Here is a 72,089-nt window from a genome sequence, read left to right as displayed (position 1 = left end):
ATTACGGTACCGCAATTTGCAGTACCGTAATTAGCACCTTCCCTATTCCCATTATGCCCTATGGGGCAAAAATGGAAATGGGGAAGGGCAATGGTGGAAGAGGGAATGACCGCCCCGCCAACCTTGGAATGGGGCGGTAATTCCCCTTTCCGCCAAGGCGGTGCCGGTATTTAACCGGCATGAACCATGGCGCTAATAGCGCCATGGTTCTCTGCCATCTGTGTAATGAGGCCCATAGTGGAAATCTAGGAAATACCTTTCAGTTGAGGCAGGAGGTGACAGTCTGCTAGCATGCAGCATACTCATGTGTCTCTCAGATATCTAATGCGATATATGCAAAACCTTTGTGCGGGAGGGACCTATGAACTGCCGACACAGAGGCAGATGTTGGGCATGTCTAAGAGTGTGACTGGCTGGACATTCCAATGTCTTAGGCCAGGAATGACCCTGGCTATAGCAGTCAGGGATATTTGGATGTCCAGGTTGATTCTCTGGTTGGTTCTACTTAGGGTTATGTTTCTTTCAGTCGATTCTACGCTCCTGTGTTCTATATAAGTAAAAAGATGATCTCTCCATCTCCATTTAACTCACATTCTAAACATTGGTGCTAAAATAATGGTTGCGTCCAGGCTTGTATTTATACCAGTCATATAATAATATGAGGACCAGAAAATAGTTGGGAAGAATCAGCAAAGCCAGTATCTTCAACTTTGTAAGAAAACACTGAAACGTATTATCTAAACTATGTTGCGGCTGTCCGCGTCGCTTCTTTTCAAGCACCAGTAAATGCACCAGTAAATGCACCAGTACATGCTCATCAGTGGTTTCCCTATAGTCTGGTGAAATTCTGAACAGGTTTTTGTACACATTTCACAGCACAAACGCCCAGAGAAATGTGTCTTTTCAATGTGCCACACCTGGTAGACAGCCTCTCACAGAACTGGCATCTGGAAGTTTATCGATTATACCCCAGTTTGGGTGAACCCACATTTTCCTGCAATTTGTATTGCCACCTGCCAATTAATAAATGTTTCTCAGTTATCACACATATTAACAGTGGGGTAAAGAGTGCACCTTGTGCTATACTGAAAGAAGTCCATTCCTATGCTTCCATTATTTACAAATAACATACCCCCACCCCGAGTAACTTTTTCGGCAAACGTATTTGAATAATGTTGAGGAACCTAACATCCAGACATCACATCTCAAAGTGCAGCACTTAGACTTAGCGAAGAAGATCAAGGTGAAATCTACCTCAAAATCATTAATTGGTTGAATATAACCATAGACTCTGCTGAACATCAACATATTTAATTCAACACACAACATAGGCTGCATTAGACCTCTTTTAAAACTGCCATGTTGAAAAAGCCTATCTTTAATGTGTCCGTTCTGCCATAATTGGCCAGATTTTTTAGTTGACTTGATTTTTGCATTTGACATCTAGCAGTGGGATGATAGAGAAGAGGAGCTGGAATTCCTGTTCAATATGATCCCCCCACCCCACTTTCTAAAACAATGACATGCTTGGCCATGGGCCCTGGCGTCTGCAATTTGCACCCTTTACAGCAATGTATTTATTTATTTAGTAATGTATATAGCGCTCCAAGCCTGAAGGCATCTAGCACCCTTTACAGCAATGGCTATCATTAAAGGTTGCCAAGCCCCTTGATATGAAACAGCAGAACGGTCACATGTATTCATACTGGTGTAATATGGCTCTGCCGACTGCACTATACAGCAACGTTTGAGCTTTAGCTGACGATTCAAGAGATAGAGTTAATATAATCTGCATAAATATCCAAGCTGAGACAAATAAAGGAAGTGGCGACTGGGTCATAGCAGAGGCTTCTCAATAGTTTCTCTTTTATCAGTTGTGGATGGTTCAAGTGTTTTGTTTTGGTTACGTTTATATTTCTGATGAATTCAGATTACACAAAACCATAGGTTTACTTCCCTTTCTCCATTTAAAAAAAAAACATTTTTTTAATGAGATGGCCAATTTCAAAATGGCGATGAGGCAGAGTAATCATAGTTGGCATACATTTACGAATTAGTATTTTTCAGGCCACAGTTGACAATGAAACCAGGTCAGAATATAAAGATGTGGGTTGGGTGGCCTGCCCTGAGCCCGAGGGTGGCCTGCCTAGCCCATGGTCTCTCGGTCGGAGGGAAAAACAAAAACAAGGAGTAGATATTGAAACACAATTGGTCTCATTTTCGAATCCCCTGAGGTGCATAGGAAAGTATAAAGACCTGGTATAAAAGGGTTATGCCCAGAGGTATTGCTGGGGGGGGCTAATGGGGTTATAGCCCCGGGTCTTTTGGTTGTAGCCCTGGATAGAAGCTCAGGGTACAACCAAAAAGGCTAGCTAGCCCCGAGTCCCGACAGTCCTGACATTAGCGTAGCCGGGTTAACACCCTTTTAGCTCTAGTGATTGCAGTCATTTTTGCAAGATGAGTGGGGGCATGGAACTTTAAGTTGCGGTGGCAATAATACTTCGCCTTTAAAAAACGCATGCATTTACGCCAGCCTGGCACTCATGTGTAGGTGTAAATACATTGCATTGGACTCCTATAGAATCTGCCTGCTTTTAGCACCTTGTAAAGGCAGGCAAATTCTTTTTCTTTTGGAATTCATTTTAAAGGTCTTCTGGAACCGTAAATTGGAGGAGGCATGTACAGTGTTTGCCCTATAAAATGTAAAAAAAAAAGCGCGTTAACGCGATTTCGCCAGTTTTACAACATTGTTTCACTTTGCAGTGAAAATGTAGAAAACGTCACGCAGGGCACCGAATTGCCTGAAAGTCCAAACAACCTCTCTCCACATAGCACGTATGAAAGCATTAATCAGTGTCTAAACGCCCTCTCGCACATTTTGGAAGAAACTAGAGCCAGGAATGTGGTGATAATCATGAATGCGATAGATGTTTACATGAATGTTTATTCGACCATCTGTGCATGGACCTTCTTGCAGGGTCATTTTTTAAGAAAAAAAGTGGCATCTCAATTAGAGAGGTAAACGTGATCCTGTCGGTAGCTTTTCACTGGCGTTGTAAGAGTTATGATAACAAAGGCAATTTGACAAGTGAGAGGGAACTTTTTTTTCTCCACTCAAAAATATATATCAACAGTGTATACGGCCTCATCCAAAACTGGATGGTCGTTCATTCTCTTGCCCTTAATAACAATAAAACCGAGCTGATGCTCATAGGCTCTGGGCAACGGCTAAACAAAATGGACGTAAAATAAAGTGAGCTCTAATGTGAAAACACTGGGGGTCCCACTAGATTCCGGGATCGATATGAAGAAACAGGTTCTGCAGGTGAACGCCTCCTGTGCCAATGTAAACAAGCTCTTAAAGCATATCAAGCCCTACTTATCCACCACAAATCTGTCCTTAGTGGCCCCTGCACTTGTCGATACACGTATTGAGTATTGCAACAGTCTTTTAGTTGGCACCGCAAAAAAAACAATGTTAAAACTCTCCAGGTGCCTCCGAATGGAGCTGTGAGAACTGTATGCAGAAAAAACAGAAGGGACCATATAACGGAGGCTAGAAGATCTCTACATTGGCTCCCTATCTGTCACTGTATAATTCACAGAATTCGCACCCTCACGCATAAATATATATCAGCTAGAGCATCTGAATACCTAATAAAACACATACAGGAGGCACCTGCACTGGGAACCCTATGTTCCAATGGACTCAATATTCTTATCATCCCAAATCATAAGCTAAAAAGCTTTGCTGGCACAAGCTTCTATGTGTGCGCGCCAACTCTCTGGAACTTAATCCCGCATAGCATGAGTAAGATTCCTTGCCTTGCCAATTTTAAGAAAGCAGTCAAAACTCACCTTTTTAACACTAATGACTAATTGTCGGCCCTTTCTGACTTGATTCTTTGCACCTGATCGTGTTGCTTTTATGTCTGTTCATCTGTTGTCTTGTTCTTTGCTGCGTACAGAGGCGGGTGTAATGCGCTATATAAGACAATAAATAATATCATTGTCGGAAAAAAATACACAAGTCACCAACTGACACTGCTATTGAATGCGCCTGCTCCCAAAATGATACAAAATACACCAAATAATGGACGCACCCCAGTACGGAATGAGACCAGCAGATAGATTGCAAGTTGAACAAAGTTTATATCAATAAAGAGGTGCACGCAAAGAACTCTGCTGCCCAGAGAGCATTCTGCAAACAAACACACGGGCAGCACATTATAAGAGAGAGAATCGTCATGAGTGACACAATTGCATTTGGTACAGTATAGTCTTTTTTAGTTGGTCAATCCGCACAGACAAATATGGGGTGTAGGTGATGTCGGTCTCCAGTTGGTCGTGGCGGCTGGGGCAGTTTAGTTAGTAGGTGGGTCAGTTGGGCTCATCTTCACAGGGTGAAGGTCGGGCATGGATCACAAGATGTCACACTCCCAACTAATCTAAACTACACAATGACCATTGGCATGCAAAGAATGATGTAAGACATGAAATCACGATTTAGACGGAAGAGGCTATAAAAGGTAGATCGATATATGTACATTCTAACGCATGCTTTTATGGGGGCAAGGGTACCTTGGGCCCTTTTCCCAGGTGCCTTATCTACAGGGCTTTTATCCATGGTATATTCTTCCTGGTGCCTCACCATTTAAACAAGTGGATAGATGGATGTTAGTTTTAGAGGAAGATATATGATTACACAGGATTAAGTATATGGTGCGCAATTGAGGGCATCTGTAGAAAGGGTCGTCCAGCAGTTACTTCAAAATGGAGGGAATGGGGAATGTGGGCAAAGGGTCTTTGAGCTGTAACTTCCAAAGGTGTGGGTCGGGGAGGCACAGGAAGGTTTGTGGAGACGGATGAGCATGCAGGGCAGGGTTTGCTCCGGTCACATGCAGGACAATGAGCTCAGAGGAAGACAGACGGATACTGGACATTTGCAACAATACATGGTCAGGCGCTTCCATGAGAAATGGGCATGTGTGGAACTGCCATGGGGAGGAGGGGCATGCTTTGCGTGGTGCTGGGCAACGGGAGAAATCATGACAGGGCCTGGAAAAAGATGGCATTTTAGGGTGGCACAAAATGGGGTTTGTATGTCTCACCAAATGCCTCTGTTTAGCGTCTTTTTGTGATTACACTAAGGCCGAATTATTAGGATCGAAAAACAAACGTGAGGACGTCTCCCTCCATTTGGGCAAACACGGGATACATTTCAGGTGGGAATGTCACGGGTCTGAAAATACCTTTCCTCCCTTAGATTCCCCCCTTTCATTACATCTAAAGTAACAAATACCTTTGATTATTGTTTCTGCCTTCTTCTGCTTTCTTTACTGCTGCATCGCATGCTGGAGTGCCTTTTATTTGCATCCATTCATGGCATACATGTCTCAGGCTTTCACCCCTCTTAGCATATTCTTCAGGAGTGCATGTCACATAAATACAACCCCCATCCCCAGCCAGGTCCAGCCATACCTCCTGATGGTTCTTCAAGTCTTGGGGTTCGTCAATGGTTGTATGCAACAGGTTATCCACTAGATATCCTGTATCATATACTGCTGTCATGCGGTATTTGGGCTCGTTATTTTCACCGGTTTGTACTTGTGCCTCTCTAGTATTGTGTGGCACCTTATTTGGATTATCCACTGTCACCATCATAGCACTACTAGCGATTGCTTTAGCACAGCATCGTACCCCTACCTGGCACACACCGAAAATCAGCAGCAGGAAAACGATGATGGGGACCAGCAGCTTCATTACAGTCCCAAACCATGATGGTACCCAGTCAAACAGCCCGTCAAACCAGTCACTAAGTTGCACTACCCCTTCCTTCTTCAATCTCACCCAAAGTTCTTGTACTGCAGCAAGCACATGCAATAGTGTCCCATTGTTGGCATCTGAAGAAGGTACGAAAGTGCAACATGCGCTCCTGATTTTTTGGCAAACGTCACCTTCCATTGCTGTGAGGAGATCCAGGATATATGCGCTCCTGATTTTTCGGCAAACGTCACCTTCCATTGCTGTGAGGAGATCCAGGATATATCGATTTTGCATTGTCAGTAACCGCAGGGCTCGAAGTTCCACCTTGATGACATTGAACCCTTCTTCACTGTCGTTGGCAAGTTGGATCAACTCCCACCACGCAATTTGTAACCATTTGGCATTTGCTCGAGCTTGGAGGCTTGGTATGAGTGATGCAAAGAATGTCTCTGCTGAGTTGAATAATTATATTGGTCAGGTATCTGTGCCAGGAGGTTAGAAGAGTCACGAGAGAGGTAGATGGATGCTCTCTTTCTGTGTGATACCTTATCTTGCAGCTGGTTCTTTTTTAATAGGTTCTGGATGGGGGGTTCTTCTTTTGTTGACTAAGGTGCTGAGGACAGTCCGGTGTGTATCCCCTCCACCTGGACATTACTCTATGGGATCACCATCAGGGCAGAAGGCAGCGATGCCAGAGCACAATCACCCCTCCATGATTGCGGGAGATGCAAATATGCCTGGTTGCCACATACCCAATAATTGTCCATAAAAGCAGCAGTTCCTTTTCACATATCAGGAATGACAAGTGTTCTATTGCAATGTTTGTTTGATCCTAGGGCTACCTTCCCTTCTCCACAGAAACAAAGTTTGAATGTGTCTTCATGCTGTATTTTGATCGGTTTCTCGAGAGCTGTGACCCAAGTAATCTTTGCAATGGGTTTTGACCATGTTCCTGAGCATGTATCTTCCATCCACTTCAGTCTCTCGTCTGGTTGCTCTCGTAGTGCTTCAGCCTTGCACATCACTGTTGCATCATGCCATTTACTTTCAGTAAACATAGTTCCTTTGATTTCAAAAAATGGCTCCTTAAATCATGTTGCACCCTCTTGCTTCTTCTTGCATAAATTGTCGTCAGGCGGTTGTAGTTTTACTGTCTGTGCCTGGAAGGTACTTCGAATTCTACACAGTGCAAGATGAAGGAGATACTGGGATTCCACTATGGGGGTTTCCTGTGGCATTAAAACTTTAGGTGTTCCTGATGCGCGAGGGATCAGCAAAGACACATAACAGCTTTCATTAGTGGCTTGCTTGCCAGTGTTGCTCATGTCCGAGTACCATTTGTTAGTCCGTTATGGGTGGCGGGGGTCTTCAATTGCATCTAATCCCAAGCCATGATAAGCATCATACTTGTGTTGTTGTATTCCCCTTTTCCTCCTCCCTTTCCCCCCTAGGCCATCATGGGGTTATGTAGCACTCTGCAAATAAATAGGGAAAATACCTGTATTCAACAATTCCTCATAATCATTATATTTCTAATACTGTTCATTCAGAGGAGTAGGTAGTGTGGTAGCTTTGGGCATGGTGTGTACAAATGGAACATTTGAGGTAGGGTCCGAGGTTGTCTGGAAATATATTTGTGGTGTTACAAATGTGTCTGCAGTTTGTTGATCATTATCGTAAAAATACATAACATTGTCAGTAGCATTCGTTATAGGTAATTGATGCCTGGAAAGGGGTACTTGTACGGTTCTTATGCAATGTGGTGAGATTTGCAGAAATATTATGGTCCCATATCAATTTTACTCCATGCCATATTAGCTTGTTACCTTTCCTGTATTTGTTTTCCCGCTTCCCCCCTTCTTTTACATTATCAATGATAAAAGACAAACTCCAATAAAAACCCAAACACAATAATATAATGGAAAATACTATTGCTACAAAATACAATCCTCAATTATAGGAATAAGCCCTAGTGGCACTAACCTTGTCCCAAGTGCTATCTAACTCTCTTCTGTTTGTATTCAGAGGGCTCCTTTCAACCATTGTTGCTCCTACAGAGTGTAATAAAAGTGGGTTAAGTACATATTCAGTCATTACACTATAATCACTTTCATAAACAATGCTTGTGCTTGAGAGAGAGAGAGAGAGAGAGAGAGAGAGAGAGAAATACTATTTCATTATAGACCTATACGTTTTCAGTATCTATTTTCTTTTTGTTTTTCATCATACTCACACTACTAGAATCCGTATTTCGTTCTTCTCATAGTCCTTTGCCCATGTTTGTGTTTTTTGCTCCCCTGTCCAATTTTGCTCATTAGGGCACTGTGTCAGGAAAGGTAAAGGGATCGGGTATCCGGGTCAGTCCGGATCCCGGTGCTAAGGTGCAAGACCTGTTACATCCACTGTTTCCACATGTATCCGCCTCAAACGTCATGGAGTTAAAGCATTTCCTTACAGCGGGCGTACCCGTAAGCATCTGGTGCACTGTCAATCTTTCCGCAAATGCTGGGGGTTCCCATGGCAACTCGGACGCTCTGTGTTGCTGGGTTCACGTGTCTTTTCACGTTGAGCCAGTTGTGGTGATCACGTGACCGGTGTTCTGTGTAATAATGGCCTGTGCAAACTTGGCCCTTCACTTCTGAATCTGTATTCTTTTGCCATTGCTTTTTGTGCTTCTTGACCCTTGAATTCTTGTGACCTCGGCTTGCTTTTTGGATTCCTTTGGATTGCCCTTTTGTCTACTGGCTTTCGGACATTTGACCTCAGACCGCTTATCGACCTTCCTCTGCTTCGTGATTCTGATTCCTGTTCGTTACTAGGTTCTGACCCTCAGATTGCTCTTCGACCTGCTCCTGCCTAACCCTTGTCTCTGCCTTACCTGCATTGCTGCTGACCCAGATCGCTTCCTCGACCTTCCTTGGATCTGTAACCCTTCTTTCGGATTTCGGAATCCTGCCTACCACGGACTTCTTCTACGCCCTTACTCCCGGCATATCAAAGTAGAGACGCTTCGTGCTGTTGATTAGGCATCCTCGTGCAAGCGTTGGGTAGGTGGATCACTGAATTAATTTCCTTTCTACATGGACACTGGGATTGAGACTATTAGGCATCCTCATTCCGGCGGGTGTTAGGGTCTTCCAGACTTACCCTGGATTACCAGATTTCCCCTTCTTCACGACCCTGCAAGAAACGTACAGATGGTAAGAGCATTCTATGTTGACTCTTCATTCAGTAACCTGGTTATATCCTTGATTAGTGTCTAATAGTCTTGGTGTTCTTCTAGGTTAGACGTCCCGTGTTTCCACTTATTACTACTTCCTTCTAGTCTTGCCTTATTGTGAATTCCTATATTGGTTGATACTGTCATTTAGCTGTTATTAATTGTGACTTCCTTTGAAGGCTGGAGGTTCCTGTGGCGTCCATCCATCTTTTGGTTAATAGATCCTTCAGGGGGTGTTTCTGAGTCCCTCGGAACGGTATATTGGCATAAAGAACTCGTCGGCTACATGACGGGATCAACTGCCAAGATTGACCTATGCTTATTTTGGCAAGAATATCAAGCCTGTGCTAACATATTCAGAAGCCTTATAATGGACGCCACTAGTGACCCCTTGACCGCACTCGCCCGACTTGTGGCTGATTTATGAGCCGATGTAACGGCAACCCATGAAGCCACCCAACTAAATATCCTTGAGATACGGGCTGGCATGCAGTCCACTGGGGCGAGTGCCTCTGGCAGTACTCCTGATCCAACGGCCTCGACTAGGGCATCTCCTGCTAGACAGGAGAACGCTCCTGTGGTTCTCGCGGCTCAGATCCCATTGGCTCTGCCAGAGCACTTTCATGGTGACCCTAAAACATACAGAACCCTCATCAACCAATGTCGGTTGCATTTCTTGTGTTGTCGTCCTTCATTTCTGGATTCGACGACGAAAGCGGCTTTTGTATTGTCCTACTTGGGTGGAACTGCAGCCGTTTGAGCTAACCCGTTATTAGAGCAAGGAAGTAATCGCCTTCATGATAGTGACACATTGATCGAGGCTATGTCACGAGTATTTGATACCAGGTACAAGACTCAGGCCACTGACTTGGAACTTTTGTCCCTGCAACAAGGGGATACCTCTTTATTGAGTTATTTGGCCAAGTTTAACCAGTTGGTGGCCGAGAAAGGATGTCCTGATGAGAAAAAGGCTGCCCTGTTCTATAAAGGTCTGTCCGACACCCTGAAAGATGTGCTGGCTACCGTACCAGTGGTACCATCCACTTTCCCCGATCTGCTGGACCTGATTTTACAAATCAACGCACGGAGAGCCAAAAGAAAAGGGGAGAAGGAGAAACAAAGCCCTGTTCCGGTTTCAGTCACAAACCATGCGCCTGTTCCAAGCAGTGAAGAACCCATGCAAATAGGGGCAGTTTTGGGTCCCTTGTCCTCTGAGGAAAGGGAGCAATGTAAGTGTTTTTATTGCGGGTCTTCTGAGCACTTCTTAAGGCAATGCCCCAAGAAACCACAGAAGGCGGGAAAAGCCAGAGCTCGGCAATAGAGGGAGCCCCGTTGCCGAGCAGTTCAATTCAGGGTTCCTGTTGTCCTGTTCCTTTTGTTGTACAAACCTCGTTGGCTTACCCGTCCAGTGAACCATGGCTTGTTCATGCAGTCTTAGACTCAGGTGCCACCGAGAACTACATTGACATACAATATCTGCGTCAGTGGAAAATCCCTGTTATTTCTAAAGAGCACCCTGAGGTGGTCAATGCGGTAGATGGCACCACCTTAATGTCAGGATTGGTCCCCGAATGTACCATTGATTTTACCATGACTATGAGTTCTGGACATACTGAAGTCATACATTTTGATGTTATTGCAGCACCCCAATTCAAGCTCATTTTGGGTTTACCATGGTTGGTAAAACACAATCCTCTTGTGGATTGGCAAACTGGTTCGGTTACGTTTTCCTCAGAATGTTGTAAAACCAAGTGCCTATCTGTACAAGAAGAGCCCTCCAGTCCTTGTTCCTCCTTATTGGACACCGCTGCAGTAATCGGGGCTGTCGCTTCGTCCTTACTAAGGAGTACAACTCTTTCAGAGACGTATTCGACAAAGTAGCGGCCGAGGCACTTCCAACGCACCTGCCATACGATTGTCCTATCGATTTGGTAGACGGGGCTAGAATACCCTCGGGATGTGTCTACTCCCTTACCCAAAAAGAAACATTGTTTTGAAGGACTACATCGACAAGGCTCTAGGAAATGGCTTTATTTACCCATCGCGCTCCCCGGCCGCTTCCCCACTTTTCTTCATGCCTAAGAAGGAGGGGGACCTGTGTCCTTGCATTGATTACCATGAAGTAAACGCGGTCATCATACGTAATCAATACCCAATTCCGCTTATCTCAGTGCTTTTGGATCAGTTGGGTACCTCTGAGTACTTCACCAAGCTCAACCTCCATGGGGCTTATAACCTGGTAAGGATGAGGAAAGGTGACGAGTGGAAAACGGCTTTCAAAGCCAAATACGGCCTTTTTGAGTACCTCGTTATGCCCTTCGGGTTGTGTAACACTCCTGCTACATTCCAACGATTCATCAATGATGTTTTGAGTGATATGTTGGATCGCTATGTTGTCGTTTATTTGTACGATGTACTGGTGTATTCCCCTTCTTATGAAGAGCATGTAAAGCATGTATCCGCTGTCCTTCAACGTTTAAGGGAGAATCAACTATATGCCAAATTGGAAAAGTGTTTGTTTCACGTTCATGAAGTGGCATTTTTTGGGTATGACATAACCAATGCTGGCATCAAGATGTGCAATGTCAAGGTCAATGCTGTATTGGACCGGCCCGTTCCCACTACCTCCAAGTCCTTACAATCATTCCTTGGGTTTACTAACTTTTACCGTTGATTTATTCGCTCTTTCTCAGAGATAGCTGCTCCTTTGACTACCCTGACTCGCAACAAGCGATCTTTCGTCTGGAATCCGGAGGCCCAACAGGCTTTTGATACTTTGAAACTAGCCTTCACCACAGCACCAGTGTTACAACATCCAGACCCCGATCAACCATATTTTGTGGAGGCTGACGCCTCTGAGGTTGCTGCACGAGCTATCTTGTCACAGTAATGTAAAGGCACTGGATTGCTGCATCCTGTAGCCTATCATTCACGAAAACGTACTCCCTATGAACAGAACTATACTGTTACGTAGCGGGAGTTGTTGGCCATCAGAGATGCATTCATGGTGTGGAGACACCACTTGTTGGGTACCGCATCTCCAGTGCAAGTATACACTGATCATAGGAACTTGTTAGCGCTACAGTCTTTACAATGTGCTACTGCTCGTCATGCCAGATGGCTGGTCCTATGAATTCGAGAGCTGATGCTCTTTCGAGATTACACGGTGTGTTGTCTCATTCTTGGGGAGGTACTATCCTTCACGGTAATCAAGTGGTCTGCGCTTTTATATTACAACCCTCATTGGTGTCTTCGATTCAGGAATGGGTAGCGAAGGGACCCAACGAAATACCAGAGTATAACATGGATGTTATTCTTTCTTTGCCTTATGTACAGGGTCGACTGTATCTGCCTGATGTTGCCACTCGGCGCACTTCTATGCAGTGGTGTCATGACTCTCTTCTAGCTGCCCACCCATGCAGGAAAAAGACTTTGGAGTTGTTTAGACGTTGGTGTTGGTGGCCTGCCATGGCTCGGGAGGTGTCTTCTTATGTTGATTCATGCTCAATATGTGCCCAATGTAAAGGCTCCACTACAAAACCTTTGGGCCTTTTGCACCCATTACCAGTACCTGACCATCCTTGGTCAATGGATTTTGGTCTTCCCAATATCATTGTGTCAGACCGGGGTGCCCAATTTACCTCCAGATTCTGGAAACATCTCACCAGTTCTATAGGAATTGACAACTGTTATTCTAGCGCATACCATCCGCAGACAGACGGTCAGACTGAACACCTTAATGCCACGTTTGAGCAATATCTGCGCTGTCTTACCTTACAATATCAAGAGTCCTGGTTTTCTGTTCTCATACACGCAGAATTTGCTTAGAACAATTCTATCCATGCATCCACTGGTACCACCCCGTTCTATGCCTTATATGGCCAGAACCCTCATACCCTGCCCTTGGACACTGCTTTAGATACTATGAACCCTGCGGTGCAGGGTTGTCTATGTGATCTCTCATCCATTCACAAAGATGTCGTGCTCCATTTGACTGTTGCAAAAGAGCAGGCCAAGCGGTTTTACGACTGTCATCGGGGCGAGGCCCCGCAGTATCAACCTGGTACCAAGGTGTGGTTATCCACAAAGAACCTACGTATGCCTGGACGTAGGTGTCTCCTGCCATGTTTTGTTGGTCCTTTCATGGTCCAGGCTCTGGTCAATCCGGTGGCTGTTCGTTTAGAATTGCCATTATCTTAGAGAATGCATCCTGTGTTCCATGTCTCGTTGTTGAAACCTTGTAATCAAGGCACCAGATTACCTGCCCATCCTCCACCTCTCATGATCCATGGTTCTGAAGAATATGAGGTCAATGCTATTCTTGATACTAAGACTGTTAGGGGTAAGAGGTATTTTCTGTTGGACTGGAAAGGTTACGGTCCAGTGGATCGGACTTGGGAGCCGGCCTCCAATATACACGCTCCACTTCTCTTGTCACGTTTCTTGGCTTCCAGGAAGGGGGGTTTTTCATTGGAGATTGATATGATATGATATGATATGATATGGCATTTATAATGCGCCTATACACAAGTGTTTCAAGGCGCGATGAGGCAAGGGAGGGGGAAACAGGGGAAGACAGACAACGATCCTACTAGGCCAGGTGTCATTCATGTCGCACAAGTGCAAGGGAGGGAAAGGAGGAGAAGTGCGGGGTGGGGGGAGTGGAAGAGGAAAGTGCAGTACATGGGATAAAGAATAAAAAATAAATAACAATAAGTAAACAATATTGAAGTGCTGCCAGCAGGTGGCAATTGAAAGAGGTAAGTGTAGACGTCAGTGTCAAGTGCAGGCAATGGGACCGTAGGGATACAGAAAACAGTCACCAAGTACAGGGATTGTCAGGAACCGACTAGCGGGGGAGTGGATCTGGGCCAGAGAATCGGAGGTGGCCAGATAACCAGTGCAGTTCCGGTAACAGCCTGGGAATCAGCAAGGGAGAAGAGGAGAAAAAGCGGACGAGAAGAGAAACGTTTTGAGGTGCTTGCGGAACTGAAGATGATTCTCCTCAAGTTTCAGGGAGGCAGGGAGGCGGGGAGGCGGGGAGGCTGCTGCAGAGGGAGGCCCCAGCTGAAGAGAGAGATCTACCACCAGCTTGTTGCTTGGAGAATCGACTGACCCTGAGGGAATTGGAGGCAGATGAGCGAAGAGCTTGAGAAGGAAGGTATTTAGGAAGAGATAGTTGAAGGTATTGAGGCCCCAGGCCCCAGAAGGCCTTGTGGATGATGCAGAGGGTTTTGAACTTAATCCTCGCAGCCACTGGGAGCCAGTGCAGAGATTTCAGTCCTGGAGAGATACGATCCCTGGGCTTGAGGCCAAGGACAAGTCTTGCAGTTCTGTTTTGGATAAGTTGCAAAGGGCGGAGAGTAGAAGCGGGCAAATTTGGAAAGAGGCTGTTACAATAGTCCAGCGTGGAGAGAACCAGAGCTCTGAAGACAGTGAGTTTCTGGGGGAAGGAGAGGAAAGGAAGAATATCTCTGAGGAGGTGTAGCTTGTAGCTTGTAGTGTGACTTCTTATTGATGGGTAGATATGAGGAGAGAAGAAGAGTGTAGAGTCGAAGATGACCCCGAGATTTTTTGCCTTGCAGGTGGGAGCAGGAAGGGGGCCAAGAGAGGCCGGCCAGAGGGATACAGGAAAGGAGGGAGTCGGTGTGCCGATGAGGAGAATCTCAGTCTTACTGGCATTAAGGTAGAGGTCATTGGCGGCGCACCACTCCTGGATAGCAGACAGACAGTCGGAGATGAGGGAAGCAGAGGAGGAGGCCGAGGGTAGCCTGAAAATTAGTGTCATCTACATAGCACTGAAAGTTGGGGCAGAGAGCAGCTATGCGGTGGGCCAGGAGTGCCAGGTATTGGTTGAAAAGCCAGGGAGAGAGGTTAGACCCCTGGGGACGCCACAAGTAGAGAAAAAGATAGCAGAGAGGAAAGACCCAAGTTGAACCTGGGAGGGTCGGTCGGAGATGAAAGAGGTCAGCCATGCCAGAGCCTGACCGGTGATACCCAGGTTATCACGGAGACGGTTGATCAGGATGGCATGGTTGACAGTGTCAAAGGCAGAAGAGAGATCAAGCAAGATGAGGACACAGGGGGTGTTGAAGTCAAGGTTGGAGAGCAGGTCTTCACAGATGTTCAGAAGTGCAGTTTCCGTGCTTCTGGCAGCTCTGAAGCCAGACTGATGGTCATGAAGACAGCCAACAGATTCACTGTGATGATATAGCTGGGAGATGGCCAGTTTCTCCAGGAGCTTGCCCAGGAAGGGATTGATGAAAATGGGGGCGATAGTTTGCCGGGCAGGAGGGGTCAGCAGAGGGTTTCTTAAGAAGGGGGTGCACAAGGGAGTGCTTCAGGGCGGATGGGAAGACTCCAGTGGCAAAGGAGTGATCGCAGAAATCAGCAAGGGCAGGAGCCAGGGAGTCAATGTGGTCCTTTATGGTTTTGGAGTAACAGGGGTGAACCTGTTTTGACGAGACTTTCATGGATCAGAATTGTCTAGAAACCTCATCAGCGGAGAACAGGGGAAAGGCAGAGAAGGAGGGAGGAGAGGAGGCTGCAGAAAGGTCGGAGGAAGAACAGGGGAGAGGGGGAGGGCAGGGAAAGGAGGAGAGTGAGGACAGGATGACCTGAGTTTTAGAGATGAAGTGAGAGGCCAGTGCCATGCAGAGGGCCAAGGAAGGGACAGGAGAGATAGAGACTGCAGCAGGATTGGCCAGTTCCTTGCAGTTTTTAAAGAGTTCAGCCGGGTTGTTTGATGCTGAAGCGACGCAGGCTTGGATATGAGCTTTCTTCTTGGTTAGGACAGAGAGCCAGTATTGCCTCTGGAACAGGCGACAGGCCAGTTTGTCAGAGGATGTACATGAAGCATGCCATTTCCTCTCGGCCACCCTGCACTTGCGTTTTAGGGTGATGAGGTCAGAGTCGTACCAGGAGTTGCACTTGGCTTTGGCCTTCAGGCGGATTCTCATGACAGGGGCAAGGATATCAAGAGTATCAGATATAGCAGAGTGGAGCTTGGAGAGGGCTGTGTCAGGGTGAGAGTCAGCCAAAGGGGGAGGTGGGGATGAGAAGGTGGCGGCGAAAGCCTCAGCTGACACGCGCTTCATGGGTCAGATGACTGAGAAGGTGGGTGGCAGTGATGGAGGTGGCTTGGCCTGGGGGGTAGGGAGGGTGAGGTGGGAGGAGAGGAGACAGTGATAACTCCAGGAGAGAGGAGTGGAGAGGGGAACAGAGAGGGGAAGGGCTGAGGAGATCAGAACATCCAGCGTGTGCCCTGCGGAGTGAGTCGGGCCAGAGGGGAGAATAGTGAGTGAGAGAGAGTCGCAGAGGTCACGAAAGAGTACAGAGGGAGGACAGGAGGCATCCAGGTGGATGTTGAAGTCCCCAAGAAGAAGGAGTTGAGAGGTTGAGGCCAGGAGTGAGGAGGAGAGGTCTGCCCACTCAGAAAGGAAGGAGGAGATCTGACCAGGTGGCCGATAGATAGTAGCCAAAGTAAGAGAATGGCTAGGGGAGAGGGAGAGCCTGCAGACGAGGCATTCAAAAGAGGAGTAGGCCTGCGTAGGAATGACAGAGGCAGGAATCTACTCGGGGAAAATCAGGGCTACACCCCCACCAGAGCGGTTGGACCTGGGTGCGGAGAGGATCTTGTAGACGTCAGGTAGTAGCGTGTCAAAGCTAGTGATAGAGCTGGCCGTGAACCATGTCTCAGTTAGAGTGAGGACATCAAGGTCAAGTTCTTCAAGAAGGCGGCAGATACTGGATACTGTCAGGAAAAGTAAAGGGAATCTGGTATCTGGGTCAGTCCAGAGCCCAGTGCCAAGTAGTGAGACCTGTTACATCCACTGTGTCCACACGTATCCACCTCGAACGCCATGGAGTTAAAGCATTTCCTTACAGCGGGCGTACCCGTAAGCATCTGGTACACTGTCAATCTTTCCGCAAACACTGGGGGTGGCCATGGCAACGCGGACGCTCTGCGTTGCTGGGATCACGTGTCTTTTCACGTTGAGCCAGTTGTGGTGATCACGTGACCGGTGTTCTGTGTATTAATGGCCCGTTCAAACTTGGCGCTTCGCTCCTGAATCTGTATTCTTTTGCCATTGCTTTTTGTGCTTCTTGACTCTTGAATTCTTGTGACCTCGGCTTGCTTTTTGTATTCCTTTGGATTGCCCTTTTGTCTACTGGCTTTCGGACATTTGACCTCAGACCGTTTATCAACCTTCCTCTGCTTCGTGATTCTGATTCCTGTTCGCTACTAGGTTCTGACCCTCGGATTGCTCTTCGACCTGCTCCTGCCTAACCTTTGTCTCTGCCTTACCTGCATTGCTGCTGACCCGGATCGCTTCCTCGACCTTCCTTGTCTCTGTGACCCTTCTTTTGGATTTCAGAATCCTGCTTACCACGGACTTCTTCTATGCCCTTCCTCCCGGCATATCGAACTAGAGACGCTTTGTGCTGCTCATTAGGCGCCCTTGTGCCGGCGGTGGGTAGGTGGATCACTGAACTCATTTCCTTTCTACACAGACAGTGGGATTGAGACTATTAGGCGTCCTTGTACCTGCGGGTGTTAGGGTCTTCCAGACTTACCTTGGATTACCGGATTTCCCCTTCTTCACGACCCTGCAAGAAACTTACAGATGGTAAGAGCGTTCTATGTTGACTCTTCATTCAGTAACCTGGTTATATCATTGATTAGTGTCTAATAGTCTTGGTGTCCTTCTAGGTTAGACGTCCTGTGTTGCCACTTATTACTACTTCCTTCTAGTCTTGCAGGTATTACCTTATTGTGAATTCCTATATTGGTTGATACTGTCATTTGGCTATTAATTGTGACTTCCTTTGCAAGCTGGCGGTTCCTGTGGCGTCCATCCATCTTTTGGTTAATAGATCCTTCAGGGGGAATTTCTGAGTCCCTCTGAAAGGTATATTGGCAGAAAGAATTTGTCGGCTACACGACAGGTTCAACTTCCAAGATTGACCTATGCTTAATTTGGCAAGAATACCAAGCCTGTGCTAACACACTGCTACTTCATATTCCTCTGGTGCTACTGTCTGTGGTACTATGCTGTTGTGTGCTTTCCTGATGTCAGACAGTTGGATCCAATATTTCAGGCCCTTTACCTTCACTGCCGAAGCAGTACAATATATTACTTTGTAAGGGCCATGAAATCTTGGAGAATTCCATCTCTTGACAAAACATTGAACGTACACAAGTTCCCCTGGCATCAGTGGGGCTTCAGGGCTGTCTGCTGCCGCTGTCATTGTGTCTGTTGCATTATTTTGTGTGAAGGGTGGTGCTATTTGTTTGGCAATGCTTCTTACCGCTCGCATTAGCTGAGTTAAGTACACCTTAAACTCTTCACCTAATATCGTTGCTCTTTTATGGACATCTGACACTCTTCTTACTGGGGATAAGGGCGTTTGCATGTGCCTCCTTGTCACTATTTCATGTGGTGACAAGTGATGGTCTTTGCTGGACTCGGTGCAGAGTGGAAACAGTGCTAAAAGTAGGCAGTACACCCAATTTCTCTTAAGGGTGTGACACAATTTTGATAATCTGCTCTTAAGGATCCCGTTCATCTTCTCGACAACGCTGTTTGCTTGCAGGTGATACATCAAACATATTTTATGTTTTATTCCTTTATTCCTAATAATGCAGTCACTTCTTTGAATAGGTCATTAACAAAATGTGTTCCGTATTCGGAGTGAATGACGTCACATATGCTCCAACGTGAGAACTTTTCTCTTACTAGAAACTTCGCCCCGCATTTTGCGTATGGGTGTGCACAAGGTCCTGCTTCCACCCAACGTGAAAAGGGGCAGATCACCACTATCAAGTATCTTGTTCCATTGCACCTCTCTCCCATGTCTGCATAATCAATGTGCAGCTCACAGAAAGGTCCAACGGGGCGGGGCAATGTTCTGCGCAATATTCATAGTGTCATTCCTGAACTATACGCTTGACACGTTATGCATTCTATTGACATTTTGGTGAGATATTCTTGGAGGTTTGGAACAAACCAATACTCTTGAATGTCTGCTGCTATGTGTTACTTTGTGGTATGGGCAGAGAAATGCAATTGTTGGAATGCTATTTGCAATAACTCTACAGGCATCACTACCTTCCCTGTTGCATTCTGTCTCCAGAGGAGGCCTGTTGGTGATTGTGTACAACCCCTTTTCATCCATAATTCCTGTTCTGTGGGTGGAGCTCTGTTTTGCAATTCTATGACCTGCACTATTGGTAAAGCATTATATCCATCTTCCCTTTGTTCCTCTGTTTTACCTTTTTGCACACATTCTGCAGGCAGTGTCTTAGAAAAAATAGGCTGCATTTTTTGCTGCAGCATCTGCCGCAGCGTTTTCCTAGTGATATTTTGTCACTATTGTTGGTGTGTGCTTGGCATTTTACCAGTGCTACTATTGATGGTTCTGCAAGTGTGCTTTTATTAGTTCATTTAAAAGTTCAGGGTGCTGTACTGGAGACCCATCTGCTCTTCTGAACCCCCCTCTCCTCCACCTAGATAACCCAGCATGTACCGTAGTGGTTACATATGATGAGTCTGAATAAATTGTCACTGCACAACCTTTAGCTGCATGTAGTGCTTCTATTAATGCTACCAATTCCGCAGCTTGTGCTGAATAGTGCACAGGCAAACGTTTCTGTACTAGTACTTTATATTCACCCTCTTCCAACCTCACCACTGCTGCTCCCACATGTTTTTCACCTGTTTCTTGGTAGATAGACGATGGTCCGTCTACAAACTACACTTCTTCTTCACTTAATGCATTTTCATTTGCTTTGGGTATGTCGTCCCATTCCCTCTCATATGTGGCACGATCGGGATTCTGCATGTCTTCCACTGTACATGGTTCTGAAAGAAATGTGGCTGGATTTACTGTTTTACAACGCACAACATGAATGTTTGGGCTTGATATTATGATCTCATATGCTGTTGCTCTTTGGGTTGTCAGTGTTGTTTTGGATCTTTCTAGTATTGCGAACAGTGAGTCTTCCACAAACAAAGTGACAGAGCATCCCATCACGATAGTGGAGCTTTTTTCAATGGCGAAACCAGCTGTGGCAAGAGCCTGTTCGCAAGCGAAGTGGCCTTGCATCACGGAATCAAGAGTGCCACTGTACTATGCGAGTGGCTTGTGGCCTAATTATGTTTTTTGTGTCAATAATGCAGTCATTAATGTTCCATCTGAGTGGGAAAACAGGTAAAATTCCCTGTCATAATCGGGAGTAGCAAGGACAGGTGCTGTGCAAATCAAGTCCTTCAGTGTGTGTTGAAAGCAGTGTGCATTTCAGGTGTCCAGGTTATTGGCTTGTTCTCTTTCTGTGCTTCCTTTAACCCTTGTAGCAATGGTTTGGTGTAAGCAGCGTAGTCAAATATCCATGCTCGACAATAATTACCTATGCCAAGGAATTTTTGCACGTCTTTCACTGTGTGGGGCCTTGCTGCTGCTTTTACTGACGCAGCCCTATAGGGAATTATTATTTTTCCAACTTTTGAGATTAATTGTCCCAGGTACAATACTTCTGAAAGACAATATTGGAGTTTGTTTTTGTCTACCTTGTACCCCTTGTGGGCTAACAAGGTCAGTAACTGAATGGAATCCTTTCTGCACATCTCTTCTCTCTCACTACAAATTAGCAGATCATCCAACTACTGTATTATTGTGCTTTGAACAGCAACATTTCCAAGGTCTTCATGCAGTATTCTATTGAAGATGCTAGGGCTTTCACAACGTCCCTGGGGCAACCTACAGTGTTCATACCTCCTTCCCCCTAGTGTGAATGCTGTCAGGTATTGTGATTCTGGGTCCAGGGGCACGGAGAAGAAGGCATTTTTCAAATCCACAGCAGTAAAATGGGTTGCCTTTTTTGGGATACTGCACAAGATGGACACCGGGTTTGGAACAACAGAGTATTTCTTTACGACAATATCATTAAGAGGGCGAATGTCCTGCACCATCCTCCACCACCCCTCCCTTTGCTTTTTTAACAGGATAGATTGCGCTATTGCATGGGGAGGTGGAGGGAACAATAATACCTTGTTGGAGTGGTGCATGTATTGTTTCTCGCATTCCTTCCTGTGCTTCTCTGGACAAAGGATATTGCTTTACTCTAGGCAACACCACCCCTGGCTTTATTTTTATCGTTATGGGGGTCACTTCTTTTAGCAACCCCACATCATGAGGATTAGTGGTCCATAAATTGGATGGTACCTGTTGTAAATCTGTATTACAAAATTACAGTGGTGCACTGACAACAGCCATGAGAGGGTTTGTAACTCGTCAGTTTTGTATCATTATGTTACAGGGCATGCAAATGTCCATTATTATTTCTCCATCATGGTCATTGTCAGTGAACAATTCCTCATCTGTCAAGTCACGCAAAGCCTTTTTTGGGTTTTTGCATAACACTGTTCGCCATTCACACCCGTGCGTGTCCAGTCAACTCGCCACAATACATTCTGCTGACACCTGCAACTCCCTGCAAGTCTAGTGAGAGCACTGTACCAGGTAATATGTCAGGTGATGGCAAAGGGTGGAAAACAAAATTAGAAGGTACTCGCCACTCTTTCCGCTTTATCTCCGGCACTACTCTTGCCAATACCTGTATGCCATATATGAACATGTCTGCATTTGTGGGTATTCCTCACACTGCTATTTCATTTGCTATGGTGTGTATTATCAACATCGCCCGTAAGGGGCACATGCTAGGTGTAGAACATACCACCCCTCTTTCCATAAATGGAATGGTCATATTGAGTTTACGGAGGAGATCCCTTCCCAATACATTTACAGGTGAGTCTTCATGGTACAGTAGAGGTACTCTTACTGTCCTGACCCCTATCTTTACATCCAAATCCTTTGTATAAGGAACCCCAGAGAATCCCTGCGTCTCGAGATTTTTGGCAGATAGCGGGAACCTGCCTTCACATAGACATGATTTCTCCGGCCCTGAGTCCGCCATAAAGATGAACTGTTTGTTTCCTATCTCTGCCCCCACCAGTGGTCCCTCATCTGGGCGTGAGGTAGTTGATAGGACTGGACACGCAAGGGCTCTCTGTGGGCTGTCCTAGTCTGGGTGAGTGTCCGTATCGGGGCATGAAAAAACCTTGTCACCAAGCACACATGCTCCTCAGAAAGGGCCTGTGCACCATTTTCATTTGTAACAAAGGGGTTGGTGTGAGTGTGTGTCATTTGGTTTTGACGCATAAGACGTGTCTGCATGTTTTGCGATGGTTGTCTAGGCATTTTGGGTGCTGCTGTGTATCTGCCATCATTTTGTTCATCCTGTGCGTTTCCTCCCATAGGCATCCCATAGGGGCTCTCTCGTGTGGGTGCCCATATTGATAGCTTTGATTACTCTGATAGTTAGCCACAGGACGGGTACGACATTTCCTTGCAAAATGATCCCACCTTCCGCACGACCAACATGCACCATGTCCTCCTCCCCTAGGTCCTTGCACTCCATACCCACCTCCACACTGCCCTTTATATCCACCTCTTCCACTTAAAGGCCTTCCCTGCCATTGCGGTCTGGTGTATTGCTCATCTCCTCCCCATTGCTCCTGGCCATTATCCACCCACGTGAATGCCATTGTGGCCTGTTATGCTACTGTTCCCTCCCCATCTTCTCCCTGCTGTTCTTGGGGCGGTCCTGCGCTTACGCTGCGACCTTCACCATCTTGCTCTGTACCAATTTCTCTTCGTCTGCTCATCTTATTTGTGCTATTTTTTTCTCTCTCTTTGATCCTCCTAAAGTGGTGTACTATGATACTCTGAATTTCTGGCCATCCTTTGGCTTCTATCCCAGCAATTTTATCAGGGGCCTTCTGTACCTCCTTTGGGATGCCTTTTTTGATAATGAAGTAAAACAGAGAGGTGGATTGGTCCCACGCTGTACCTGTCTCTGCCCACCACATATCTTGCATTCGAAGAATGAACTGTGGAGCCTCTTCCTTGTCACCCATAGTGCATTGCATTACTGCGTGTAACTCTGGGGTGTCAGGGAAGGTTCTCTGCAACGCATCCCATACCTGAGCCCTTACGTTGTTAAATGATGCCTCATCATGTCAGTCATTGCCCATTGTTACCGCCGGGAACCGCGCTTTCACCCACACCCCGTCAGCTTGGTCACCCACTGCCGATACCAGGAGGCTTTTAATGTCCCCAATTTCTAGGGGGACCCCTGCTGTGTTTTTTTCAAATGCGTTTATATATTTTCCGTCCCCCCTGAGAGTGGAGGGAGGGCTTTCAATAAATAATGGGAGCACCCTGCACCCTTGTGAATGAGAGGCATTTGCAATTTTGATCTTACTTTTCCTTTACTTACCTTCACTCCTTTCTTTTTTGCTATTACCATTCATCCTAATCTGTTACGGAGCCTTCCCTCCCACCCCTCCTCTCCTGCTTCTGCCACCTGGGGAGTTGCCCACTTTATCTGTTGTGTTCCTCCTGCTGCCCCTTCTTCTAACTCATCAAAGTCACTTCAACATACCTCTTCCCCTTCCGATGGTACCGTGTCATACCCTACACTCATTGTTTCTCCTTCTCGTTCCACCCGGACCTTCTTTATTGGTGTGCAGCCTATTCTGAACAGAAAATCTCCAGATTTCCACTTGTCTTCTGGTAGTGCAGTGGAACTTTGTAATGGGGTGGCAACTGTGGCTGTCCTCCCCCTGGGGTTAGCAATACTATTTCCCATAATGTTCGCAATCGTGCTATCTCAGCCTGTGTATTTGTCATCAATACCTCCAAATCTGAAGCACCTGTGTGGTTGTCTGCGACATTTGGGGGAGGTGGGGCAGCCACTGGGGTAGTTGGCGCACTTGGTTGTGGCAAATACAATGGGTCACAATACCCTTCAGCAGGTCTAGTGAGTAGTGGATACAGCTTCTTTGGTTCTGCCCCAACCTTCTCTGTTTCCCCTACCCCATCCCTTTAACACGGCAGGGGCTTCTTGTTCTTTCTCTTTATTATTTGTAGGGGGCGTTTCTTCAAACATCCTCCACAAATCTAATACCTTGTGTCTGTTTTGGAGCTTCTTCCCCTTATATTTGGCCGTTAAATACGTTTCCACATGATCTAATACTCTCTTATCGAAAGACCCCTCTTCTGGCCAGACCCGGGGTGGCCCCTCCCTTTTTACTTCTGTCAACCATTGTCCATGATATTTCTTTATTTTGTCACTATAGAGAGGGAGGTGCTATCAAATATGCAAGAGTTGCATGTCTAAGCCCATGGTGTTGCTATTTTCTTTTCCTCTCAACTGTGTGCACCTATGTGCTTATAGCATCAGCCTTCAGACTTCGATATTACACTTGTGATTTCAATTTTCATGAATGCTTATGCATTGTAATGATAAATCAACAAACTCACAAAAAACATTTAACCAATTAACAGTTAGACATGACGGACCGACAGATTATACTGACAACGTTGAACAAAAACATAAAACCCTAAAATCTGTCCCATATGCCCCAGCCAGTCGTTAATTAAGAATCTGTTTCCCTGCACCCATTCAACATTCACATCACTTTTTCCCCTCCTGGGCTTTCCTCCAAAATATTATAGATACCTAAAAAGAAACATGACCACTGTTTTCCCGAGCCCTCTAAATATATGAGGCTCCTACTTTATCCTTATCTCCACTTACGTTCCTGCACTGGTTGGGACAGTGCTATGCGACACCGTCTTCCACCCCCTTTCAGAGCTAGGTTCCTGTATCTCCTCTTATTTCATCACCTTATTCATCTAATATCCTAATAGCCATAGAAGAAAAAACAATCTCTTTAAATTCAACAATCACTCTATTCACTCATGTACAACCGGAGCCATAACGCAATTCCCTTAATTAAAATTACTCCATACCCTTTATACTTCCCACCTTTAATTCTTCTTGAAATCAATACTCACGTGTATGTGGTATTCGGAGAGCCTCCATTTGTGGTCTATCCAGAAGGGGGGCCTCCTCGCGGCGGACCCTGCCCGGCTCCAGAGAGCAGTTGGGTATTCGCAAAGCCGGGACCCACAGAACCTGCTCAGGAGCGTATGCTTTTTGTAGACATCTGCAAGCCGTAGGTGGTGTCGCTGCAAAGTACAGGGGTGTCAAGAAATATCAGGGCGGCAGGTCACCACTTTGAAGGCGCCTGGTCCCAACATGATACAAAATAAACCAAATAATGGACGCACCCCAGTAGAGAATGAGACCAGGAGATAGATTGCAAGTTGAGCAAAGTTCATATAAATAAAGAGGTGCATGCAATGAACTCTGCTGCTCAGAGAATGCTTTGCCAACAGATACACGGGCAGCACATTAGAAGAGAGAGAATCGTCACGAGTGACGCAATTGCAAATGGTACAGTACAGTCGTTTTTAATTGGTTAATCCACATGGTCACACATGGGGTGTAGGCGATGTCGGTCTCCAATTGGCCATGGCGGCTGGGGCAGTTTAGTTGGCACGTGGGTCAGCTGGGCTCATCTTCACAGGGTGAAGGTCGGGCATGAGATGAGATGAGGTTATAGGTCATTTATAACGCACTTAATACCCAGAGGTTTCTAAGTGTGGACCCGGGGACCGAACCTGTGTTGCTCCGTGTCGTCTTGTTTCCAAGGCGAGCATGTTGCCCCTGAGCTATCCTCCCGAGACTGCATGGATCACAAGATGTCACACTCCTAACTAATCTAAACTAAACAATGATCATTGGCATGCAAAGAATGATGTTAGACATGAAATCATGTTTTAGAAGGAAGAGGCTATAAAAGGTAGATCGATATATGTACATTCTAACCCATGCTTTTATGGGGGCAAGGTTACCTTGGGCCCTTTTCCCGGGTGCCTTATCTACAGGGCTTTTATCTGTGGTATATTCTCCCTGGTGCCTCACGATTCAAACAAATGGATAGATGGATGTTAGTTTTAGAGGAAGATATATGATTACACTGGATTAAGTATATGGTGGGCAATTGAGGGCGGTCCGGGGAAAGGGTCGTCCAGCAGTTACTTCAAAAGGGAGGGAGTGGGGAGTGCGAGCAAAGGGTATGTAAGATGTAACTTCCAAAGGTGGGGGTCGAGGTGGCATAGGCAGGTTTGTGGAGACGGATGAGCATGTAGGCCAGACTTTGCTCCAGTCCCACGCAAGCCAATGAGCTCAGAGGAAGAGAGATGGATAGTGGACATTTGCAACAATACATGGTCGGGCGCTTCCGCTTCCTTGAGAAACGGGCCTGTGAGAAACTGCCATGCGTAGGAGGGGAGGGAGGCTGCGCATGCTGTGCGCAGTGCTCGGCAGAGGGAGAGATGGTTTTGGAGAAATCATGACAGGGCCTGGAAAAAGATGGTGTTTTAGGATGGCACAAAATGGAGTTTGTATGTCTCACCAAATGGCTTTGTTTATCATCTTTTTGTGATTAATACCTGGAGTATGGTAGGGTTAACTGGCTGCCAAATGGAAATAATCTGGCAAGTTGTTGGAGTACCTGTCCATATTATGGCAATACATGGCATATGGTGTGTATTCCTGCATGTCACCATCTACTCCAATCACATTGCAGGTATTATAATTTTATGCAAAGGTAGTGCCATAATATGTCCTGGTACTCGTGTGTTATGCGAGGTCCATGCACAGTTCCGTGTGGCAGGTACATCCATAATATGCCTAGATTCCCGCCAGGTGGCAGGTCATCAGGTATTGCCACCATGTGCCGTTGAGATATTATATACCATGGTTACTCATCATGTGTGTTTATTGCCATGTAAAAGGAAAACCTTTTCCTGAATTCAAGATTCTTGTTCTGCTTCTGCAGGGAAACCTGGGCCTCAATGACCCTCATCGTAATCGGTAACCGGTAACCGTTTTTGAGGACTCCATCTCTTGCTCACATGATCTCTGCAGTCAAGTAGTTGACTGGCCTTGGGTTGGGTTGTCATCCTTGGGCACTTGTGAAATATATTTTTTTCTAAGAGGGTTGATGATGCCACATATCAGCTCATGTTTACTTTGGTCCAGGTTTTAACAATTATGTGTTCAAAACACTGATGGAGAAATGTACATCATACTCTTCAGAAGTATTTTTTATGATCTTCACATACAGATGCTCTTCGGTATGCATTATGTATAGACAGGAGCACAGAAAGACATCACACGATCTTATGATATGATAAGTCAAACATCCATGAGGCATATTTGTCTGCATGAATGACCAAGTCTTCCAGCACATGCAGAACCTACCCTTCGTCTATGATTGTTACAAACATACACAACTAAATGGACAGTGCACCTCATTAGGACACTATTGAGAAAACTCAAGGTTTAAAAGCATACCTTCCAAAATGCCCTATTCCATCTGGTACATGCCTTTCCCGTCGTGTATCTTCTTTGAATTCTGGGAGTTGGAGTTATTTTTTCTCTATCATAAATCCCAGAATGCTATGGAAGAAAAGGAGACTGGGCAAACATCCTTTAATTAGAATGGGGGACGTTGGCATGTATGTAAAGGTTACAGGGTCCGCTTGCAATCATCAATGTTTTATGATCAATACAAATTGTGATCTTTGATTGAAAAGTATGTGTCCATTTTGTGAAATGTATTTGAGTCAAATTACTCTTTTTTGCTGTAGCTACCTTATGTATTTTAATGCTGCAAAGGGGGTCCCAGGAGTTGACTGGAACAATATTTAAATTTGATCAGGGCCATATGGAGATTAAAGTTTTAACAGAGTGTTTGATGGTGGACTTTCCTAATGCTAAAAATGTGAATCCTGGCTGTAGACGCAATGACGTGATTTTTTTTAAGTTCACTGTTAAAGAGGACCCATGGGTTGAAAGCTTTGGGTGACAGATTCAGGACATCTGGAAGATTGGAGATATGGGTTTGGAGAGTAGAGTTGGCGGGATGTACGTGATTATTTCGTAACCGAAAATGTCAAATTCAAAATTCACAAATTTGGCATGACCGTATAGAAATAATCAGGTACATGACCCCTGCCCGGTCTCCCACAACCCCCCTACCCTTAAAATCGAAGCCTACCCTTGCTCCTTACAGGGTCTGTTTAAAAAAAGAAAATCATCTTTCTTCGTCCCCCGCTGTCCTTGTTATGGAAGCGGGGGACATGCCCGTGACCCTCAAATTCCCTTAATGTCAAAGAAGGATAGTGGGGACACCCCTGCAACCCCCGATCGCCTTCTTTTTTTTTCACTGCTGAATTCAGCATTTTCTTTCATGCATTTTTTTACAAGCTTTTCCCCCGATACCGGATTGGTGAAGAAGACCATGAGAAAGATGCCTTCCGTCTTAGAGCAGTGTAGAGAGTAGCCAAATGCCTCTACCAGTAGTCCCACCCGCATTTTGCCTATATGTTGGAAACCGGAAATTGAGACAGGCGCAAAGCCAATAATGGTACCCATACCGCAAAGAGTCCTTGAAACAAGGTATCCATTGAGAAAACCCTACATGATGTACCCGTGGAGAAATGACAGTCTTCTGTAGGAAGTTCTGGAAGAATTGTGAAGATGAATGAAAGAGAAGACTGGTGACATCACATGAAGCAGAAATGATGCACCCAGAAGAGATGCCAATGAAGAGAGTACATAGAGTTTATAGAATCTGATGGAAAACTAAAGAATTGAGCAATAGTTCATGTGCAAAATGAGGATTGCATGTGCGGAGAGCGCTGAAGAAAATGCAAAGACGTTTTATAATTGTACAGATGTAGTAATGCAAGGAGAATAAGTAATCATAAGGCCGGCTGTACATAGTGCATAGACTGCAGGCGGTGCCGCCAATATATATAAGTGTGTATAGAATCTTGATGTTCCATGACGCATTTTAGCAAACTTGGACCCCATGAACAGAAGGGCTGAAAGTGTGGCCCAGTTGAAGAAAACAGCTGACGATGGAGGAAGATTCGAGAAAGGTTGTCTGGCCCAATTTCAAGGGTTGGGGCAGCCAAGAAACTGGTTATCTATTCGAGAACATACAATGAACGTGAGAAGCAAAACAGGAACCTGTTGAGGTGTAATGGAAAAACACTAGAAGTGCCAGGTTTTATTCATTTAATAGTGTTAAATGCGAAGAAGGAGCTCAAAACTTGGTCTCCTGTCACATGGTCAGATGATAATAGACTTTGGGTGAGCTGCACCGAGACCAGAAGATAGGACCATGCTCTCACACCCTTTTATTCTCAGGCACAGTGATCCTTTGCAAGGCCTAGTTCAAAGGACTAATTGAATGGCAGACAGTAGGAGTGATGATGGATGTTGGGCTTATTTGGTGGGGAGGCATGGTGAAGTCCAACCCTCCAGCACCTGGGGTACAGGCTTGCGTGTTGCTAGCAAGTGGAATATTCCAGAAGGGTACAAGCGTGCCAACCAATTGTACAGGGCCATGTAGCAAGGAGCCCTATAGTTTGAAAGCCAATGAAACGTTGTGTATTTTTATGACACAGAAGATGACTTGCACTAGGGATGGGCAAAGCTGACCACCTGACCTTAGAGATCCAATCACGATCCCATACCCCATAGAAAGTTTACCTAGATGTTCCCCTTAAGCCAACCACAACTCACAAAGGTTCTCGCTTATTTTGTTACATAGTATGATGGCAGGTATGATGAGTTTTTGCTATAAAAGTGTAATTTTTTATGAAAAACTTCGAGAATGCTTGTGCGGCGTCCGTTGATGCCCGTTGAACTCCCTGTTTTAGATCATTGTTATAGAAACAGCTAACAATTTGCCAACTTCCTGAGTCGTTCTGATTATTAGTGCAAGAGTAGGATCTGCATCCTCATCCATCCTATAGAGCGCCACCTCTCTTAAAGGGCCTACGGGTTCAGGTGTAAAACATCCGACAGTGTAGGGACGTCCACTGTCATATTAGGGAGAGGCCGACGGTGATGTTTTCTGAGAAGTCAAGGACGAAGGAGAAAATGGGAAGATTTAGCTATCATCAGCAAAAAGGTGGAAGAGAAGCAACATGATGCATTTTATTTACCCAGGTAGGAGGATTACAGAATAGAGAGGAGTGGGCCCAGAAGTGATCCTTGTGGGATGCCTACTGAAATGGGGATGGAGGCAGAGGGTTTAGAGTTCCAGCAGATGGGGAAGCATGATTGTCAGATGAACACAATGTTCTTCAAGCCAAGTGTGGAGAGAGTTTGTAGGAAGAAGGGTAAATCCACTGAACCTAAGGAGGCAGGTAGATTGAGAAGGGAGTAAATGGAGGACAGGTGAGAGCAGTCTCTGTGGAAAGGAAGATAGAGGCAGGTAATAGTCAGAGCAGTTTTTGTGGAGTGTCTTTTGTGAAAGTTGGATTGTAAGGGGTCACATAGGGTGTTATTCTCAAGGTAGACATTGATGTTGCTAAAGACAACTCTCTCAAGAGCATTGGAGTGGTGGTGCAGAAGAGAGATAGGTCAGTACAGATACAGATACAGATGTTTGGGTCTTCAGTGTGTATTTTCAAGATGAGTCTGAATATGGCTACCTTTAAGCAGGCTGGGGGATGCCAGCTGATAGAGAGGGGTGAGAACAAGTGACAGAGGAAAGCTCTTTCAACATTTCGGCTGGGAAGGGAATGATGGGACTGCAGAGTATGTTCGCTGACTTGGGATGGGCAAGAGCATAATCGGGGAAGAGGAGAAACATGAGGTAGAGAAGAGAGGGGTGAAGGGTGGAGGTAACAGGTCGGGATGGGGAACCAGAGAGCAAGGAGGATATGAAGCCAGATCTGGGGCTGTATGGCATGGAGGGTCAAGGACAGTTTACGTGCATGCTAGTGCAAACAGGATATTAGATCCATTTAGTATAACAATTGGGTAGAGTCAAGATCAGTGGTTAGGGAAAGGGGAGGGTCCTTGTAAGGAGTGAGGGGAATAAATGGGTGTGCATTGCGCCAGTGGTGTAAGTCGCGAAAACTGTTGGATGGATGGAGAGATCTATGTCGAAAGGTTGGGGGGAGTGTTATGGAAAATATTCTTTTTGCAACTTTCCCTTCATTGATTTCAATGGGACATCCTTTAATGTCTTCCTATGTTTGTCGCTTTGCAACACACATCACCTTAAGCCAGGACTCTTGGGCAAAGTGCTTTGTGTGACTGTACTGGTTGAAACTGGGCTGGGGACCATCGAGGTCCAATCCGCATTTCTTCCAGGGCTGTCTGTTGCAGGGCATATGTGAGCTAAGAAGCAGTCTATGATTGGACAGCCCTTACCAGTTTGAATGGTGCAGACCCTTACCATTGGTAGGCTGGGGTAAGCGCCCAGCCTGGATTTTGGATAAGAAGAGGAACCCTGCACCCATTCTGGTGGTCGCCTACTGGAGCCAAGGATCCAAACAAGAGAGGACTGCACTGAAGACCCAGAGGAATGCTGCTAAAGACAACTAGCATTGCCCAAGCCATCTATTGTTGAGGCCCTTCTACCTCTCCTGCAACCTGAAAAGACCCTTAATGGGGACCTCCTCCGTTGGAGTAGTGGGGAAAACTATTCCTGTATTTATTTATTTACCTCAATAGCGCCGAAAGCCCACAGGCATCCTGCTCAAGTATTCAGCCATTAGTGGACGTCAGAAGTGTCCTGTGAACTGCCCATCTACTGATCCAGCCTTTCTGCTTTATCAGTCATCGTCCTGAGCTAAAGCTTGGGATTCTTCAGATTCTCAACTGTGTCTCAAGAACTCTAATGCTGCTGCTTTGCTGTATGAAGAGGGCCCTGCACAGAGCCTGTTCCTTTCTGCCGCCATGTAATGAGCCTGTTAACCCGTGACCAGGCTTCTTTGCTTCTGCACTTCATACTGTATGTGCTGGGGTCCCTTTTCATCATGGACTTGGTTATGGCTGCTGCCCTGTGGTGCCTGGCCTGTCCTTCTGCAATTCTTATGAAAACATCTGGTAACTGGAAATTGTAGCTGCTGCCTATATGGACCCAATCCCAACACCTCCTTCAGCTACTGCACTCATGGCCCTTGGACCTCCACTGATGGGACTATTGACAGAAGTAAGTGTCATCAACAATTCTTAGTACCACCGAGTGATCACTTGGAAATAAAGCATAAGGGGTGTGAGTGTATTTTCCATTCTTGGCACGCCCCTCCCCCAAGGGGGTTGCATAGGCACAAAGTTCACTCCCTAACACTTCCGGTACCTGGTTGTGATCAATGTCCTTTTAACTTTTATCTAGAAAAGGGTGTTTTTAAAATACATGTCTTACCTGTTGGCTGTAGATAAAACATGTGCAGCAGAACCTCAAGACTTCCTACCCTCTCTTCTGGTGCTTACCTGCATCTTGAACTCTTTAGAGTGGAACCACCTATGCGATTGGGATGTACTGCTTATATTTGTTATAATTATAAAATAGGGTGTATGGTATATGTATTGAATCGCGTTTTTCTCACTTCAAGTTACAGTTTAGTTGCATTGCTTCGTTGAATTTCTTTTACTCTGTTTAGTGTAAATTGTAGCACCCACACACAGTGTATATTTGCACACATATATACATATATGTATGTATGGGCGCTATGTGGTATGTATTATTGTTTAGTTTTACTTGACTAGTGTGTTAATACCTGATAAGTAGTATATTTGTATACTTCTGTGTGCAACACTACTACTTGGTGTCTCTAAGTGTCGTCAGTTGGATTTACAAAAGGCCCCTGATGTCCTATGTCTGCCTGATTGCCCAGCCTATGCATTTGGCAAGACTGTGTGTGCAAAGCCTTGCTCCACACCTAGTTGTCCTCACAGACCCCTCACACAGGGCTGTTTCTGAAAATCCCTCCCAGGAGGGAAGAAGGGGGTTAAAGAGCGTCCAGGAAAGGGATGCTCAAAAGGGTTCACTAATTCACTGTTGAACTCGACAAAGGTGGGTCCAATAGAATGAGCAAATGTGGTGGTGGAGCTTGGAGATAGGTTATAACTGGGTCAAGTTGCTTCAGGCTACCAATAGTGCACCCTAGAGTATGCCGATCTATGTAATACAGACTTCCTAGACGGCAGCCGGGAGCGTGCTACCAGCCGCGATGGAAATGAGCGTAAGGGAATCGCCGACCGGCTGGGTACCAGTGCACCATTGGCAGCCTGCTGTGACTTGACTTGGTTTCTGTACAAGCATCTGATCTGAAAGTTTGTAACGTTACCGAAAGTGCCAGTGTCCCATTTTACTCGTTTTCTTAATGAGCATGTAAGGATTTTATTAGCGAACTGGATGCAAGCAATCAATCAATTCTCCACTTTGGCTAGTGCTATCTTTTTGGCAAAACTATGCAGATTGCACTCCTTCTTGGGAACTGACCATCTCCACATTAATCAATGATGTCCTGAGGAAGGCTTTGGCCTTGGGCCGCACTTCCTATATCACATAGATCAGAATCATCCTTCTGGTCCTTCCGCAAAAGCCTCAAGACATGGCTATTCACGCAAGACCTACAACCCATTGATGCTATCATGACTACTGTGTATGTATAACCGTCATGTGTGTCAGTAACAGCACCATCAGTACTTCATGTCGTACTGTAACAGGGGACCTCAATTATGCATGTAACAATGCCTGTATCAAGCCTTACTGTAACCAGTGCCCAGATGCCCTCGGTTCGGCACACTCTGCAAATGTCTAAATAAATAAATATATAAATGTTTAACCGGCACGGTATAGCCCAATCTCAAGTAGGCAAATGCTGTTTTAGTCAAAATTCCTGTTTAATTGGTAGTGAAGGCATAGGGGCACATTTAGTTGCCATATCTACCCACAATCAAGTTGATCTGCCCACTGTGAAGAAGCACAGGGCAGGACTGACATTCAAATGCAGCCTCAGGTGTAATGTCAATGGGACTGTCAGGATGTAATGTATTTGTTGCTCTAACGTTTGGGTTTGTGTCACTTTATGTGTGGTGGTGGTAGCACGTTGGGTGTGTCTTGGTCTGTTTGTTGAGATGGTGTTTTTTTTTTAATTTCTTCGCATTGGCGCATTCTCACTTTTGATGGCCTCATGTGATGCGCATATTTTCTTGTATTCATGTTGACTGTTTTGTTGCTCATTGAGCTTATATATAATTCTTCGAATAACTGTTTTATACATATACTATTTTTAGGATTAAAAAGTATCTTCCTGATACAATTCACCTGTGAATGAATTGTTCAAATCTGCAGAGACCAAGTTCGTTTTGTGTTTTGTGCTTGATCCCACTGTACTGGTCTCTGAGTTTTCATCTCAATATGTGGGCGACCTCACCTGTGTTGTCATACATGGAAGCCCCACAAGAGAGAAAGAGACACGAAAGTCAGGACGTCAGGAGAGGGCTGTCCACAGAAATGGTTTCTGAACAATGTCCCCAAAAATGTCTTATTACATCGTCTTTTGTTCCCTGTGATCTCCAGGGAAACTGGTGCCAACCTTTAATTTCAGGGTGGGAGGGTGACACAGACCTATGCCTCCCCATACGTAGAGTGTGTGTATATATATATATATATATATATATATATATAAATCAAATTTGATAAACGTTTTAGGCTGTATATACAGCCTAAAACGTTTATCAAATTTGATTGGAGTAAAAGCAAGCTTGTAGACCCGTGGTAGATAGATAGCCGGCATCGAGGACCCCACGAAACAAACAGGCGTTTTTTTCTGCCCTTTTGTGGGCAATTTACAATTCTCTAAGATTCCCCTTCTCCTTGCCTAGGGTTGGGGAGCCATCGAGGGCAGCAATATGCCTCTTTGAAAAGGGATTTGTATTAGACAAGTCTGGATAGTCGGCAAATGTTTGTGAAAAAGAATGGCAGGATTTGAACAATGTTCATAGCCCCAACCAATTATATTGTCTGTTATTAAACTAACCATTCTGGTTTCCTTTATGGGTTTGTGTGCTCTCTGGAGTGTATTAGTGGACCCAAACACAAAGTAGTCAGTCGAAGGACTAATTAGCCATGTATGGGTCTGTAAACTGTTCCAGATATCACTAGTTATTTTTTTTAGTACGTTTCAGCATTTTTAAAAGAAACTACTGGATGGTTTTCCCCACATGTGTAAAAACACGCATGCAAGACCAGACACAGAATTTTGTTATGGCAAATACATGTGAACAATCAGGTTTTGTGACACTCTCCGTCGACCCCCGTAGCTTATCCAGTAGATGTTTGCCCTCCAGGACAAAATCGGACACAACTTTCCAAAAAAAAGGACGGATTGATATTATGCTTTGGAAAGTTTCAAGCAGATTCGTCAAACTGTGCCAAAGTTATACGCGCTTTTCCTAATTTAGCATTTACTAAAGGGTGGTTATCACGGGCCCTGTGATATATATATAGGACAGGGGCATCACCACAGGGTAGCATCGCCACAGGGTAGGGCATCGCCACAGGGTAGGGGCGGGCAGCATGCACACCACCGCATTAACTTTAAATGCGCTGCTTGTGTGTTGGTCAGGTGGAGGCAGCCTGCTTGCTCCTCCCATGATTGCCGCCCTACAAGTGTCCCGCACCATTGCAAACGTTGCCCAGGTTGCGGTGCCTTCTACAAAGCTCCATCTACTCCACTAGCAAGCAATGTGGGTCCCTCCTCCTTAACCCTTCCTCGTCACGCCAACACCTCGGCACGCCTCCAGCATTTCTTTGACCCTAAGACCCTTCCAATAGGAGTGCTGCCGTCTTCTTTTCTGCTATGGACGTTATTGTTGTTCCAATCGCATATTGTTTGCTTTCTCCAGTAAAGTAGAAAACATTAAAAACTAACATGACATGCAGTCTGTTGCTGTGTCGCCGAACTCAGTATACGTCACAATAAAATGTTAACATAAATGGTCAGCTTGGCACACAATTTATTGTAATATTGATATTGATATTTTATTTGTATCGCGCTGGTACACAAGTGTTTCAGAGCGCGACAAGGCAAAGGAGGGGAACAAGGGACAACAAAAACAACAATCTTACTTGGCCCAGTGACATTGAGAACGCGCAAGTGCATTGGAGAGTGAGAGGGGTAAGTGCAAGGGAGGGGGGAGAGGTGGAAAGTGCTGAGCAAAAATAAAGATAAGTAAATAAAAAATTACTAAATAAATAAATAACAAAAAGCAACACACAGTGGTAGTGCAGCCAGCAAGTGGCAAGTTCCAGGAATAAGGCAACAGACAGGGTGTGTCTGATTAAGTGCAGAAAAGGAAAATGAGGGGGACTGCAGGGTTACAGATGCAGACCCCAGTGCAAGGCATTGCCCGGAGGCAGTGCGAGTGGGTGGCAGGGTGAGCAGGTACCTGGGCCCTAAAGAGAGATGGAGACCAGGTGCACGATGTCGAGACAGAACAGATCAACAGAGAAGGGGAGAAGGCAGAAGCAAAGAGGAAGGTCTTGAGGTGCTTCCGGAACCGGAGATGGTTCTCCGCAAGTTTCAGAATGGCAGGGAGGCTGTTGCAGAGGGAGGCCCAGCCGAAGACAGAGATCTACCCCTTAGTATTGTATAACAGTATTGAAAATACCTGAGTGGTCTGAACATTAATCTTTCTGAGAACGAGGTACTGAGTAACCTTCATCCCACATGCTGATTACATGGGAAAGGCATCTGGGACCATATTAAAGAAACCTTTTATCACACTGGGGCAAATGCAATTTTGCATGGCATTGGCAGTGGGTCAACAATTGCTGAAGTATTACCAAAATATTCATTCAATGTGTTTTTTCACCAGGCTAATGTTTGCCCTAATGCTAATTGAATTCCATATGATCATTAGGGCAAAGACAGGCCTGGTGCAAACATGCATTGAAAGGATACATTTTTCGCTCAGATGCAATTTTTATATTAGTGCTAATGCTGGCAAAACTGCACCTGCACCAGTGCAATTACTGTTAAATAAACACATTGTGTGCAAAAAATCAAACACCTCTTTGGTTGAATTGGCAACTCGACTGAGTCGAGTGCTTCATAATGAATAGCTAACCAATCAAAGTGAAGGTTCCATTGAACAGCCAAGCTGCCTCTTTCACCAAACAGCGACATTAAAAAAAAGGGTGAACTTTGAACTCGTCGCCAGAGTTTCCAGCTCGTGGCTTACTTCGCCATCATGTAACAGTATTTTCTCAACCCAGGGAGAATCTGTGGCCTCATTGTTTCTTCCCTCCCCTCTAGAAGCTGGCACGTGCGCAAAATCGGATTTGAACCAAAGTCTTCTGGGATCGCCCTCATATGAAAGGCTGCATTGACACATACAAAAACATTCCACAGACATGGACTGGAGGCCCATTATATACAGCTATGGACCAGAGGCCACACATGTCATTGGAGGGTCACTGTAGCTTAAGCCCAAGACTGAGCATATCGCATAGGAAACCAAAGTTCAAGTCCATATTTATAGCTCAAGTTCATATGTGTAACTAAAGTTCAAATTCATATGTTCACCCCAAGTTAAAAAGTATGTGTAGAAAAAAAGTTAAAATTCAAATGTATGCCCACAATTCAAATATGTATTCTCAACCTTTTACTTCATGGATACACTCAAAGTGTATTAATGTATTATTGATTTTCATAAAAGATCCCCTTTGAGTTAAGGAGCAGCAGAACGTCCCCTTGCTCTGTGGACACGCAACTGCCCCTCACTACAGGTGGCCCACCACCCTTAAGTTCACATGAAGCCAGCTTGAGTGGTTTTATGGGAGTGAGTGGGCTAAGAGCCTTATTCTAAGTTCCATAGAAAATTAGAAAAGTGCCTTACTGTGAGGGAACAATATGTTTCTTATTAGCTCCATATCCTGTATCCATATAAATATGGGAACGCGATATGAAGCACTGCCTGCTGCTTTTGCTCCTGCTCCTGTGCTGGACTTTGGTACTGGACGTTATTCTACCTGAAGTGTCAGTCATTGCATTGGCGTTTGTGGCGCCAGAATTTTCTGACTGAGCCTTCTCAGCTCCGCCCCCTACTGCGGCGATTGGCTGCCTTGTGAACCTGCTAGCATTACAAATGTATTGCGCACGCGCACAGCGCGTGCGCACACGGGCGAGTACCGGTTTGAGTACCGCTTACCCGCACTGCCTGCTGCTTTTGCTCCTGCTCCTGTGCTGGACTTTGGTACTGGACGTTATTCTACCTGAAGGTGAAGCGACGAACTTTATCAACTGAAACTTTATTGACACTGCTGCTAACACAGTGAAAGTGACACGGTGTTGTTTGTTTGTTTTTCAGTGTCAGTCATTGCATTGGCGTTTGTGGCGCCAGAATTTTCTGACTGAGCCTTCTCAGCTCCGCCCCCTACTGCGGCGATTGGATGCCTTGTGAACCTGCTAGCATTACAAATTCATTGCACGCGCGCGCACACGGGCTGAGTACCGGTTTGAGTACCGCTTACCCGCTTTGCCGCGTTGATAGTGGAGGTGGTTTAATCTATACCCCTACTCACGAGTAAGTGCCCATTAAGACTTCAGCTGAAGTGTATCTTGTAAAACAGTATAGAGTGCATTGTTATATTGCTACTCTGCCGCTCTATTTGGTGAATCCTATCTATTTGAAATGCTTAAACGTGGTCGGCTTTACCCACTAAAAACCGATATGCCATCAACGGTAAATGTTTGCAATAGCTTTGACGGCAATCAAAATAACTTGCAAACAAAAATGTCTTCTTTTAAGTCTATTGTGTTGACCCCATGCCCCGCGACACCAAGGGGACCCAGTACAACAGTATTTCACCCTATGTGTTTGTCAACCACTAAACAAGGTGTTCATTTGAAAGCAAAAGCTCCTCAGCCATCTAAGCCACCTAAGCTAAACAATAACTCTGATTTACCAACTCAGCGACCTTTTAGTAGACTTGTGGCTGGTTTAACGGTACCACGAGAACTCTCTGACAACACAATGTTAAATCCGCCTTGCCATATCCTTCCTGTAGTGGTTGACCGAACTATTCAATCAACCATGTCTACTGATTACACTCCAGAAGCCAATGATGACCAAGAGGTTTCTCTTTATGCGAGTCAGTGCGAGTCCCCAATATCGATTCGCAACTCGCAAAACCTCCATCCAAAATCAGAATCTTCGTTATCAGCCCATTCTTTGTCTACGATTTCATATGTGCATCCTACACCGCGTCGCCCCATGGCACAACCACAAGGTGATTCTGCTGAAACCCAGTCGTTGCTGTTACAAACTACACTGACAGCAATTAATACCACGTTAATGCCCCTGTTTAAACTCTTTGAAGCATTGGATACAAAAATAACAAAACAGGAATCCAAGTTGGATGGCTTATTGTTATGGACACAGAAAGTGAAACTGGCTCCTCAGGCTGCTTCACATTTAATTGAGGGTGTGTTGAGTGGCGATCCAACTGGTAATCGGATGGCACCAGACCCAGTCCCCCTAATGCCTACCCTCCATCCGGTGGTGCCCATTATCCCTCATATAATTACATCAAGCCCTACAAAATCGCCTGCACCACCAGCTACCACAAATAAATCGTGGGTGAGTGTGCAAGATTCAATTGTACCTGATCCTATGTTGGATAATGTATTGCCTATATTGAATGACATTGCTTTTTCTGATAGTATTACTGCAGTTCCTTCTAAATTTAGGAAGATTGTCAAGGCTCCTACCAAAAAAAAAAACTAAGAAAATGCCCGCGGCACGAGTGTCAAAAGCGTCCACACATGCCTTTTTTAAAAAGATCACTACGACCTATCCTGTGGTTTCTGATACAGTAAAGACTCTCCCAGTCACTTCAGTTAATGTACTAATGAATTCTGTTGAGCAGGTCCCACTTGTTGTTCCCGTGGTCCATGAACCGTTGGACGCCTTGGTTGAGGTGCTTGAAATTGGCCATATTGATAATACCCATGATTCGATCCCGATAAGGACACTGGTCACACCCTCAGACAAACTGTTACCAACACCCAATAATCATGAAATTGAATTGCAAAGGTCCGTTATTCTGAGGGAAATGCGTAAGGCTCTGGACTCTTACATGGATGAACGAAGTTTGGCCCAGAATGATCAATTAATGAAATCAGCGTCTGACACCCAACCAAAATCAGTTTCTTGGACCTCACCGGTGGTTCAACAAATAACCCCATTGAATCCATCAAATAATGGAGGTTTGAATGCATCTAAACGAGTTCCCTGTCCGACACCAGAAAACCCAAAATACAATTTGGAAAGAAATAACATCCCTTCCAATAATCATGAGCTGAGAAAGGCTAATAGCAAGCAGACTCGTCATTCAATTCCTGCTGCCTCAGCCTGCCACACGTTAATCTTGAAATGCCGTGAAGGTCCCTATCCTAAATTCAACTTAAACAGACAAAGTGTTTTGAATATTTTTAGCGATGTCCTTGAATTAGAGGATTTAATATCACATGACATCGCCCAAGTTGAATATCTCACTGATGACTCTACAGCGATTGTGAGATTATGGATCCCTTCAGACTTAGTCTTAAACGCCATATGGCTAGCAAAAATGACCCTATTTGATATGGGATTTTTGCTGGCCCAAGACCCAGATCGCATAGCAAAACGTGAGGATGCCCCTTCAGCCCACGAATCCCAAATTTACATGAGTTCCCGTGATGACATGCAGGCTCCTAGGTATTAACCATTAACTGCATTACAGCCTCATGTCATCAAGATAGCCTCCTGGAACTCCCATGGCCATGTCCACTTACATACATCTTTAAAATCATTAGCAGATTATGCTATAATTGCTCTCCAAGAGACTTGGTATCTGGAACCGCCGACCTGGGACAACTTTGATGTTATTCTATTGCCTGCAAAGATGGGATCTCGTGGTCAGCCTTCGTCAGGTTTAATGGTGGCTGCTAATAAGAAATTGGGGTTTAAAATTGAAGCTTGGAGGCATGTTAGTATCTATATGCAACTGGTGAAAATTACTTGTAAAAACCACACAATAGCTCTTATTAATATCTACCGTAACCCGGTTGGGCTATCTGATGTGATTTTTTTTTAGGGCTTAACAGGGCTCATAGACCTCATATCAGTAACAGCTGGTATCACAGAAACCTTTATAATGGGCGACCGAAATATGGATTGTATATCCTCTTCGAACAGAAACAAGATGATGGCCTTTACCACCTGATACCGTATTATGTCTGATTGTTATATGCGAATGGTAAATGGCTCAGTAGAAAGAGACATACCACCGAATCCCACATGGCAGCGAGACACCAGTCATAGCATTATTGACTATATGTATGTGGAACAATCTATGTTTACTAGCATCCTCTCGTTTGAGATAATCCAGCAGTCTTTAAGTGATCATCACCTTCTCTCACTACAGTTTGCCTGGTCACCTGCTACCTCTCCTAGACAATGGCTTAACCAGCATCTAATGGTTAATAACACCAAAAAACGTTTAAAATGGTCACATGGAAACTTAATGAAGTTCAAACATGCAATACATAAATCAGATAAGTCACATAAACTGATCGAGTATACTGATTTTCTTGAACCATTTCGGAATACCCTTGTACCAAATGCAAATGTAAAAATTCATAAGCATTCGTTTGACCTTGCAATTAAAGTACGCAAGGCTGAATATCGTAAGGAAAAGACACTAATCCTCATGACAAATAACGTTAATATCAATACTGCATTAAAAACAGCTAAATGCAAATACTTGAATTGGATTCGTGGACGTCGAGCACAGATTTACCAACAAGATGGTGAAGCTATGCTTTCTGCGATTTGGTCTAAAAACTCGGCAGAAATATGGCGTTATCTTAACCATAAGTCAAATCTATCTCAAGCCTATGTACAAACAGGAACTGTAACAGAGGACGTCTGGATATCACATTTCTCTGACTTTTACAGAGACCCAGACTTCGACCCTAATGATTATCAGCTTCAATCTTCCACATCTTGGGTTATCCATTGCTCTCCCACCCTACTTGTAGAGCTGATCCAAAAGCTAAGCTCATCCCAAGCTGCTGGCCCTGATGGCCTCCATAACGCCATCTTGAAAGAAAATCCAAGACTTTGGGCCACAAATCTCAGCGCAATTTTTTCGCAAGTGATGGCCCATCGCAGACTGCCAGCTTCATGGTTAAGTTCTGTAATAGTCCCAATCTATAAGAAGGGTGACCGCTCCGACCCTCAAAATTATCGTCCAATTGCCTTGCCTGATGCCCCAGGTAAACTCTTTGCAAAATTAGTATTGGCAGAATTCAATCAATGGACAGAAACTAGTGGTAAGCGTGATCGGCATCAAACAGGTTTTGTTGCCGGCATGGGCACCTGTGTCAATCTTCTATTAACTCTCAATGCAATTAAAGCCCTCAGTCAATCTCACAAGCAATCAGTTTACTTTGCGTTTATTGACTTATATGCTGCATTTGATTCTGTATCGCGTCCCTTATTAATGGTGAAATTATTAAGAGACAGTTGCCCACCAGACCTCCTTGATATTATCCATGCGTTTCATGGTACAACAACGATTCGTCTAAGACTCACTTTGGAGGGTTTGCTGTCTGCTCCAATCAAGACAACTCAAGGCCTAAAACAAGGCTGTCTACTAGCGGCAGCAATTTTCAATTATTTCATACACGACCTAAGCTCTACCTTCCTGCAGATACCCTCTGATGCCCCTGTCTTGAAAGGTCATAAAATTACTAATCTGAACTATGCGGACGACATAGTTCTTATTTCAAAAACGGCGAAGGGCCTACAGAATCTTATTGATGCTTTCAACTTGTATTTACATGAGAACCAGTTAGCAGTTAACACCAAAAAAAACAGATTGTAGTCTACCATGCAAATCGCCTCCATAGGTACAAGCTAAAGTGGTCAATAAATAACATACCATTAGAGGTTGTGACAACTTATACCTATTTAGGTACTGACTTTGATGGTTCGATTAAATCATGTAGTAAGGTTGAGCGCATGGCGGCAAAGTTGTCCGCGGCCATTTCACAGACAAAAATAATATTACATAAATTTGGGAAATTTTCCGTTAAACCGGCAATAATTTTCTGGACCATGAAAGTAATACCTTCAATTTTATATGGGCGGAAACATTTTTGAATTGTAAAAATCTAAAAAATCCAAATCTTGATAGATTTGAAGGAAAATACTGGCGAGCAGTGCTTATTTTGCCTAACTGTGTTCCTGGTGCCTGGCTGCGCTATGAATTAGGTCTTATTTCAATGCATGCTGTTTATACTTGGCGTTGCTGTATGCTTTTGCGTAAATGTTTAATGGCAACTCAAAAAGTAAACACCCTTTCGATAATCGCTGGTTATATGTTATCATCGGACAAGTCCTTTGTAAAACTATGGATTGATTTCTGTTTGGAATCCCTTGCGAGCGCAAACATATCAATAGTTATGTTAATATCTAACCCAGAAAAGTCAAAAAATCTTTTATATCAACTGGACTGGATTAAGACCTTAGAAAAATGTCAAAATTACCGCCAACCATGTAAGTTTCGGTTCTGGCCTAAACCGGTAAAAAGCCCAGAGGCTTATCTTCTAAAATTTCCATCGGTAAAATTAAGAGCAGGTCTATTGAGGGCTCGACTTGACCTATGGCCTACTTATCAAGTTCAAGCAAGACGCAACTTGAGACCTCAAGCACTTATGTCATGTAGATTCTGTAAGGACCCTAACACGATTGAATCTCTTGAACATCTGGTGTTACTCACCGGATGGGAAGTAAACCAATCGGTGGCCGGAAGACACAGGGTTGCACTATTGATTGAAGAGCTAGGTCGGGGCCTCCAACCTAGCCTCCTCTCTGTGAGGGCACAAGACCTTTTTAACGATATGACCCTCTGCTGGGTAGGACCAGGCAGATGGACTGATCGCTCAAAAGGGCGGGGAGGACACGCCGCCAAGAACCCAGCTGTAAAGGAAAAAACAAGAGGTGAGCAATTGGAACTTTAAGGAGAATCCTTTCCCTTGATACTTCTTTCTAGTAGTACCTGAGCTATGCCCTCCCCTTGTTTAAGGCAACCGGAACCACCTATAAGTAAGAAAGGAGAATGTAACCTATACTAATGATAGTTGTCGCTAGGCTACAAGATATAGAATCATAAATTAAAGAACCCTTACCACGGATGTTGTTGTTGATTCTGAGTTATCCCAAAGGAGTCCAAAAACGGAAGTGCAAAATAATAAACGGGGAAAGTTAGTTAGGGAACTAAACCCGGGCGGAACGAGGGCCGCGCTAGAGTCGAGTGGGTGCACTCTCTGCAAGGCGTCCCTGTGCACTACTGGAGGATATCCAATGGAAGTCTGATTGTGGAGCTGATGGGAACAACAACTATATGAATTGTACGTGATGATTTCGGTGACAGGCAAAGGCAGTCCGTGAGGGAGAAAAAAGGGTCTGGTACACGGTTCAGTAGTTTTTCCAAATCGGCAGGCAAAGGCAGTCCGTGAGGGAGAATAAAGGGTCTGGTACACGGTTCAGTAGATTTTCCAAATCGGCAGGCAGAGGCAGTCCGTGAGGGAGAAAATAGGTCTGGTACACGGGTAATTATAATAGGATCGAAGACGGAACTTCTATACACCGGGATGCAACTTTAATCAGAAGCAGCGATATTCCCGGTTGTGCAGTTTAAATCGGGAAGGGGAAAGGCGGAACCGAACGAAACCGAGGTTCACGCATCACGCCCCTCTGCTGAGAGCGGGAGGCGGAATGCTGGGAATCGTAGTTCAACTCGCCGCAGGGCGCCGCGGAGTGAGCCGAGGCCACTATTTTCCAGGGCAGTTGCCAGTGGGCGTAGAAAGGATTGGCGATGTGACGCATGCCCTTCCGAAGGGCTATAATCCTCCTCCGTGCCTGCCGAGGCGTAACAGCATCCACCCCCAAAGGCGGCATCACTCCCCTACGGGCATGGAAGCGGCGAAGCAGGGCCGGAGCATGTATGTTAGATAAAGGCTCCCAAGATCTATCCTCAGGGCCAAATCCTTTCCAGTCGACCAGGTAAAAAGGACGACCCCTCCGAAGTCGGAAATCTAGGATATCTGCCACTTCGTACTCATCATTACCATCCACCCGCACCGGGGCCGGGCGTATTGGCAATCGCATGTTGGCCGGACAAGGCTTCAGCAAGCTGACATGAAACACAGGATGCTGTTTCCAGGACGAGGGCAATGAAAGACGTACAGCAACTGGATTCAAAACCTTAGTGACAGTGAAAGGTCCCACGAATTTGGGTAAGAGCATCCGTTTTCCAGGCATTCTCAGGTTGCGTGATGACAGCCAAACCTTCATACCTACACGGTAGTCGGGTGCCGGTGCCCGATGTTTGTCAGCGAATTTCTTAGCTTTGGCCTGAGCATGCAGCAGGTGTTGGCGAACGACCTCATGAACGGACTTGAGGTCCCGAACACACGCATGAGCCGCTGGATTGTCAATTGGAAGATCAGGATCCAGGGGTAAGGACCGTGGATGGTGTCCGTATAGTGCAAAAAATGGTGACACACCAGAAGCGGCATGCAGAGAATTGTTATAAGCAAATTCAGCAGGTGGTAACAACGCCAACCAAGATGACTGGAAACGAAGTGTGAGGCAGCGCAGATACTGCTCGAGAGTGGCGTTGAGCCGTTCAGTCTGCCCATCAGTTTGTGGGTGGAAGGCCGAGCTGAACCTGTCATCAATGCCCAAGGATGCCGTCAGAGCCCTCCAGAAACGGGATGTAAACTGCGGTCCGCGATCTGAAACCACAATAGATGGCAGACCAAAGAAACGAAATACGTTCCTAAGGAACAACGAGGCCAGAGTTGGAGCAGAGGGCAAACCCATACAAGGAACGAAGAGTGCCTTTTTTGTAAAATAATCAATTACCACCCAGATGGTATCAAAACCGTCCACAGGCGGTAGGTCCACGATGAAATCCATAGAGACCATGTACCATGGTTTGTGGGGAACTGGAAGTGACTGTAACAAATCCATAGGTTTAGACCGGGAGACCTTACATTGAGCACACACAGAACAGGAGGCCAGATAACGAACCACGTCCTGTGACATAGACGGCCACCAGGCCCAACGCCGAAGCAAGTCCAGAGTCTTCTTTTGACCTGGATGAGCCGCCATCAAAGAGTCATGGGATAAAGCAAGGGCTTGGAGACGTGCTTTCCCCGGAGGCACAAACAGGCGGCCCTGAATATAAGGAAGTCCTTGCACCACATCAAGGTTTAGGACTACGCATTCTTCTTTATGTGTATTCACCCAATCCGAGATTAAAGAACGGAGCAAAGGGCGACGGAGCAAAGGGCGTGGAGTACATGCACATACGACCCTAGAAGGCAGAAGAAGAGGGCATTCGGGTTTGCTTTGCTCCGAGTGAGAGGGTAGACGAGACAAGGCGTCGGCACAAACATTGAGACGGGCTGGCCTATATGTGATGGTGAAATTAAACTGGGAAAAGAAGAGGTGCCAACGGGCCTGTCGGGCAGTGAGACACTTCATTGATTTGAATGCCAATAGACTCCGGTGGTCAGAGAAGACAGTAACCGGATGACGGGCCCCCAATAGATGATGTCGCCATTCGGCGAAAGCGTCCTTGACTGCCAGCAATTCTCTTTCCGTGATAGGATAGTTGCGCTCGTAAGGTGTCAGTTTCCTCGAAAAGAACGCCACCGGATGGATCTCACCCGAATCCTGACAGGGTTGCGACAGAATAGCCCCGATGGCCGTCCCAGAAGCATCAGCTTCTACAAAAAATGGCAGGAGCAGATCGGGATGTTGTAGCACTGGCGCTGAAGAAAAGGTCGCTTTTAAGGTCTCAAAGGCAGATTGCGCTTCTGGTGTCCATCGGTATGGCTTTTTTGAGCTAGTTAAAGCCGTCAAAGGAGCTGAGATGGTAGAAAATGAAAAGATAAAGCGCCTGTAAAAGTTCGCGAACCCCAGGAATGACTGTAGGGCTTTGGTTGTAGTAGGGACAGGCCATTCCAAAACGGCCTTAACCTTAGACTGGCTCATCCGGATACCCCGGTTGGTAAGGTCATAACCTAGAAACTCAACCTCCGATGAATTGAAGATACACTTCTCGGCTTTGACAAAGAGATGGTTCTCTCTCAGCCTTTGTAAGACGGAACTCACATGTCGGGTGTGTTCACTCTTGGATGAGGAGTAAATCAGTATATCATCTAGATAGACCACAACAAACCGGTCCAGACAATCGTGAAATACATCATTCATGAAGGCTTGAAAGGTGGCCGGGGCGTTGCACAACCCGAAGGGCATCACTAGGTATTCGAATAACCCATACCGGGTCTTGAAGGCGGTTTTCCACTCGTCCCCTTCTCTTATGCGGACTAGATTGTAAGCACCCCGCAGATCAAGTTTGGTAAAGATCACGGAGGAACCCAGCTGATCCAAGAGTACTGAGATCAGGGGAAGAGGGTACTGGTTCTTGACTGTGATGGCGTTTAATGCCCTATAATCAATACAAGGGCGAAGGTCACCCTCTTTTTTAGGAACAAAAAACAGTGGGGACGCTGCCGGTGATCTCGATGATCTGATGAACCCCGTAGCCAATGCCTTGTCAATATACTCTTTTAGCACTTTGTCTTCTGGCAGTGTGAGTGAATAAACCCTGCCGGCAGGTATTTTAGCCCCCGGTACCAGGTCGATAGGACAATCATACGGCCTATGTGGGGGCAACTGTTCTGCTCCACCTTCATCGAAGACGTCCCGAAAGGAAGCGTATTCCACAGGGATGCTAGGTTCAGGGGCATTGGTAATTGCACCAATCAAGGCCATTGAGGCCACCAGGGCTTGACAGGAAGTGCCGGAAATGCTACTAGTCTGAAAACAGCTTTCGTTACAGACAGAGGAAGGAAACTGTACCACCTTCCTGGCCCAGTCAATGTCAGGATTGTGATGTTGTAACCATGGAATGCCCAATATCACACGAAGCTGGGGGGCCTTAATTAGGTCAAAAGTGAGTGTTTCGGTATGTCCATCGTTCGTTTGCATACGGACGAGGGACGTGCTTCGAGTAACCAGACCCGAGACCAGAGAAGAGCCGTCTACCGCATGTACGGCTTCAGGTTGTGGTTTAGAAACCACAGGAACATTATTGCTCAGGGCATAATCATAATCCATATAATTCCCAGTAGCACCGGAATCAATTATAGCCTGAGAAGAGAAAGAACAGTCAGTTGAAGTGGTAAATACCACTGGCAGACTGACAGGCACGGTATCTGCCATATTGGAGTCCAAAGATAACACCCCCGGCATAGGGACTCCTGCTATCGCCGGGTTCTGGCGTTTCCCGCCTTCTTAACGGGTCTCTTTGGACAATCCTTGAGGTGGTGCTCCGACGAACCACAGTACATGCATAAATCGTTGGATCGACTGTGTTCACGTTGTGCAGGAGACAACGGACCACGTACCGCCCCAATCTGCATAGGCTCAGAAGAAGCAGAGGAAGGAGGGTTAACAGAATCAAGGGGAAGGGGAACTGGAGTCATATTTTTCCGTTCTCCCTTCCGTTCAGATCTTCTAGCATCTATTTGTAGTACTAAATCAAGTAACTCCCCGGTGTAGTAGGAATCACCGGCACCGTAGCAAGGATGTCTTTTAGCTCCTCAGACAATCCTTTGTAAAATACCGCAGATTTCTTTTCTTCCGGCCAATCCGTCTCGGCTGCCAGCTGATTGAACCTAGTGAGGTATGTAAACAGAGAAGACGTACCCTGGCGTAAATTCAAGAATTCTAGATCCGTGGCTTGTGACTTGTACCGGGTATCAAATACCCTATTCATGGCTGTAATAAGAGCATCGCAGTCATATGATATGATATGATATGATATGGTATTTGTAACGCGCCTATACACAAGTGTTTCAAGGCGCGACGAGGCAGGGAGGGAGGGAAACAAGGGGAAGACAGACAAACGATCCTACTAGGCCAGGTGTCATTCAGATCGGGCAAGTGCAGAGGTAAGGGGAAAAGGAGAAAGTGCAGGGGGAGGAGGAGGGGGGGAAAGTGCAGTACACGGTAAGTAGCGTAATAAAATAATAAATAATAAATAAAGGGCCAGCTGGTGGCAAGTGCGAGGTAAGTGCAGAGCAAGTGCTAGGAAGGGGGCTGTAGGGATACAGTGACAGTCCCACAGTGCAGGGGGAGCCAGGGAGGCAGTGCAAGTGGAGAGTGGCTGGGCCCTGGACCGAGGTCGCTGAGAGTGGCCAAGATGCAGGTTTAGTGCAGAATTTCAGTGGGGAGTTAAGCAGGTTTAGCAGGGGAGAGGGAGAGAGAAGGCAGAAGCGAAGAGGAAGGTTTTGAGGTGCTTCCGGAACCGGAGATGGTTCTCCTCAAGTTTCAGGGAGGCGGGAAGGCTGTTCCAGAGGGAGGCCCCTGCTGCGGAGAGAGATCTACCCCCAGCTCGTTGCTTCGAGAAGCGGCTGACCATGAGGGAGTTGGAGACGGATGAGCGAAGGGCTCGTGAAGGAAGATATTTAGGAAGAGAGAGTTGAAGATATTTAGGCCCCAGGCCCCAGAAGGCCTTGTGGACAATGCAGAGGGTTTTGAACTTAATCCTCGCAGCCACTGGGAGCCAGTGAAGAGATTTCAGTCCTGGAGAGATACGGTCCCTGGGCTTGAGGCCGAGGACAAGTCTTGCAGTTCTGTTCTGGATAAGTTGCAGAGGGCGGAGAGTGGAGGCAGGCAGATTAAGATAGAGGCTGTTACAGTAATCCAGCCTTGAGAGAACCAGGGCTCGGGAGACAGTGAGCTTCTGGGGGAAGGAGAGGAAGGGAAGAATACCTCTGAGGAGGTGCAGCTGGTAGTGTGACTTCTTAGAGACGTCAGATATATGAGGAGAGAAGGAGAGTGTGGAGTCGAAGATGACCCCAAGGTTTTTAGCCTTGCAGGTAGGGGCAGGAAGGGGGCCAAGGGAGGCCGGCCAGAGGGCTGCAGGGAAGGAGGGAGTGGGTGTGCCGATGAGTAGAATCTCAGTCTTGCTGGCGTTAAGGCAGAGGTCATTGGCGGCACACCATTCCTGGATAGCAGACAGACAGTCGGAGATGAGGGAAGAAGAGGAGGAGGCCGAGGGTAGCCTGAAAATGAGCTGGGTATCGTCCGCATAGCACTGGAAGTGGGGGCAGAGAGCGGCGATGCGGTGGGCAAGGAGTGCCAGATACTGGTTGAAAAGCCAGGGAGAGAGGTTGGATCCCTGGGGGACACCACAGGTGGAGAAAAAGATGTCAGAGAGGAAGGAGCCCATTTGGACCTGGGAGGGTCGACCGGAAAGAAAAGAGGTCAGCCATGCCAGAGCCTGACCAGTGATACCCAGGTTATCACGGAGACGGTTGAGCAGGATGGAATGGTTGACAGTGTCAAAGGCAGAGGAGAGATCGAGCAGAATGAGAACACAGGGAGTGTTGGAATCGAGGTTCAGGAGCAGGTCCTCACGGATGTTCAGGAGAGCAGTTTCCGTGCTTCTGGCCGCTCTGAAGCCGGATTGATGGTCATGAAGGTTACCAACATATTCAGCATGGAGGTTAAGCTGGGAGATGGCCAGTTTCTCCAGGAGCTTGCCCAGGAAGGGAGTAATGGAGATTGGGCGATAGTTGGCTGGGCAGGAGGGGTCGGAAGAGGGTTTCTTGAGGAGGGGGTGCACAAGGGAGTGCTTGAGGGGGGATGGGAAGACTCCAGAGGCGAATGAGTGGTTGCAAAAGTCAGCCAGGGCAGGAGCCAGGGAGTCGATGTGGTCCTTGATGGTTTTGGAGGAACAGGGGTGAACCTGTTTAGACGAGGCTTTCATAGATCGGACTTGTCTGGAAACCTCATCAGCAGAAAAAGGTGGAAAAGCAGAGAAGGAGGGCGGAGGGGCAGCTGCAAGAGAGCAAGAGGAAGAGCCGGGAAGAAAGGGAGGGAGGTGAGAGGAGGAGAGCGAGGACAGGATGTCCTGAGTTTTTGAGATGAAATGCGAGGCCAGTGCAGTGCAAAGGGCCTGGGAGGGGACAGGAGAGGTAGAGACTGCAGCAGGGTTGGCCAGCTCCTTGCAGATTTTAAAGAGTTCGGCCGAGTTGTTAGATGCCTCAGAGATGCGGGCTTGGATAAGGGCTCTCTTCTTGGTGAGAACGGAGAGCCGGTATTGCCTTTGGAGCAGGCGGCAGGCCAGTTTGTCAGAGGATGAACATGAAGCACGCCATTTCCTCTCTGCCACCCTGCACTTGCGTTTTAGGGTGACGAGATCCGAGTCATACCAGGAGTTACATTTGGCTTTGGGCTTAAGGCGGATTCTCATGACGGGGGCAAGGATATCGAGAGTATCAGATATAGAGGAATAGAGCATGGAGAGGGCTGTGTCAGGGTGGGAGTCAGCCGAGGGGGGAGAAGGGGGCGAGAAGGTAGCAGCGAAAGCCTCAACTGACACGCGCTTCATGGGTCGGATGACCGAGAAGGTGGGAGGCAGTGAAGAGGGTGGCTTTGCCTGTGGGTTGGGGAGGGAGAGGAAGGAGGATAGGAGAAAGTGATCGCTCCAGGAGAGAGGAGTGGAGAGAGGGAGGGAGAGGGGAAGGTCAGAAGAGATCAGAGCATCAAGAGTGTGCCCTGCAGAGTGAGTAGGCCCAGACGGGAGAATAGAGAGTGAGAGAGAGTTGCAGAGTTCGCGAAAGAGACCAGTGGGGGGACAGGAGGCATCGAAATGGATGTTGAAGTCACCGAGAAAGAGGAGTTGGGTGGTTGAGGACAGGAGTGAGGAGGAGAGGTCAGCCCACTCAGAGAGGAAGGAGGAAATTTGACCAGGTGGCCGATAGATAGTGGCCACGGTAAGGGAATGGCTAGGAGAGAGAGAGAGTCGGCAGACAAGACATTCAAAAGAGGAGTAGGTCTGCGTAGGAGTGACAGTGGCAGGAATCCACTCAGGGAAGATAAGGGCAACACCACCCCCTGAACGGTTAGGCCTGGGCACAGAGAGGATCTTGTAGCCGTCAGGTAGGAGTGTGTCGAAGCTGGTGGCAGAGCTGGCAGTGAACCAAGTCTCAGTGAGACCGAGGACGTCGAGGTCCAGTTCCTCAAGAAGGCGACAGATATCAGAGGAGTGCTTGATGGCAGAGCGAGAATTTAGAGTGGCAATGTGGAGAAGGTTGCCACCCTTGAAAAACTTCCGGGGAGGGGTACAGATCAGAGGTACGCCCTGCGGAGGTGTTGGAGAAGGAGTTGAAGAGGGAGCAAGAGAAGGGGCAGGGAGAGGCAAGGTAGCCGAGGACAGAGGAGGGGGGACAGCGGGAGCGGAGAGGAAGTTGATGAGGCATGGGAAGCGTCTATCAAAGAGGTGAAGGTTGGCCTGAGGGCCTTGGACCAAGACGGTCCCGTTAGCATAGACATTAATGATGGCTTTAGAGGAGTGGAAAGGGGCCAAGAGGACATCCCAACGGGTGCCACCATTAATGGGAGAGGTGGAGAAAGGAGAGAGCACAGCGACCATGTGAAGGGTCCATAGTTCAGGTGAAGGCACGAAAAAGAGAATGTCAGTGAGAGTTTCCTTGGAGCAGGCGCTCGTGTAGGTGTCAGCGATAGGGAGGCCTGGGTTGGAGACCAGGATGTCCTTTTTAAACTTTTTCCTACCGGATTTAGTGAGGAGAGCAGGATAGTCAATGGAGAAGCAGTTAGAGTAGATAGGCGAGATGGAGAGCACCATGGAGTAAGAGGGGAGGTGGATGACACGAGTATGCAGACCGGAAGTGAGTGGAGGGCACTAGTTGAACACAATGCAGAGCAAACAGTAATGCTTAGTAGGTCAGGGCCACCTAAGTTTAAGAATCCTGCGAGGGGAGAAAAAGCACCATAGTTTACCAAACAATTGGAATAAGGGGGCGAGGGATCATGCGGATGAGGTGTGCAAGGTGAGGAGGGGTCGGCCAGAGAGCGGAGGAGCTGGCGCCTGGCGTCCCCTGCGGACACCTGCAGACACACAGGGAGCCGCCCTGTAGGAGTCGCCCTTGGCCTGGGGCCCTTAGCCGCGGGGGCTGCCGGGCAGAGGGCTGCCCAGGAGGGGGGAGTTTATAGGCAGAGGGAGAGGAAGGGGGGGTGTGGGCGGGCAGGGAGGGGAAGACCAGGAGCATACAAAACATAGCTATTGGATTCAAGCAAGGGATTAGCCCAGGCTGCCGCCGTCCCTCCAAGGTGCGAAAGGATAAAGGCCGCCTTTGTGGTGGGATTGGGAAAGGCCGAGGGGCGGCAAAGAAAATGCAGTTTGCATTGGTTGATAAATGTCCGGTACTGCTTTGGGTCCCCCGTAAAGCGTTCCGGAGGAGCCAACGGGAATTGGGTGGCCATCAGAACAGGGCCAGAGGAAAACCCCGAGGCGGAGGCCGAATGGGTACCGGAACCTGAGGCAGTAGCACCAGACGGATCAATTCCCAGTGTCTGGGGTGCAGGAAAGGGCCTTATGTTGTCAATCCGTTGGTGTAAGGCATCATGTGCGGCAGACATGTCTGCCCGTAGTTCGGATACCAAATGAACTAAAGTGGCCAACGGATCCGCTTCTTCCATGGCTTCTGATTTTGTTACTCACCGGACGGGAAGTAAACCAATCGGTGGCCGGAAGACACAGGGCTGCACTATTGATTGAAGAGCTAGGTCGGGGCCTCCAACCTAGCCTCCTCTCTGTGAGGGCACAAGACCTTTTTTAACGATATGACCCTCTGCTGGGTAGGACCAGGCAGATGGACTGATCGCTCAAAAGGGCGGGGAGGACACGCCGCCAAGAACCCAGCTGTAAAGGAAAAAACAAGAGGTGAGCAATTGGAACTTTAAGGAGAATCCTTTCCCTTGATACTTCTTTCTAGTAGTACCTGAGCTATGCCCTCCCCTTGTTTAAGGCAACCGGAACCACCTATAAGTAAGAAAGGAGAATGTAACCTATACTAATGATAGTTGTCGCTAGGCTACAAGATATAGAATCATAAATTAAAGAACCCTTACCACGGATGTTGTTGTTGATTCTGAGTTATCCCAAAGGAGTCCAAAAACGGAAGTGCAAAATAATAAACGGGGAAAGTTAGTTAGGGAACTAAACCCGGGCGGAACGAGGGCCGCGCTAGAGTCGAGTGGGTGCACTCTCTGCAAGGCGTCCCTGTGCACTACTGGATTATATCCAATGGAAGTCTGATTGTGGAGCTGATGGGAACAACAACTATATGAATTGTAGGTGATGATTTCGGTGACAGGCAAAGGCAGTCCGTGAGGGAGAAAAAAGGGTCTGGTACACGGTTCAGTAGTTTTTCCAAATCGGCAGGCAAAGGCAGTCCGTGAGGGAGAATAAAGGGTCTGGTACACGGTTCAGTAGATTTTCCAAATCGGCAGGCAGAGGCAGTCCGTGAGGGAGAAAATAGGTCTGGTACACGGGTAATTATAATAGGATCGAAGACGGAACTTCTATACACAGGGATGCAACTTTAATCAGAAGCAGTGATATTCCCGGTTGTGCAGTTTAAATCGGGAAGGGGAAAGGCGGAACCGAACGAAACCGAGGTTCACGCATCACGTCCCTCTGCTGAGAGCGGGAGGCGGAATGCTGGGAATCGTAGTTCAACTCGCCGCAGGGCGCCGCGGAGTGAGCCGAGGCCACTATTTTCCAGGGCAGTTGCCAGTGGGCGTAGAAAGGATTGGCGATGTGACGCATGCCCTTCCGAAGGGCTATAATCCTCCTCCGTGCCTGCCGAGGCGTAACATCTGGTCTGCTATTGTGCACAACTAACTACCTTAATATCATTGTACTTCTCAAAAGTTATTGGTATTTTAGCAACTATTGACCAAGATATGCGTTGGTCTTTCTTATTGTGCTCTAACAATTATTCTGCTCAGATAGCATTAACTAATTTCCTATTATCCGTGAATTGGGATATCGCTACATGAGAAGAAGTTGAAATCTCAAGCAGCGTTCAAACAAAACAGTGGTAATTGATTGTTTAGCTATCTATTAGATAAATCTAGTTTTATGAATTGTCTAAATGTAATGTAATGTTAGTTTATTGGTTGTAGATTGTTATCTGTTTACTTTTATAATTTACATTATGTTTGCACTTTTTACGTACATACATGATTTTGTTGATGTTAAAAATAGAAATAATACTTTGGCTGCTTGAGTCTGTACATTTCAAATGAATTTTAAAATGAATTGTTGTTTGTTTTTACCTTAAAATTGTTTGAATTTGTATATTGAAAAGTTGTTTATAACAGCTAAATCAATAAAAAAAAGAAAAAAAAAAGAAAAGTGTTGTTCCATGACAAAACAACACTTTTCTTATTATGCGTGGAGCTCCAAAACAGGCTGTTAGCGTACTGCTTTGCCTTGCTCTCTGTCAAGCAATAAGCAGTTCTTAATTGTTGAGAAGCCATATCATGTAGATTTTCTCACTTTTTTAATAATGGAGACCTCGCCATCAATCAGAATGCATCATGGCTATGCACCAACTGGACATCGTCACTGTTGGCTCTTTCAAAAACCTTTCTGCCACTTCCCACTCTCCCCAATGAACACAGTCAATGTTTACTTCATCTACAGGCCACCCAAGCCCAACACCTCCTTCATTGAAGAATTCACAGACTTCGTCACCACCATGTCTCTCACGCATGCCAACAACATCTTCCTCAGTGACATCAACATCCCTGGCAACCGAGCAACCAAGTCAATGAAAGATCACTGTCTACTCAATACTCTTAGCCATATGCAGCAAACGAGAGACCCAACTCACAGGAAAGTTAATATCCTCAACTTCATCATCAGCACCCTGCCCATTGTCCATCACAGCTCTCCAATCCTTCTTGACTGGTTAAACCATCTGGTAATCCACTTTGTCACACCATTAAAGCAAACCCATCGGAAACCCTGCAAACAAGCTGTCAGATCATTCAAGAACTTCCCAGTGTAGGCTATCACAGAAGACTGTGCCAAACTCCACTTGACAAGGGCTGATTTACTTCTGATGAGCCAGGACTTCTCCAAGAACTCAAAACCACCCCCACAACCAAAATCAACTGCCATGCCTCAGTGAAACAATGCACCCTCGAGCCTAAACCATTCACTCCCTGGTACACCCAAGAACTCAACCTTAACAAAAGAACCATCAGAAAACAAAAGAAGACTTCCTTGCCCTGCTCAAGGAACTCTGTGCTACATGCAGACGACTGATCACCACTGCCAAGGCCAACTACTACCAGAACACCATACCCAATGCCAAAAATGAAAGCAGAGTCCTCTTCAAAACCATCACACACTGATCAACCCTCTGCCTGACCCAACCATATCACATGCCATGTTGAAATCCACAGCCATCAAATCTTTCTTCATGAATCAGATCGGCATGGTCCGCCCACACATAGACGCCAATCCTACAACTGACAGCACACTACATATCCCAACTCGCAAAACCACAACTACCTGGGCAACTTTCAAGACACTCACTATGGAAGACATCACTCCCATTCTGGCATCTCTCAAGACCACATTTTATGAGGACAACATCCTTACTGCCTATGTATTCAAGACACTTCCGACTGGAGCACTCCTTCCTTACCTGAAAATCATCAACAGTTACCTGACTCAATGCACCTTCCCCTCAACCCTCAAGACTGGATAAATCCTCTCACTTCTCAAGAGGCCAACACTGAACTCTGAAGACCTCAACAACTACCGCCCCATCACCCATTCCCATATTCCATTCCTAGGTAAAACCATTGAGAAAGCAGAAGCTATGCACCTTCTCCAACATATCAAAGTCAACAACCTCCTTCAGTCCTACCAATCTGGCTTCAGACCCAGAAGCATCACAGAAATGGCTGCCATCAAGGTGATCGATGATGCCCTTAAAATCCTTGATGATGACCATCTTTGCGTCCTGGTTCTCCTTGACCTCTCAGCAGGAGATTGTCTCGGGAGTATACCTCAGGGGCAAAGTGCTCGCCTTGGAAGCAAGACGACATGGAGCACCACAGATTCGATCCCCCCGTCCGCGCTTAGAAACCTCTGGGTATTGAGCGCATTATAAATAACATATCATATCAGCAGCATTTGACACAGTAGACCACCACACTCACTGACGATCTACATCACTGCATGGGAATCAGCAAGATCGTACTCAGCTGGTTCAAATCATACCTTGCTAGTCGACAACAGTTTGTGCAAATGGATTTCTCCAGATCACCAGCTTTACCCATCTCCTTGGGATAGGTACCATTATTGACGTCGTGCATGTTGCAATTTCCGGCTTACAACATATAGGAAAAATATGGGCGGGACTTCCGGTAGAGGCATTTGGCTCCTCCTCTACAATCCCATTCCTGGTTGATTCATCAACCACTCTTCCATCAGTCTTCACATCTAGACATCCTCGTCTGAAAAAGTGCTTCTTTGGAGTCCCTATCATCATTACTCCTTTCAGAGATCTTGCCAATTTTACATGTTCACCAACACTCCGGGTCATCTGACTACATTGTCCATTCGGGCTACAGTAGAACCATCTTCCCACATACTTCAAGTGGTTTCTTGAATACAGGAACTTAATTCCATCAGGTGCCAGAATGCTTGCTTCTATATATTTTCTGATTTCTTCATCTGTCAGCTCTTTGGGTCCAAACCCAGACTCGACATCGATCATGATCTTCATTCCTACTTCTTTCTTTGCTGTCTTCTTGCAATGTGTGATTATTATTCTGATCACACAGAATCCGAACATGGTCATCACCAATAATGCTCAGAGGAACTTGAAGATATTAGCCATCCATTGTGGAACCCATGAGAAGATCGATGCAAACCAGCTATCATCCGTAAAATCTTCTGTCTCATCTTCCATTTTGATGTACAAGTTCATCAGCATCGTTATGGCCTTTGTCAAGGTCCCATTCTTGTCATAGTGAGAAGGTATGAATGTGCAACATGATTCTCCGATTTTAGCACAAACACCTCCATTAATAGCTGTACTCATGTCCAGGACATATCTATTCTGCAGGGTCATCAGTTTATGGCTCTCAACTCTTCCTTGATAGCGTTGAATCCCTTTATGGTAGTGTTGATCGTCTGAAGGAGCTCCCAGCGAATGATTTGCAACCACTTTGCATTTCCCATTGTCTGGATTCCTGGCATGAAGATAGTCGTGAATACTGCAGCAGTTTGACTGAACAACCTGTGTTCAAACAGAATAGAATCAAAGGCTTCTATGGACTTGGCTGAAAAGTAATTCTCTCTCTTTGTTCGATTAAGAAATCCAACTGATCTTCTGTACCTCATGTGAGCATCTGCTTTTGGAACTCTCCAATGTTCAGGTCACTGTTCAGAATCACCAATGCTGGATCATGAATGAGTACTATGGAACACAGCCCTCCCTGGTCTTTGGGCAACTTCATATGTGCTCTGCATCAACAGGCCCAGTAGTGGTCCATTATTACTACTGTTCCATCCTTCATTCCTGGTACATCAAAAATGTGCCCGCACTGCTTATTCATTCCAACTCTTCTTGTGCCATTGTTTCTGAAGCACAGTTCTTCACTAGCTAGAGGCACTATCTGCAAGGTGCCTCCTTTATCATCAATCTATGTCAGCAATTTTGCAATCTTCGGCCAATGATGTTTGCATTCATTCTCCTCAGTATCAATAACTGGCTCATAATATCCTGTAAGTACTAATGCGTTACATATAATCAAGCCTTCAGCCCATCCCTCTGGAGTTAGTATTGTTCCCTTGATTTGCAGCTGACCCCTCTCCTTGCATCTTTGTATTTCTTCGTAGTTCTTTCCTTGACAATTGAGCATTTTATTTCTTCCCATCTGATTCCTACTCCATTTTTCAATGCTGTTCATATCTCATCACGTGATCTCTTGTTACTGGAATCTCTTGTCTTTAAATCTTGCACATAGTCATCTTCCCTTGGAGCTGACATTTCAGTCACCCATACCAAGGATTCTGTTCGACCACGGAACTGACCTCTCGTATGGCAGAGTGCAAGGTGTGTGAGGCAGTGAGCTATCTGGACTGCTACTTCTATAGCTATGAATATCTTGGAATTCCCCATGGCATAAGGTATGAAAGCACAAACATAGCAACTCTCTTTGAATGTTCTCTCTACCACCTTTTTCATGTGCTGATGCCACATGTTATTACCCAAGTGCGCTGTGCTGTCTAAATAATTATTTAATTCATAATCATCTTCCCTTATTCTTCTCATGTATCTTCCTCTTGCAAAGTGAGTGCTAGCGTAATTCTCAAGAAGTATATCAGTAATGGTCCTTCCTACAGAGGAGATCATCAGTAAATTTACCTTTAGAAATAGGCAATCTAACATGAGCTATTGGTGTGAGAAAAATCTCTAATGGTCTTGGTCTTTCAGTAATAGACAATTCTGTCGGAGTCACTGGAGTGGGCAGACTCGAAGGGACTTCTACCTTGCTTGGACCAATAAAGTAACCAGTATGGATTAGCAAAATCAAGAAAACAACGATAAATGCTGAGCACGCATGTATTATGCAGCAATACATCAATCCCCACCATTTACGATTCTACACACGTCGTTGAGTTTGCTCACTTTCCAAAATTGTACAATTCTCAACATTACTCATTGTGCCTGTATACTGCTCTAAGGAATGTAAAATCCTTTTTAATCAGGCAACCCTGTTAAATGGTCAGTTAACTGTAGGATATGTTCAACTTTTTCCATAAGCAGCCTCCTATTGCAGGGCTATTTTTAGGATCATGCAGAAAAGTGCGTATATTAGTACTGCGCCCAACAAGAGCACAATAAACTCAAAGTATGAAAACAAAAACAGCGAGAAGTAGCCTATGGGCATCAGCATCTGTTAGGACCATTGAATTAGCCAAAAAGAATCTCAGGAGGAACGAGTCTGGAAACTGTTCACGTTTCCAGTGGTCAAATTCAAACTGCAGGTTTGGCATATTTACTACGTCAAATTCAAAGATTCCTCTGACTCAAGAACTGGGTTTGCATTCTTGCTATAATATCTATAAAGAGTGTATGGGGTGAGCCACAGTCCACATGCACACTTGCATTTATTTAATCAGCAACCTTTGTGTCCTTCTTCTTCGTCAACGATCGGGTCTGCACATGCTGAACTTCTTCTTCTTGTCTTGCTTCTGAATTGATCATTGGGGGTGTGGCGGTCTCCCCAGCGTATGGCTTTACGTTGCACAAATGGACCCAGGCGCGCATCTCTTGGACTTTTACTGCTGAGGGAGTAATGTTTTCTAAAATATAAGGAGCACTAAAGCGTGGCTCGTGCCACTTCCTGGTAAAATTCCTTATTAAAACTTGGTCTCCAATAAAAAGTCTAGGTACAGGAAGTAGTTCTTGAATTCTGGTTGCTGAATGGTCTTCATCTGTATCCTTAAACCGACCCCCCTTGTGCTTGAGTTGATCTGAAATGACAGAAATACTAGCGGTCATTCATGTTAAATAAGCACATGTCATTTCCTAACATTTCTGCAGTCTTCCGTGCATTACTTCTGCTCCTCGATGGAGGAGACAAAGGCGTTCTCATTTGCCTCCCTGTCACTAGCTCGTGGGGTGTGAGATGGTGGTTCGATCCAGGCTGATTCCTTAATACATATAATGCAAGGGGCAGGCAATACAGCCATCCATTCTTCAGTGTCAATTTAAATTGCGCAATTCTCTCTTTAAGGAGACCATTGAGTCTCTTACATATATTCCATTCGCTTGTGGGTGATAAGCAGAAGAAAACTTTTGTTTTGTACTTAGTAATTGACTAATATGTTCAAATACTTCATTAACTAAATGGGTGCCATTGTCGGATCTCAACACCTCACGCACTCCTCATCTGGGAAAGACTTCTCGAAATAAAAACTTTGCTGCGCAAGTGGCATCAGGGTGTGTACAAGGACCTGCTTCAATCCACCTAGAAAAGGGACACACCACCACTATCATATACCTATATCCACTACATACTTGCAGCATGTCAACATAATCGATGTGTAAATGCTGAAACGCACCATTCGGTTGAGGAATCACTCCTCTGATCTTTGCAGTGTATGCTCAGTGGTAAACTTTTGACATACTATGCAGTTTACTAAATAAAATGCAATGTGTTCCAACAGGTTTGGTATGAACCAGTCCTCTGCAATAGCTGCTGCGAAGCTTGCCCTAGTTACATGCGTGTGGTAGTGCAGTTGTTCAAGTGCTACCCTTAACACTGCTACTGGCCTAACCGGCTTTCCAGTGCTGTCCTGTTGCCATAATGCATCAGAGGGGGATAAAGAACACCCCCTTCATTTCCAAAACTCTTGTTTTTCCTGTGGTGCACTGCTTTGAACCTCCATCATCTGTGTTCTCGATAACTGATTAAACCTTTCCTTTACTGTCATAATTGTGACAATGTTTTCCTTTACATCTGCAACCCTTTTGGCCTCTTCGTCTCCAGCTTCGTTCCTGCGAGAGATAAAGTCAGTTTGCTTAGTATGTGCTGCACATTTAACTATTGCAATGGCTACTGGGAGTAGTAGTGCCTTAATAAGCCTGTCCAATAATGCTGCGTGTTGCACTGGAGTGCCATACGCTCGGAGGTAGCCCCAACTTTTCCAACGTGCTTGGCCTGCAAGCAGAGTTGAAGTCAGATAAGCGGAGTCACTGTACACCATTACGTCCTGCCCTGCATGTTTCTCAAGCATGACAATAAGCGCCACCAATTCTGCTGCTCACACAGAAAAATGAGACAGTAGTCTTGCACTTGCCACAACCTCAAATTCACCATTTGCTCTATGTCTTACCACAGCTGAACCAGAATGTCTCTCCTCACTAGTTTTATCGATTTTCGAAGAACCATCAATAAACAGAATCTCCCCCCGCTAACGCATTTTCCTTTACACGTGGGATGTCATCATATAATTCCTCGTAGTTAGCATAATCATGCACATGCTCACCCTCTACCAAAGGCTCAGCTACACACGTGGCAGGGTTCACTATTTTACACCTATTTTGATTGCTGGATTCGATATACCTACCTCATATGCAGAAGCTCTCTGAGATGTCAATGTACCTTTGGGTTATTCCAAAATGGCAAACAAAACATGCTCTATAAAAAGGGTAATGGAGCACACCATCACAACACTAGTAGACCTCTATGTTGGCAACGTGGCTGCTGCCAGCGACTGTTCACAAGGAAAGTGCCCTTTGATAACTGGATCCAGAATCCCACTATAATATCCCAGAGGTTTATACCCTAATGTAGTTCTCTGTGTAAGTAGTGCTGTCATGACTGTCCAATTCATGAGCGAAAATGAAAAGAACTCCTCGTCCTAATTGGGAAGTCTTAAAACTGGAGCTGTACAAACTGCTTTCTTCAGTTCTTCAAACCCTCCCTCCATTTCCACAGTCCATTCTATTTTTTCCTTATTCACTTGTGCTTTCTTCAGAGTCTGCAAAAGGGGTTTTGTACATGAACTATAATCAAACACCCACGCTCTAACATAGTTGCATAATCTCCAAAACTGTTGCATGTGTTTTACTGTGTATGATTTTACTGTTTTCATACTCACCTCAGCTCTTTCAGGTGTGACCCTTTTTCCCTCTTGTCTGCCAGGATAGCCATTAACTGAATCAAGCCTTGTCTACACTTATCTTCTGTTGTACTACAAACCAAAATATCGTCTACGTATTGTATCACAATGCATTTCAAATCAATATTGCTTAGGCCCATCTGAAGGACCCTGTTAAAGATTGATGGAGACTCACATTACCCTTGGGGCAAACAAGTGCTTTTCAGTTTAGTTTGGTGAAACATAAATGACGTAAGATCTTTGGAGTCCTTATGCAATTGGATTGAGAAAAACACATTTTTCAAGGCAATCAATGTGAAATATTGTGCTTCTGCTGGGATACTAAATAATACTGTAGTTGGATTAGGAACTAAAGGAAATTTCTTGATAAGATACACTGCGGTATTACATGGTTACTCTGACGTCACTACAATACCTTGTTTTATCAGGGCTGATATAGCCTTAAAAATACCCTCATCCGCCTTTTGAGACATTGGGTACTGTCTTGCTTGAGGTAAAATTGCTTCTGGCTTCAGCTTAATCTTAACCTCCCCCAGCCCCTTTAATAGGCCTACATCATAGGGGCCTGTAGTACACAAAGTGTTTGGCACTTTTTCCAAATCTTCATAAATGAATGCTGGGTGCTGTCGTACTATCACCATTAGATGTGGGATCTCTCTTTTCTGTATTCTGATCCAATATGTAATACTCATCTCGAATATCACTTCATCATCTGATGGATCATCTCTAAACATATCCTCGTCAGTGACGTCAGTCAAACTATACCCTTCCCCAATGGCAATCACTGTTCTCCATGGCCTGCCCTCATCATCGGTACCTTTCCGCAAGGCCATCTCCCCTCGCACTATGGCTGCATTTAACTCTAGGGGAATAATCTGTCCCCCTCTTCCTCCATATGTATCTGTAGCCTGAACAAAAACTCATAAGGTATTCTCATAATATTTACCACTAAGCCGTTACCAACAAAATGCGTACCCTATAAAAAAGACTTCTGGCTCTAATGGCATTCCTCGCAGAGACATTTGCCCCGCAAATGCCAATATGAATTTGCCCACATTCATATAATGTATCCCTGGAGTAGAACACACTATGCCTTCATCAGTAAAACAAATCGTCATATTAAGTTTCGTCATTAAGTCTCATCCTAGAACATTTTTTTTAAAAATCATATTTAATTGAATATCATATGTGTTATAACATCACAGAGCATTTCAAAGGAAAGATTAACAACAAAAGACCAATTATAACACCCCCCGCCCCTCCCTCCTATCGCACCCCCCCTCCCACCTCCAGTTCAAAATCTCATTTGCTGCTTGCTTGGCGGGTTCGTAAAGAGCATAGGGGAGCTGTCATGATGTGTCACTTAGCACGCCAAAGTCATGAGCCAAGCTTTGGAAAGTACAGAATCAGGTTGAGTCAGCGGGCAACCCGTCACCCCCGGGAGATGGGCCCCAGGCCGGGGTGTGCTGGTTAGGCGGGGCGACCGTATTTATCAAAGAAGGGCAGCCATGTTTCTTCAATATTTGACTTAGCCTCATCGAGTAGGTGTGTAAGGAATTCCAAGTCGTAGATGGCCCGCACTTTAGCGACCCATGCTTTTTCCCCCAGCATTCCGGGGTTCTTCCATTTCTGTGCCAGACAGCACCTAGCTGCCACCAACATGATCTGTAACATATGGTCTTTGGTATCCTGCTGGCCATCACCGGAGTCTATACCAAAAAAGAGGAGCCAGGGATAGGAGGATCGTTCAAACCCGTCAACCCCTTTGATCCAGGTTAATACCTCTCCCCAGTACTTTTGGACCACTGGGCACCCCCACCACATATGAATATAATCCCCCTTCGCTGGTCTGCACTTCCAGAACTGAGGGTCGTATCCCGACCTCATTCTAGCGAACCTCTGTGGGGGGTAGCGCCAGCGGTGCAAAAACTTGAGGGCTTGGTGGCGATATTGGAGCGAAGCCATGGATCGCTTAGCCCACCTGCACATTGCTGTCCATATTTCATCATCAATTTCCTCACCCAGGTCCCTTTCCCATTGCATGCGTGCCGGTGGTGGGTCTCTTGGGAAGGAGAGCAGGAAGAGTTTGTAAAGGCGGGATATTATCCCCTTAGAGCCCCTGGCAGAGAGGAGGAGCTTTGTGAAATCTGTGAGGTCCCTCCTGAGGGTGTCGCCCCAAGATGGCTCAGTGAGGACTCCCTTGAGTTTAATATAGGGGAAGGGGGACAGAGTACCTATTCCCAGGGCCTCCTCCAAATCTCTCATGGGTAGGAACGTGCCCCCCACCCAGAGGTGGCCGGTTCTGCTAAGGCCAGCTTCAAACCACGTTTGGTATGCCACTGGCTCGGCTATCTTGGCTAAGAAGGGGGGGGCCCAGATGAAGCTCAGCGGAGAGGGCCAGGTCGTAAACCAACGATAGTAACCTCCGTCACTCCACAGGAACCACAGTACTTTAAGGACTGGGTGATTCAGAACACTTCTAGGGATGTTCTTCCTAGGGACCCAGAGCCATTCCTCTATTGTGACGGGTGCAAGAACCCTATTATCCATGGCCACCCATTGTTTTTCTGTACCTGGGGTGAAGTGGTCAATCAAGACCCTCAGCTGGGAGGCCCTGTGGTATGTTTCCAAGTCGGGGTATCCCACCCCGCCCCCCTCCTTTGGCCTAGTTAATACCTCATAGGAGATCCAGTGTTTTTTGCTTGACCAGAGGAAATTGAGAAGGACTCGCTTTCGTTTCTGTGAAGAATGTTTTGGGAATCAGTACCAGGAGCATTTGGAAAAGAAACAGGAATTTGGGGAGGATAACCATTTTTATAAGGTTAAGGCATGCCATCCAAAAGAGACCCGACCCCGCCCACCTCTCCATGTCTTTTCTGATTGCGGACCAAAGGGGGGGAAGTTAGCCAGGTATAGGTCCTCGGGGTCGTGTGTGACTTGGTCCCCCAGATACCGGAATCCCTCCTCCCGTAGGCTAAAGGGGAGCCCGCTCACATAAGTTACCTCTGGGTCCAGTAAGTTTCCCCCTATGAATGCCACCGATTTCTCAAGGTTGACCTTGTACCCCGACAGTTCCCCATAGCGCGAGAGACCCTGTAACAGCCTGGGGACCGTCTGAGACGGTTTTGTAATGTAGAGCAGTGCGTCATCTGCGAAGAGGCAGATTTTACATTGTGTGTCTCCCATCTGTACCCCCGCCCCCGATGGGATGACTTCATCCTTGCAGACCGAGATCACCCATGGTTCCATCACAAGTGCGTAAATTAACGGGGACAATGGGCATCCTTGTCGTGTGCCACGTTCGAGAGGGAATATTCTCGACTCCGTCCCGTTAGCTACCACTCTGGCGGAGGGAGAGGAATAGAGTGCGGAAACCAACCGAGCCATCTCGGGCTCATTCCCAGAGTCGCAATGACCTCCCCCATATAAGCCCAACTGACCCTGTCAAAGGCTTTCTCCGCGTCAAGGGCCAGTAGGAGTGCGCCCTCATTACGAACCACCCTAGAGGTGAGCACGTGGAGAGTCTTCCGCATGTTATCAGAGCCCTGTCTATTTAGGACAAATCCCGCTTAATCAGGGTGTATCAGGCGAGGGAGGCAGCGTTCCAATCTGGAGGCCAGGATTCTTGCAAAGATCTTGGCGTCTAGATTTAGGAGTGAGATAGGTCTATCATCCTAGAATATTAACCAGTGTCTATCTTGAATACACTAATGGAACAGACATGTCACACTCTCCTATGGAGACTGGTAATTCATCAGTAAAAGGAACTTGACTCATAGCTCCAGAGAATACTTGAACATTCATGGCATTTCCCAACATTGGGTATTTTCCCTCTTGTATACATGAACGAGTAGCCCCAGTGTCTACTAAAAAGAAAAGAAAAAGATTTTCCTCCTATCGTCACATCAACCCATGGTTCCTCTTGAGTGATTAGTGTCACAGATAGTACTGAACACATCAAGTCACCCTGTGAGCTGTCCTATTGTGGATACATACTTATCCCTGTACTTGTGAAAGGACTTCCTCCTACCACAGTGACACCCCTTACTCTAGGTGTCAGTAGCTGTCCCGTGTTAGCATTCTGCATGGGTATGTCCTGTGACTGCCCTTTTGGGGGATTTGATGGTGCTTGTTGTGGCTGCAATGCCTGTTGCATTTGCAGCGCTTGTACTTGATACAGTACCTGATCCTGGGAAAACCCATCCCTAGCTTGTGAGCTATATATTCTGGAGGATAAGCTGTCCCACCTCTTGAGAATTGCTCATTCTGTACATACCCCTCACTTCCACATGTGTGTGCAATGTACCCTGTCATCCCACATGTCCAACATACAGGAGGAGCTCTTCTGATTTGTCCCCCTTGCTTAAATCCTCATTGCACATTCTGATTATCATTCCGCATATTCTGAAAACCACCTTGAATATTCTGAAAACCACGTCTTCCTCTGCAGCCCATTCCTCTGCCTCACAAAATAAACACATTCCTTCCTTGATCCATTTGGCGCTGATCATTTGCCTGTGATGCAGCCAATGCTTGTTGCATTCCCAATCCGAATCCACTTGTCAACACCACCCCTTCAATGGCACATTTTGACAATTTATTCAGAACTAACTTGGCTTCCTCAAGTTTTCTTGCATCTTCCTTCTTCCTTCTTCCCATTTCTCCCTTGCAGCAACCAACAGTGATGCACTATGGTCAACTGTATGTCTGCCCATGGCATTGCTTCCATTCCCACTAATTTCTTGAGCTTTCTCTGTACCTGTTCCGGCAATCCCTGACATAGAATGTGGTAAAATAATGCCACTGTCTGTCCCCACGGTTCCCGCGTTTCAAGAGTCCACCGTTCCTGAATACTTTGAATGTAAGCAAGCGGATCTTCGTAATCTTTCATCTTACGTGCCATAATTCACCCATATCTGATTTATCAGGATACTGTACCCTGAGCACTCTCCAGACATCTGCTCTACAATTATTAAATGGTGCTCCATCATGCACTGTGTTCTGTGCCGTGACACTCTAGTATCCTGCTCTCGTCCAAATGTCATCAGCCCTTTCCTCAAGAATGGCTGCTAGGAGTCCCTTAATGTCCCCTATTGCTAGATATTTCCCCCTGTCATTTTTTGAGTTCATAAATCCATTTTCCTGCACTCGCTGTTAAACTGGGAAGTTTACACCTTAAACTATCCTTATCCATTTGTGGCCAAGAAATATACTGCGGTCTGGTCCCTCCTTTCTCCAATAAAGGGAACTGTGTGAACCCAAATCCACAATTGGCTCCCATCGTCTGCCTAGCCATAGTGTAGACTATGGTTCCTGATTTATGGTTCCTGATTGCCTTCTTCCTGGCAATGACCTCAGCCTGCTCAAATATGGTGGTGACCCTCACTTCTCGCTATGCAATCGTCTTTTAGGTTGCTCTTGATACGCTATAGGATCTGACTTCCTATCTTTAGGTTCCTCCAGATCAGACCATCTCTTTTCCTTGTCTGTCTGCAGACATCCCTCGGGGCTGCATGCACTTCCTCCATCCTCCCCACGGAAGGTTTCTCTTCTTCGTCTGACATATCTAGCCCCCAGCTAGTATGGCTCTCAACCCCTTCACCCTTATCTGAAGTCAGCCTGTCTAAGGACAAGGCTCTATGTTTGAGACTGAACAGGTCTTTTTCTTCGCTTCATGATTGGAAGACAAGAGACTGTTCTCCCTTCCCTCGGCTTCCCTGTTTGCAACTTTCTCTTAATTCTTGATAGGCTTTATCAATCCTCTCTCCGATGCTCCCTGTATCAAAATTCTCCTCTAGGGCTACCCTAGACGGCCCTGATGTTGCTCCCTGTGATGGAAAGGACTCCTCTATATTGCCCCATTATATTACTGGGCTTGGTTCCATTAACTCTTTCTGAATACAATCAATATCGCGCTCCCTTTGTCTCCTTGTTTGCTCATTTCTTTGTCTAACTCTCTTCGCTTTCTTGCTTCCCATCTAACTCTTTCCTCTTCTTGTCTTTTTCTCTCCCCTTCTTTCATTTGCTCTACGCTCTTCTTCCCTTCATCTTTGTATTCTTTTATACCTTAATTTCTGCACTTCCTCCTCTTCTCTCTTCCTTTCTTGCCTATCTCGTTCTTCAATTGTTCCCTGTCTGTTGTCATATTTCCTTTGCTCCTCCACCCTTTCTTCTTTACTTTGCTGTTCTTCCTGACACATCTGTTCTTTCCTCTGCCTACTCTTTCCCTCATGTTCATCCTCTTTCAATCGCTTTTCTCATTCCTTGTCTTTTTTATCCTGCTCATCTTGATTTTCCCTTTGCCTAGCTTCCTCAATACTTTTCCTATCAAGCATGAGCAATATCTGTCCTCCCATCCATTCGTTCTGTATCAGCGTTACCTCATCAGCTTTATCCTCTTCTCCTTTCCATCTCTTAATCTCTTGTTCTATGCCTGTGGTTACATTTGATCATTCGGGTTTCTCCTCCTTGTTCTGTAAGATCTTAAAGATCTCCTCCTTTCTTCTGGTCTCTTCTGGACCATCGTCACTGCTATACTCAGGCGGTTCATATATCGGGTTGCTATACGCTGTCACCGCTTTTAGTTCCTTTAACGGATACAATCCTACATTTTCTACACTATCACCTTTTACTTTTGGCGAGGTAAGGGAGCAGAAGGATCGACACCTTCCTCCTTACACTGATTAAGCATCCAATCCTCAGGTGGCAGATCCTCTCTCTCTTTCTGATACATTTTCCAGAGCTCTAAAATAGCTAATCTTTTCTCTAATTTCTTTCCTGTGTACGCAACGTGCAAGTATGTGGTCATGTGTTGCAATAATACTTTTGATAGTGATCCCCCTTGTGGCCATGGCATGAACATTTTGTCTGATGTGCCTTTTACCCATTCCGCACTATACTGTTTAAACTTAGGGCTGTATTTTGGCAGTGTCTTACACAGGTGCACCAATTTAGTAATATCTCCCATTGTGACGAGTCTCAATTGACTGTCAATACTTACCATCATTTACAGAGATACGTTTCAGAAAAACAACAAATATGAGCATGTTCCGACCTTCGCCGCTCAAAGCCTCTAGTTCTCAATAATCTCAACCTACTTTTCAGTCGTCTCCCAACAATGATCTAAAATAGGTAATAGCTTTTTATCTCTATTTCAACTTTACACAGCTTATTCCTGTACCTCTTCAACACCTGTTTTATTTACAAAATACACTACATACAGACAGACAGACTAGTTGACTTTTCACATATACATCCCCCGGTACTCCTTTTCCCCTAGCCCCTAGAATACTCTAATTGGAGTTTGAGTCATTCCCTATCATAAACCTGTTTATGTGCTGCCTATTTATACCCTGATTGGGTTTGAAATGACTCCTTCTAGACCTGCCTTGAGGTAGGAAACCGGGCTCTAGAAACGCTCCTTGTTTTGCTATAAATGATCCTTGTTATTTCTTAAACAACCCCCTGTTACTTTATTATTTCACCACAATCCCAATCACTTATTTTGCCAGTCCCCTTAGTATACTCACCATTCGCTCTCCAGCTCAAGGCCTTTGCTATCGTCTCTACTCCTCTAACCGACCACCGTTACTTTCTGTCCGCGCAGTGCCTGTGGAAACCAGGAGGGATTCTGTCAAAGAGGGACCCGTCCCACCTATATCGTTTTTCATGCAAGTATTCTATATCGGCAGCTCTCCACAGGAAACCTGATGATCTTCGGGCTAGATGGCAGAGGGTGTCGGAAACATTGGAAAACCTACTGGTCGATGGGTCTTTTCAAACCATCCTATCTCTGTTACCATGTGAACCCACAGGCCCTATAAGTGAGATAGCGCTTTATTGGATGGATGGGCATGCAGAATTTACTCTTACACCAATAATAAGACCGACTCAGGAAGTTGGCAAAACTTAGCTGTTTTATTTGCAATTGTCTAAAACAGGGAATACAACGGACATGAACGGACATTCTCTCAAGTCTCTCAACATTTTTCATGAAAAAATACACTTTTATAGTAAAAACTTGTCATCATTGACATCATACTATGTGGTAAAGTAACCTACTTGGGGTTGTGGATGGTCTACGGGGAACATCTAGGTATACTTTCTATGGGGATTGGATTATGATTGGATCCCTAGAGTTAATGTTGAAAGTGGCCCCATATTACACATCTTCAGCAAGCCCAAACCTTTTCTTATGAGAAAATGTGGAAATAAAAAAGGTTGCCAAACAAAAGAGGCCCTCTGTGCGATGGCCTATCGGGAAATCTCCAGTGTTCCCTATAGGCCAGTCTATCCCTGCTTGCAAAAGGAGGACATCCTCAGAACTGTCCGGTGACTCAGGTCATGTTCGAATGGTTTTAAATCTTATTGATATGTGAGAAAGTTGGCTGTATTCACAAAGAGAGGACATTGGCCATGTGACTGTGGGATAGAACACACCGCCGGTGTGGGTGAGTGGGCCCCACTTGATTCAGATTTTATATGGTCACTTAGTTGGTGAGTACACATGCTGTAAATATGCTGTAAATTAGATTTGGGGTGCATACCCTTTGAATAATGCCTCAGTACGGGGCATTGGGGATACAGGCACTGATGTGGGCCTAGGCTGAATAGCTGGTGGTGAGGGTTGCACACCCTTGGTCTAGCTAAGTAGCTATAAAAACATGTGTCTTTACTTTCTTTTTGTGTGTGATGTTAGTCACTATACCATATCTAGTAAAGATGACCTCAAGCACTTTCTTTAGAGACGACCAAACAGTATTTTAGTAAACACGACCAATGTAAGCGGCCTTTGCCAAAATGCTACTTTGCCAATGCATTTCGGTCTAAATGTCCAACGTGAGGGCGAGTAGCTATACATAAAGTATTACAGGTTTCCATCAGTCGAGAGGACCCAAAACAAACAGAGTTGATCAACGTCATTATGACATTTGTGTTAGTGGTGCAGGTCACTATCCCGTCACCAGCATGGTGTGATATCCAGTCAAAACACCCAACATGTTTTTTGTGTGCACTATTATTGAAAAAACAAGTTAAATCGATCAATATCCATCATTGGAGCACTCAGATTATGGCATATAAGTAATTGTTGGAGAGGAGAAAAGAAGTAAAGGAAGAGGAAAGTAGAGTATTAAATGCTCACAGCACATTTGTAAATGTAAGAACGTGACTTCCTTAGGCTCGCAGGTAAGTTCCTGTTGCTTTATTACATGTGCTTAAGTTACATGAGTTAGCTCAGCAGGAACAGATACTAGGAACAGGCACTGGCTCCCATCAGCCAGGCAGGGGCTCTCCAGCTGCCTTGGCTTAGAACCCTCATCACAAGCATTCCGCCATTCACACCATAACATTCCATTTTACCTCACTTACATCGCCATTCACCTCCAAGCACAAGGCAACACATATCCCTTTCTTCCTGATGTCATCACATAACCACACAGCACATCCTAACAGTAAACGACCAACACGAAGTGCCTCGTGGGTGAAATGTGACCAAAACATAGAAAAGTCCATGAAAAGCGCTCACATGGCAATGCTGGGTCTTGAAATAATCAGTGAGACGGCATGCACAGTCAATCACGTCTGTAAAAATAATTTCAAAACCCTGCAAAAGTACATGATGGGGGTTAGAA

This window comes from Ambystoma mexicanum, chromosome 4q, assembly GCF_040938575.1.
Source record: "Ambystoma mexicanum isolate Mex_15411 chromosome 4q, UKY_AmexF1_1, whole genome shotgun sequence".
Classification (NCBI taxonomy): Eukaryota; Metazoa; Chordata; class Amphibia; order Caudata; family Ambystomatidae; genus Ambystoma; species Ambystoma mexicanum.
Note: the sequence above shows the minus strand (reverse complement) of the source record.